At 42.2% G+C, this 72089-nt stretch overlaps 1 protein-coding gene across 1 annotated transcript; it reads left to right on the top strand.

Moving 5' to 3' along the window:
• Positions 1 to 20333: 20333 nt before the first annotated feature.
• On the top strand, positions 20334 to 58387 carry GRPR (gastrin releasing peptide receptor). Its single transcript, XM_065423650.1, has 3 exons — positions 20334 to 20752; positions 52326 to 52677; positions 57995 to 58387. The coding sequence occupies exons 1-3, from the start codon at positions 20334 to 20336 to the stop codon at positions 58385 to 58387; spliced, it is 1164 nt and encodes a 387-aa protein (XP_065279722.1).
• Positions 58388 to 72089: the final 13702 nt, after the last annotated feature.

The raw sequence follows: 72089 nt of genomic DNA, 5'->3' as shown, positions 1-72089 counted from the left end.
TCCAAAGTATTTGATCACATTTGGCAGTTCTCTACATTCTGGCAAGATCATGAGATCAAACTGGATTTGACTAAAGCTTTTAACCGCATACTAGAAGAATAAAAAATGCCTCTCTCTTTGTCAATCACACTTGGAGTTCCTAGCAAGGATTTGACTAAGTGTGACAACATGATAACAAGTACATTGGAAATTTTGGCAACCCAGATTCCCCTGGCTTGCTTTCTTCCTGATGGATGTCTCTAAGGGTACGTCTTCACTACCCGCCGTATCGGCGGGTAGCAATCGATTTATCAGGGATCGATATATCGCGTCTCGTTAAGACGCGATATATCGATCCCCGAAAGCGCTCACCGTCGACTGCAGAACTCCACCAGAGTGAGCGGCGGTAGCGCAGTCGACGGGGGAGCCGCAGCCATCGATCCCGCGCCGTCTGGACCCCAGGTAATTCGATCCAAGCTACTTCGACTTCAGCTACGCTATTCACGTAGCTGAAGTTGCGTATCTTGGATCGATCCCTTCCCCCAGTGTAGACCAGCCCTAATAGAATAAATGTTATGTCTAGGGTGGCTATACTTTCTAGTGACTTTGGATCATTTTCCTTGATGGTTTCCTTGAAAAACTAGCCAATAATTTTTTTCCAGGTGTAGGCATTATACCTAGTAGATCTCATATTTATGGTAAGATACGTCAAAAGGAGGCAGTTAGGAGTTAAAATGCTCTTTGTGATCTTTGTATCATTCAGGAAAGTTCCATGTTGTTCATTAGAGTTGGATTTAATCTCCTTTGAAACCCAGATGCTTGAGGGTGAGCTTTGCCTAATTACAAGCGAATATATAATGCCTCTAGCAAATCAGTCAACCAATGATAGTTTGGTTGTGTCAGTCAAGGATATCTGCATTTATTTATTTAATTTAAAAAACCCACTTTCAGCCATCAAGAACCTTCAAATTATGTAACTGGTAATCTACCATATGTGACCATATAATCTTATTTTTGTTTCCCTCACTTTTCTCTCCTTCTGTTATACTCGTGTCTTGTCTTGGTTTAAAAAGTGAACTTTGTGGCACAGAACATGTGAGGTGAGGGGAATTTCCATACACCCTCCCATGCCCTGTTGAAGGACAATCTGGATAGCAACGGGTTTCCAAGTCATTAGTATATTTAGTGAGGAGGTCTTATTTTATATGAAATTGTTGAGCCAGGAAATGGATCCTGGAGATCCCCTAGCACCTTGAGGCCCTGTACTGTGTGTGTTGATAATAGCTATTGTAACTCCTTTATGGCTGCTAAAAGGAACAGATCTTTTAGAGTGATATACTTAAACACCTGGCAGCAAATTGAGATCAGATCAGTAAAATTCAGTTGGAGGCACTTTCTGTATTCACTGATTTATGGACAGCTATTAACAGCGCTTTGTAGTTTTCAGGCACATTACATGACATCCCATTTAAACAAGCAGGCAAACTATAAATATGGCAAAAACCAGATTAACTGGTATATGAAAAAATATACCCAAATGTTTCCTGCTTAAGTAAACGTCCCATGTGTACGCATCCCAAATAAGATGGTCATACTGTTGTGTTATAGCAATAACCAAGGCTTATGCACAATGCTTTAATTGTATCGCTCTTTCTAGAGAACCCACAAAGCATTTTGTTGAGAGCTATGGTCCATCTTTTTATTCTGAGTTCTTCTGAAACCCTGAAGACAAGATCTAAAAGCTTTTATCTGAGCCATTGTCTCTCTTGAAGCTGAGAGAAAATGATTATTCTAGCAGTTATTAGAATTAGTTTCTAATCAGTTTTTGTGCTATAGTAGAATCCACTCATTTGCGATTTGTATGAATGGGATGCTTCATTAAGCATGATAATATGCTGGAAAAAATTTAGAATAAGTTATTTCATATACCACGTTGTCTGTTTATTGGCAAACTTCTAGCTTTCCTACTCAGCTAAATGAGATGTGTTGTAGTGTGGCTGAAAACTAGGAAGAGCTGTTAACAGCTGTCAATAAACCTGTGAACTCAGAAATTGCCTTCATCTGAGTTTAATTGATTGGATTTTGAATGCTTCTGCTTGATGACTGTGTGCATATACTGAACGATCCTTTTTCATTTTAATAGCCATAATGAAGGAGTCACAACAACTATTCCATGAGACAAAATTTTGGTTCTTGAAGCTCTAGAGATCTCATATCTTGGTTGCTTAATATATAAAGTATCCCCAAGCTGGGAAGTTAAGCCTAATGAAGGCCTATATCATGGTGGAATGACATAATTTAAACCTTGGGTAAACCACATTTGAGAAGAGATGGTTGGGCAGATTTGAGGTTGATCTTTCCCAAAGTTTCCAGAGTCTCAGACAAACTGGTCTTATTCATTAAACCTAATTCATATGCACTTTCTCCAAAGACCTGTTTTTATCTCTTTTCCCATAGAAACTAGGAATTTTTGTTATTAATGAATTCCTATATTGATGATCTCTTATCCCCTTTTAGTGGCTATACCATGTTTTTCCTTATTTGCAAAGTACGACCTTTATTATTCACTTTCAAGGCCAGGTTTTCAAAGTTCATACATAACTGCATGTCTAATTTGTGTCTGCAATTCCTGTGCTTGTGCTTGGAGTTGCTGCAATTATACATAAAATAGGGGAATACACTTGTCTATATGTTTTTCTGAAAATCTGACCCACAAATTTAATTTGTGTCTCCTCACCTCCTAAAGCAAGAGATATCTACTGATCTTAATATAATGGACCTGATTATGGGCTCATTTACACCACAGTAAATCAGGAGTAATTCCATTGAGGTCTATGAAGTTACATTATTATAAAATTGATGTCAGCTCAGGATCCTACTGTCTCAGTGTTAATGAAGCCACATTCCAAATATGGACAAAAAAGTTTCTTCACCTGGCCTACATCCAATTTAATTTCTCATTTCATTTTCTGTCTCTCTTCTGTGCTGTATCTGTTCTGTGGATAAAAACTCTCTTATATCTAGGGCCCTACCAAATTAACGATTCATTTTGGTCAATTTCACGGTCACAGGATTTTAAAAATCATAAATTTCATGATTTCAGCTACTTAAATATAAAATGTCATGGTGTTGTAACTGTAGGAGTCCTGACCCAAAAAGGAGTTGTGGGAGGGGGGGGTCACAAGATTATTGTGGGGATGGGGGGTTGCAGTACTGCTACTCTTACTTCTGCGCTGCTGCCGGCAGCGGTGCTGCCTTCAGAGCTGGGCAGCTGGAGAGCGGCGGCTGCTGGCCAGGATCCCAGCTCTAAAAACAGAGCTGCCACCAGCAGCAGCGCAGAAGTAAGGATGGCATGGTATGGTATTGCCACCCTTACTTCTGTGCTGCTGCTTGCAGAGCCGGGCCATCAGCCAGCAGCCACCACTCTCCAGCCATCCAGCTCTGAAGGCAGCAGTGCAGAAGTAAGAGTGGCATGGTACGGTATTGACACTCTTACTTCTGCACTGCTGCTGATGGGGCGCTGTCTTCAGAGCTGGGTGCCCGGCCAACAGCCACCACTCTGCAGCTGCCCAGCTCAGAAGACAGCACAGAAGTAAGGGTGGCAATACCGTGACCTCCCTAAAATAACCTTGCAAGCCCTTACAACTCCCTTTTGGGTCAGGACCCCCAATTTGATAAATGCTGTTCTCCCTTGTGAAATCTGAATAGTATAGGGCAAAAGACACAGATTTCACAGAAGGAGACCAGATTTCATGGTCCGCGACGCATTTTTCATGGCCTTGAATTTGGTAGGGCCCTACTTATATCCCTTGTAACTTTTATCTCACAACCTTTATTCACCCTTTTTCACGCTTTACCAATTCTGATCAAAATATTTGTTGCGAACAATTTATTTTTCTCTTTCTTCCACTCTTCATTAACTGATCATGTGTTTTATACGTTTGTTGGTTATTCATAATTGATCAATGAACAGTTTCTGTGGACATCTTGGAGCCCATAGATTTTCACAAACTGTTCATAGGGAGCACTCCTCTGAGTATATGATATCTGTAATTTGGGATTCAGTCCCTTAAATTGCTAATGTTTTCTTTTCCCTGATTGGATGGCCTAATCTTTATAAAGAGGAGAAGCACCTGAAGTAATGACGCATAGGGTGCTGAATCTCTTATAGATAGAGTGGGAAGAATTTTAAAGAAAGCAAAACACAGGAAATAAAGAGGCCTAGATAATTTTTGGACTTAAAATATTTCCCTTTTCTCTCTTGCTTAAGAAAGGACATTATATGTGATTATAAAACTTTACCTTAGGTTGTAAATGATCTCATCTACCGGCCATGGTTTTGTCAGCTTGCTTCTACACAGGAACTTTCTACAATGAATGCTTCATAAACTGAAGCTCTTGTTTTGGGTTAAGTCCTCTTGCCTTGCCTCCATTCCCTCCAATATGGCTTACTTTGCCATTACTCTCCTCTGGCAGAGTTTATTTTTGCTACTAAGACCAGAAATCTTGCCTCCATCCTTGCCTGTAACCTTTCTTTTCTCTCTCACATCTCCTTTAGTTTCAAGTTATCCAGGGGCCAGGGCTCTAAGGTGGCACTGTGCATTCTTTCTCTCAGGATCTTAGCTGGCTGGTTCTTGCTCACATGTTCAGGGTCTAACTGATCACCCTATGTAGGCCTGGGAAGGAATTTTCTTCCAGGTCAGATTGGCAGTGGCCTGGGGTGGGGTATTGTCTTCCACTGCAGCTTGGGACATGGGGTCACTTGTCCGGATTATCTGGGTATATCTCACTTAATTCCCTGCCATTACAGGGGCCTCAGGCACTGGTTCACCTCAGTCCCTCCTATTCTCTGTCTGCGGCACATAACAGCATAATCTCCTTTGGTCATAATAGCTTAATACTTTGGTCTAATGTCAGTTGTGGGTTTAGCGTGCAGGTGCTAAATGGAATTTGTTGCCCTGTGATGTACAGGAGGTCAGACTAGATGAAATGGTTCTGGCCTTAAACTCTATGATTCTATGATTTTTTGACACATATGAAAAAATTAATCATTATCTTGAAATCCTTGTTCACATGTTCATCATTTCCACCCCTTATGGCCTTCTTAGCACACAACTCTGTAAAAGCTGTAGGATATAGAATGCTGTGAATAGGTTAGAAAATTACATCAGAAAGAAAGACCTTATCATTCCCATCCTGTCCCCTTCACCTGCTGCCCATTTATCTCTACATCCAGCGTAAAATTATTCTCCGATTATCAAAAAACTCCATGGACTTGTGCCATCATAACTCTCTACCTTGCTTCCCTCAATGTTTTTTCGGTCTCCTCTTTTTACCTTTCCAGTCCCATTAGCAAGTCATTTTTCCACTTGTACTACCTCATCAATCTAGAATTTTCTGCTGCCTGCCTCCAAGCCACTGAATCCCTCCCTCCCTTTACATCTCCCTTTAAAACTTTTTTTTCTCGTTAGCATTTGAACTGACTTTCTGCACAGTAGTTTGGGATTCCCTGAATGATGTTATATACAAATAAATTGTACACTAGAATCTGAACTTCCTCATGGGACCCCATCTGAACTCAAGTCGAGACCATTTACTTTGCAGAAAAAAAATCATTCTGCTGTCTCCTGTTAGTTTATGGTCCTCATCAGTTCAGGTAGCCATCTGAAGCCAAGTACTCTTCAGCTGTAAATTCCTTTTGAGGTTTTGCTCTCAGATCCATTGTGGCTCAGACAGGGATGATTTAGCCATCACTAAGCATCTCTTCCTATTGCTGCTGAAGTGATAAAAAAGTAATTCATTGCTGCACACATTCAACTCAATGATAATAACAATTTTTCAAAGGCCTGTGCATTTAATTTAAACGTTTCCATTTAGCTGCCCCTCCTCCCCCCACAGGAAGCTAATTACATCATTTGGCTTTCCTTCATTTCTGGATCTGCCCCCTTTGCCCCTCACAGACTGCAGTGATGATTCTGCAATATGCAGAGAAGAGAAATGCTATACTGTATGCAGCGGTTGCTATTAGAAGGTCAGTATTTGCTACGTTACCACACAGTGCTATTTGAGATTCCCATTGTCTTTTTGTGTCACTAGGAGATGTGGTACCGATGTAGTAATGACTGGCAGACGTTGACTTTTAACGGTTGACTTTTCTAATGTATATAGCCTTTTTGACTGTGATCTGTTTAGCAGCCAATTTGGATTTAACTGAACTGCAGAAACTATAGTTAGTTCCTCTAGATGTCATTAGCAGACTGATTACAAAGTCAAAAGGCATCTGTGTCTCTGGCTTCTGATTTCCAGTGTGAATATTGACAGAATAAGCATAACTTTAAATTAAGCATGGCTTATAATTTATCCAACTATGTCTGGGTGCTCTTGATAAGTAAGTAAAATCCACTCATTCATGTATGAATATTGGTGACATCATAGCAGAATTTTCAGATGCCTTCTCAATCCACTGCTAGCTTCAAGCTCTCAGCAGCTGACCTCCCATCTATCCATCTTCTCACATGTTGTCCCCTACTCTGATGACTTGCCACCATTCCTTCCATGATAATTTTCTTGAGGTTACTTCCATTTCTACGCCTGATGTGACCAAAGTACATAAGGTTGCACCTGTTGATTTCTGTCAGCTGGGTCCGCTTCTCCCCAGTAATGTTTCTAACAGAAGCATTAATCTCCTTCTCCACTCAGGGGATACACAAGAGTCTTTGCTTGCACTCCCTCTCAAAGGCTTCAATTTTCTTCTGAATTTTCAAAATTCACTTCCCACAATTCACATCCATATGTTGCTATGGGGAAAAAAATCAAGCTTTTCACTAGTTGAGCATGCATACATTTTGAAATGCCATGTTTTTTCCAAACTTTTATAAGGCCATGGCTGAGTGAGTCATTACTAGTCTTCTTCTGATTTTTTTGAAACAGCCTCCTTAGTTGGATATGGATGATCCCAGATAATTGAACTGATCTACTGCCTCTGCAGCTTGACCATTGATTGTGATGTCTGCTTGCATCCTGTTTTTGTTGATCATGTCAACGTACATGTATTTTATTTTCACCACAATCAGGGACAGTCCATATCCCTCACTCTCCGTTTTTACAGACTCCAACATTATTTAATTGCATCAGTGGTAGCAGCAAAGAGCATTGTGCCATCTGCACAACTGAAGTCAGTTATGAGGTGTCGACCAATGGAAATCCCACCATCATCCACTTTTTCAAAACCTTCCAGGGCTTATCTCATAATAATTTCTGCATACATGTTGAAAAGGCTTGGGGACAGAATACACCCTTCTCTCATACCCTGCCCATTGGAAAACCACTCGCTGTTGCCTGCTGCTCTTTGTGTCGTGGTCTGTTGTTGATGGCAGAGAGTCGCAATGAGTCCAGTGAGGTGTCTTGGAATCCCCATGTCTGTCAGTATCCTCCAAAGCTGGTCAGATTGGAAAGTTTTGAACGCTTTTGAGTGGTCAATGAAAACATAATCAGAGGGTGATTGTACTCTAGCATTTTTCAGTGATGTGATGGATGTTTGCGCTTTAATCACTTGCGCCTCATCCCTCTCTGAAGCCAGCTTGTTGTAGTGGTAGTTCTGCTCCTATCATTCCCTTCATGCAGTCCTAGATTACGTAGAGCAAAACTTTGCTCATACGTAGTATCAGGGAGAAGATACGATTGGTATATCTCCTTTCTTTGGTAAGGGCAGAAAGATGCCCTTTGTCCAATCATCCAGCCAATTTCTAATTTTTCCATACATCAAAGCAAATTTTCCAATGAGATCATTACCATGGTAACCAGTTGCTTTTAACAATTTTGCTGGTATGTTATCAACCCCAGGTGCTTTCCCCTGCTCCAGTGCTTCTTTAATTGTTTATCCGAAGTAGAATGGCTTCAACTGGAGAGACTGAGGAAGATCCACATCCACCACCTCCTCCCTAACTCAGGCCTCATGGATCCCATTGTCACTCCAGTGATTTTTCTAGGTGCCTCAGCATTGAAATGGCTAAGTCCCTTTGTGGATCTGGGTCTATTAGACTTTATGATGAGCCTCCAATTGACTCTTGGGGGAACTGACAACTTCTGTGATTTAGGTTAAACTCCACCTGACTGCTGCGAGTGATACCATACTATAGCAAAAATTATATTTACAGTAGAAGCCATTTAAAAATTAAGATTTGCCAATTGTTAATACACCGTTATCACAGGTATCTTCCATTGCACTGGTAAGGATTCTGAAAACCTGTGGTGACCTCTGTGTGATAGCAGGTGACTAATGCTGATGGTTGCACTCTACGCAGAATAACGTAGCCAGTTCCTGTTGTTAATAGCAGACATCATTGCAGTCTCTGAGAGTCAGAAAACCTAGACCCACACATGGACAAAATTCAAATGATATAATTAACTTCCTCTATTGAAAAACATGCTTTCTAGTTGCTCGTGGTGATATGGATGGTATAAATCCCATACTGTGGAAGTATATCCTGTGTGATTATTTTGGAGTTATTGTATTTCGCTCCCATAGATAACATAATATTTCAGTTTGTGGAGTATGCTTCTTTGATCTCTTTCGACCTTATCAAGCTTTCTGAATGGAAATGCCCAGATTCAATTGTGCTCAACTGTTGTGGAGATACTTTATGCATTTAAAGTGCTACTCATTCCTCCTTCTCTGAAATACTTGAACTAGGACTTAAAACAGTGGAACCCTTAAATAAAGAAGACCTTATTAAAGTCTTTAAAACCATAAGCATGACCCTCAATTAGCACACTTATTCAGGGAAACTTGGTTCACAGGAAGTGAGTTACAATGATTATGCAAGAAGTAATTCATTGTCTGAAAAAGAGTTTATGGTTATTATACAATATAGTTTCCCTTTTTTAGTTTTGCTGAAAACAAAAACTCTTTAGCTAGACCATAAAAATTCAGCAATATTTTAATGCACACAATATGTAAGTTTAGGCATTACTGCATATCTCTGTGCTGTTAAGAATATCGCTTAAATGAAAATAGTGTATAATATATTGCTAGATTTAGCAATATAAATATAATCATTGGTCAACTAAAATTTTGTTCTATAGAGAGTTAATATCGTTAATATAGACATTTCTGATGCTTCACCTTAAATAGAACACTCTCTCCACATGTTCAGTAACAATTCTTGATAAATATGGCACGTTTATATAGAGTTAATGTTTGTGCAAACAAGAAGAAATGTATTCCAACATAAATACAAGAGGAGGGCTAGAACTGAATTGAATCAAAACAAATAATCTGAGACTGGCTGCCAATTGTGATAAATATTATGGTGCCTTTGATACAATACAAATATTTTTCTGTTTGTAATGTGATATTTCATTCCGTATTTTTAACCTGTGAACATGTCCTTTTGCAGTAGCATAACCTGATCACTGTGCATATTTGTCTTTAGCAAAAAGCTTTTGAAACTATAAAGGATCTTTGAATAATGCTTTTAGCTTGTTTGTTTGTTTTAGTTATAAACCTTGGTCCAAACATTTAATGCTTTGTAGGATATATCTAGAGATTTATGTTTTCATAGTATATGGCATTATATGAGAACAGAGTTGTCAACTGATGTCCACTACTTCTCCAGAAGCCTTCTTCTTTATTTATATCATTTGCAGAATTTGCCAGCATTTTAAAAAAAGATTTACTCTTTCAATTTAACTGCTAGATATTTGTTCCATTCAGACTGCATAGTCCATGAGTTTCTGGAAACCTTCAGCTTCTAGAAATGAAGAGATCTGTAAGTCTGCAATAAATGTTTTGCCACTTTTGTACTTTTTGCACATGCATCTTAGGATAATTATTATTGTATTTTATTAGCCTTTCAAATGTTTCTTTGGTACTACCATGTACTATCCAGCAGGCAGTTTCAACTGTGTGATGTCACCTCTTTAATTAATTAATTAATTCACATTAATTAAAATCACTCAGATGAATTCCCTTCCTTGATAAGCTGAAAATGTACCCTGTTAAGTACAGTTGGCAAGCATGTGGTCTCTTATATTATGAAATAGAACAACATATAGAATATTAAAATAACCCAGAAACATAATGAAAATGCTGTGCACACACATGTGTTGTGCACTATAATAGACTGTAAATCCTTAACACTAGATGATAGGCCAAAACTGGATCCTTTGATTTCTAAGGAGTTTGAATTCGGAACTGGGGGAAGCCTATTTTCTGGTTCAGATTGGCCCAACTCTCACAAGAAGAGCTGAACTCATGAGATTTCCACTGTTATTGACTTAAATGTCTCAAACATCATCAAAGCCAACCCTTAACTCTTTCTTAAACCTAATCTCTACCTGGTTATTCCACATCCTTGGTCAATTTGTATATATTTCTACCTCTTTTAGACCTTTTGAGAGCACTGTGGCCACATCGATAAAGAGGAATGACAAGATAGGTCCTGGTGGGACTTCGTGTGTGAGGGTCCCTGTGATAAGGCAGAGAGGCCCCACACTAGGGTTAAGGAAAGCCTATGGGCCCAGCTAGACTTGCTCCACTATATCTGGACCAACTGCCAAGCCTGAAGGGGGAATAAAAAGAGAAAGGAGGGCTCAGTTCAGGGCTGACTGGCCAGAGCTCTGCCTCTCAGCCTGAAGGGAGCTTCACCTGCCGAGCTGCAGAAAGATGGGCCCGCTAGCCAGAGCAACCACTGCAGAGGAGCAGTTAGACCCCAAGGAGCAAGCAACACACGAATCAGAGACTGATTGAGAACAAACCTGAAGGAAAGGATAGGAATGCCTCCGGAAGACTTGGGAACAGCCCACCACTGAGTTAAATTTGCTTTTTGTTGTAGAACATTTCAGAGCTGAGCCCCTCAAAACTCCCAGAAGAGGCTAAGACTGAAGGGACAATTAGCTGGTGGGCCGGAGCCTGCCTCAGTGAACACCAGCAACAAACTTCTGATTGTGAGAGAGACAAGCTTTTGAGGTACACAGAGCTCTTCTTCGAGTCTGGGAAAGGTACTCAGAGTGTAACAGCTAAATACAAGGTGGAGTAGATTGTTTAGCATAAGTAGATGGGATTACATAAGGACTCAAAACATGGCTGACATCCAGTGTCTACTAAGACATAAGCGTGGCCATACTGGGTCAGACCAAAGGTCCATCTAGCCCAGTATCCTGTCTTCTGACAGTGGCCAATGCCAGGTGCTTCAGAGGGAATGAACAGAACAGGTAATCATCAAGTGATCCATCCCTTGTCACACAGAGGGTAGGGACATTATCCCTGCCTCTGGGAACTTGTGCCAAATTATTTATAGGCAGTAGACAGCAGTCTGTTGCACTTTACTGGGACAGCAACACATGGGTAATTCAGAAGGCAGCTGTTAAACACTGCAAGTGTTTCTGCACTCATAAGACAAATTGTTTCCTTTATACAGGATTTGTTCTCACTCAAACATAAGAGAAAATAATAGAAAACAAACTGCGATAGTAGGTATAAAACAAAATGATTTGTTCAAAATTAGTACTATTGAAAACCTCTGCTATATTACATGATTTCCACCCCCTCAAAAACAATATGAAAACCCATAAAGGCTAATGTGACATCGTGGTGTTTCTTTAACACATTTCTCTGTGACTTGTGTCAGCTAGTTTTGTAATTGCATATTTTTATTTAAAAATGGGTTAAACAGCCCAGCTGACAATGTACCATACATTTATTTTTCTTAAAATATATGTATTTGACAAATGAATGTATGTAATTGCCTTGTTTCCCCCCAATTTAAGTGCTATCATTATTAATAATATTGCCATTTTTGTCTGCCTTTGCATTACTTGAGGAATTGTGGAGGGCCATGATGATTGACTCTGAAGAAGAAAAAGTAAATTTAATGCTGAAGAAAAGGATTTATAAACTTATTTCTGCAACATTTTACTGCAACAATTGTCTGTCACTGGCAGCCAGGAGAGAAACAGTTCCAGCCTTGGCAAAACTGGCATCCACAGGAGTACACTGCAATCTCATGAAAGGGACAAATATCTGACAACAAAGGCATCAGCACCACCAGAGACTGGACAGAGCTCAGCCTGCTCCTGTGTTCACACTGAACACCCCACAGTCTCTGGCAACATCTACACTAGTAACTGTCCATGTGCCCGTAAGCAGGGGTGTGCTATAAGCTCCTTATTGTCCACATCTAAATCCTGAAAGCATGTCTCCGAAGTTACAGAGTGAGTAAGCTGGGAGGGGATGTGTGTGGGTCAGAACACGCCTCAGGCTGTGGCACGGCCCCGTGCTCATGCCAGCGTGAACTGTGATCAGGAGCAAAGTTTATGTACCAAATCTCAAGTTGCAATAGTCCTGCAACCCGCATTCCCACAATGCACTGAACCCTTTTCTGCCTGACCCTTACCCAGGCTATAAACTTCCCAGTCCCCGCATTTTTCACCAGTAGTAGCGAAAGTCAGAACAGCTTTCTGCTGCACTCTTTTGATCAATACAGGGGAACGTGGATCCTGCTCTGAGAGCAGCCGCCTGGCCTGCTGACTGCACCTGGGTGCAGATCAATGTGTGGTTGGAATACAGCGTCCTCCACATTATACCCATATCCAGTACATCATATGTGGACATGCAGTGTGGGTATGGGGAACATGTGTGAGCATGTACACAGTCAAGTAATTGAGTATGCACTCCAGTTCAGACATAGCCTCTGTTTGACAGGGCAGAGGAATCACTCTGACTTCTGTGTCCTTGTGCTCCAGGCTGAAGAAGGTGAGACGGGACAGAGAAAACCTGAGGCCATGATCCTTAATGAGCCACAGAGCTGACCGTGCAGGAGGAGGAGCAGGCTGTGCCATCTCAAGGAATCGTGTGCACGCCCTCTGCATGCCAGGGACATGGAGGAGAGATAGTGCTACTTGAAATGCAGTCTCTGCTGTCTCACCTAGATTGATGCTTGTTATATTTAACAGCTTCTTCTTGTCTTCTGCACTCAAAAGAGCACACACCCGGCTGCCATTAACAAAGCTAGCAAGTGAAACAATACTTCAGGTGACCCCCCCCACACCAGTTTTCCCTCCTCACTTATTAATATTGTTAATTAGCATAGAGGTAGCCACTAAAGGCCCCAGTCAATTTCATGGCTCCATGAAATTTCATTGTGCTAGGCACTGCAAAGACTTAAGAGGAGAAAATCCTGGTTCCAAAGAGCCTAGAGATTATTTTTACTGGCCTGAGCCCTGTAACATTAGAACATGTATGCTACATGTCACACTGTACTGGGCTTGGCTGCTAGCATCTTCAGTTAAATACATTCAAATTTAAATCCGACACCAGCAGCCAACAATTGTTAAATTTTGCTACTCTGTCTATGACCAAGAGCAGTAGCAGGATTGAATTGATTAAAGTACAAGGTCTCAAGCATGCTCCTTGTGAGTTAGCGAGCCCATCTGATGTGTGTGTTTTCCTGACCCACACCAATGCTGCTCTCCCCTACTCCCTATACATCTAGGCTCAGATCCTTCCCTTCCTGTGTAAAAAGACATGTAAGGGAAGAACATATGTGCAAATAGTTCACAGATTCTGGACTTTTCAGGGGTCTTTTCATCACTGTCCCCTCTGGAAACTGGGGCTTGAGTGATAAGGTTCAAGGAGAAGAAACTGTGTAAAATAAGCAGATTCTAGGATCCACAGGATTAACAGAGGACAACCCCCAAATGCCTGGCTTTCTATGCATATGGACTCTGGCTCACACCCTAGTACCAGTGGCTCATGGCTAAGAACACAGGCATCACATACTGGCTCTGACCAATAGTCCATCTAGTGTAGGTTTCCATCTTATGTCCCAGAGGAAGGTGTGAGAAATCCCATGAGGCCACATTTTCAAAAGAGCTCAGCATGTTGGATATTGAGCTCTTTTTGAAAATCTGGCTGTGACAGTTTGGGGAATATCTCTGTCTCTGTCAACTCATGAAATCTTTTTTGTATGTGAAATATGATTTATGGTTGTAACACTCATTGTGAATTTACTCAGCCATTTGGTAGCAGTGACCTGGCACATAGTGAACAGAACAGACTATACCTGGGGAGCTGGCCATCAAGGACCATCAACAATTGAATAGCTCTACCCTAGTAGAACAATTGAGTTTCTGTCCGCAGAACCAATGACTTGTAAGGGCTCTCTGCCAGCAGTCCCACACTGGTGCATGGAAAATCCCAGCATAAAGGAGCAACAGTCAAGGTGTCTCAGACTGCTTTTAAAAAGAGACGTGCTCTCTGAGTAAGGTCAGCCATCCCAATCCAGAAACACAAGAGATAGCTAGAGGGTTGGGTGGGAGGAGAGAAGGGAGCTTTGCCTTACCAAAGAGACACTGACCAAGACCCAGGGACTCTGAGGAGCTGGGAGGACTGAGGACTTGCATTCAGGTTTTATTGACTTGCCTAGATCTGTAACTTTCTTGTGCTGTTTAAGAGTGAAGTATGTGTTTGTTTAAGAACTCCCTGTGTAAAGCCCGTGTTCCCTGCTTTACCTGCTGTGCGTCTCTGAAGAGTTAAACTATAAACCATAGTGCCTACAAGGATGGAGCTCTGGGGGAGCGTGCCTAAGCAACTGGTGAGGCTTGGGAGATTCACCACTGGTCTTGGGGCTTAGGACAATTGGACTGCGGAGTGTCGTGTCCCAAGGAAGGATTTCAGACAGAGAGATGGCACTCAGGAGTATGCTCTAGAGACCTAGAGCCAGAGATAGTGCTTGAATTCTGCCCAGACCCAGTTGGCTTGGATGCACATATGATCCAAAGGTTGGTATGATTATGAGTCTGGTGACCATCCATCATGGGGCTCTGCCAGGGTTGTTGTGCTGGCCCTAGCTGTCCCAGTGGGACTGCTGAGCTCATATGAAAATCTGTCTCCATTTGTGGAAGTTTTTTAAAGGGCCTAAGTGAATTAGGTTTCTATGTCCTGCTGCCTTTCAATGGGATGTAGACACTTTTGAAAATTCTATACACTGAGCTCTTGACTATCTGGCTCTGAGCTCTTCTGACAATCTGGCCCATTGTGGCCATTCATGGAATAAGGAGGAGTTTGTTCCTTATAGCTGTCTATTAGTGGTTGGCTTTATGACCCTTTTTTTAAAAAAAGTCCTATATGTGACTTTGGCTAGTCTCATTATCCAACAGAGAGACACTGTAATGCAGTTGATAGGAACAGGGTTAGGACGCAGGAGACCCGGATTCTATTCCCAGCTCTGCCAATGGCCTGCTGGGTAACTTTGTGCAAGTCACTTCACTTTTCTGTGCCTGAGTTTCCCCATCTGTATAACAGAGGTAATGGTACTTCCCTTCCTTTGTAAAGAGACTTGACATCTATAGATGAAAAGTACTATCTAGGAGCTAGCTATTGTATAAATGTGCAATCCCTTTACCTGCCCATGGTGAGTAAATACTACAGTGAGTGAGTGTTGTTAGTGATGAAAGGAAATATCCCAACCATATACAATTTATGTTAAGAATGAAAAGACCTCTGGGAAATGTCTTCATTGTTTCAAAATTATTGTTGCTGAATTTACAAAGGCCAGATGTTGATATTTAGATAAGGTCTATCAGTGAATGTTCTATGCATTGGTGCACTGAAATGGCAAACTAAGTTTGATGTCAACTGTGACGTTGCAGTCTATATGGTTTTATAAAAAATATGCTAATGTAACTGGAATATGCTTCATGCAAAAGGTCTCTTGTAAGGTATCATTACAAAGCTTATAATCTACTGAGTGTGATCATCCTATTTGTATAAATGTACCACTCTTGTGTCTGAAACTAGAAATATGAAATATAACTCTGAGGACCTATTGTAATTATGCAAAGTGTGGGTCATTAATGGTGGTTTGGAATCTTGATGACTCCCATTAACCAGGACAATTGTCTGCAGATGGCTGTGTTTTACCTGTGAGTCTTCCTGTATACGTGTGTGCTGGCAAGTGGGCAATGAAGTCTTGCAGTGACATGTGATCATGTCACCTGAACTGGATTCCATCTTGAACCTGGTGTCTTTCCATTGAGAAGGAGGGGGTGGGAACCCAGAGCGGGACAAAGGATTCCCAGCTTATGCAAAAGATATATAAAGGGGTGGAACAGAACAAAGAAGGAGAGAGGAGCCATCATGAAGAATCCCCTACTACCACCTGAGCTGGAACAAGAGCTGTACCAGGGGAAAGAATTGTGCCCAGGCCTGGAAGGTGTCCAATCTGAGGAAAAAACTTACTGAAGCATCTCTGAGGGTGAGATTATCTCTATTCAGTTTGATTAGACATAGATTTGCGTGTTTTATTTTATTTTGCTTGGTGACTTACTTTGTTCTGTTTGTTACTACTTGGAACCACTTAAATCCTACTTTCTGTATTTAATAAAATCACTAATTACTTATTAATTAACTCAGAGTATGTATTAATACCTGGGGGAGCAAACAACTGTGGATATCTCTCTATCAGTGTTATAGAGGGCGAACAATTTATGAATTTACCCTGTATAATAAGCTTTATACAGAGTAAAACGGATTTATTTGGGTTTAGACCCCATTGGGAATTGGGTATCTGAGTGTTAAAGACAGGAACACTTCTGTTAGCTGCTTTCAGTGAAGCCTGCAGCTTTGGGGCAAGTAATTCAGACCCTGGGTCTGTGTTGGAGCAGACGGGCGTGTCTGGCTCAGCAAGACAGGGTGCTGGAGTCCTGAGCTGGCAGGGAAAGCAGGGGTAGAAGTAGTCTGGGCACATCAGGTGGCAGCTCCCAAGAGGGTTTCTGTGATCCAACCTGTCACATCAACAACTCAACATTTTTGTAACATAAATACTGTTTCAAGCTTCACAGTATTTGGCTTTTCCTTCTCTTGCTTTGTCTCTTGAACTTTCCATTCTCTGGATCTCCATTTCTAATCTTCATCTTTTCCTTTTGACAAACCATGCATAAGGCTTTCTAACAACCTCTTGTAGCCATTGAAAACATACCATGTTGCATGGCTGTTGTCCATTCTCTTTTTCTCCAGCAATGTCCCCTCTTCCATGCGGTAGGTGCTACTATTAGAGCCTCTCTTCTCTTCTACATAGCCACATGATCCTTTTTCTGTTGGACTCCCATGATTTGGCTCCCCATTACCCTCAAAGGAAACAAAGGCTGCTACAGTAACTAACAACAGAGGCTGATAGACTGTGTGTGTGTGTGTGTGTGCGCGCGTGTGTGTGTGTGTGTGTGTGTGTCCATTTTTCTGAGCCAAATGCATGGTATGCTCTTAAGAGTAAACTTAAACTTTGGTCATACCTTTTTGTTTCAAATGGGAACAGTGAGATTTATTTCTTTTCCTACTCTCTTCCAGTAAGCACTGGGGCCCCGCTTTGACAAAGCAGTCATTCATGTGCTTAACTTTAATCATGTAAGTAGTCCTGATTAAAGTGAAGCATGTATTTAAGTTCATTGCTGAATTGGGGCCTGAATGGATATCAGCAAAGCTAGCATCAAGTGCTTACGTAGATCACATGGTTGAGTCAAAACCCAGTTACCGATAGGCTACAATGCTCCCTCTGACCCTTAACCCCATTTTAGCATGCAACTCATGAGTATCTGGCAATTAAAGTTTGTCCAATGATATTTGGAAATATTCAGCTCAGTCTATTGGTCAGTATTTATGCTTTTTAGTAAATGTATTATTTGATTCACCCATCCCTTCTTGTGAATATTTCTGGTAATTGGTAGCTTATTGTTTTACTCGCAAAATTAGCAGGGTGCAATCCAGACCAGTCGGGGACTGTATCACCACGTGCCCCATAACCTTGGGTGCCACACAATGCTTTGCTGCTGTAGCTCCCAACCTGGGCCACTCACAAACAGCCTGACAGCATGCAGGTCACACCCTGAGTGTCTGTGTATAGCTATAGCCCTGGTCCAGCATCTCTGATCCCAGGAGCCTGTCAGCAAACACCAGCCACATTCTGGCTTCCAGCAGCCTTGGTTATTACCTGCAGGGTGACCCCAACCCACTCCCAGTTCTGATTTTCCCCAAAATGTGTGTTTTGCACTGTCCAGCCCTCTCCTGGACAGTTTGGATAGTAGAGGTCCACTGCCCCTGTAAAGGGTCGATATTCAACAGTTTGCTACTTTAACTGGAGTTACCACACAGCCCAGTTTAACCACAACACTGGATTAGTTTAGATTAAAAATAAAACAAGTTTATTTAACTGCAAAGAGATAGATTTTAAGGGAGTACAAGTACAAGGTATTAAAGTCAGAACTGGTCACTAGAGTAATAAAGATAAAACGCTTTCTAGTAGCGAAAACTTAACAAGTTAGACTTGATTCAAGGTAAAATCTTTACCATAGGTTCCCAGCAACATAGCTGACCAAAGTCTCAGGACAGGATCTCCCTCAGGGTCAAAGGGCTGGTTCCTTTGTCTTCTTAGGTGAACGAGAAAGAGAGATGCCTTGGGATGTTTTTGCTTCTCAGTTCTGTAGTCCAGTTACCCTCTGACGTGGATTCTTCTGAGGATTGCCCCTCAAATCAAAGTGTATTCAAACATTAGAGAAGGCAACATGGAGTCTGATAGAGAAGATGGCTCCATGCTCTTTCTTCTCCCCTGTGTATGCTGAAATGCAGATTTCATTGTCTCCTGCCATTTCCCCCCTCTTGCTGTCTCAAGGGCCCTGATAACTACTTATCTGTAAATTAAACACATTCCTTTGTTTAGGATAGGCCTGTTTAACACCTTTCTCCTAGTCAGGGCTTTGTGGGTTTGAACATGTGCTAACAACAGCATGCAGGGAGAAGTCATAACTTTACAAATAATGTTCCTACATATATTTCACCATGATATTATTGACCAGCAAGTTATTAGTTTTCAAATGATACCTCCCAAGGCATATTTTGTACAAAGATTATTACAATACCAGGTAAGGTGTAAATATATGGGTGCTTTCAGTCACAACCAGTTGCCAGGATAACTTTCAAATTACATAACTTCATTGAATTTTTAGTGTGATTTAAATTTACCCTCATTTCTTCAGAAGAAAGGGTCCTCATATTGTGAGTTGCAATTCTGTTACAAAGCAGTGAGGAATTAATCATAATGGTCCCTTGATTAATCTATAAGAAAGATCAACTGCAGTACTTGGAGTGACCTAGATACATCATCCCCATGCTTCATCTAAATGTGTATTATTGTTCTGTGTATACAATTACATTGAAAAGAAGTGTTTGGATCACTAGCATGAAAGGCACCTTATAAATAGAAATTCCTGAATTAAACAGTAAAATTTACCACTTCCCATAGTTGCCATGGAATTCCTGAATTATAGCGATGTTTCCAATAATGTGCAGATTTCAGGCTGCTTGGTTTATAGCAGTTGCTTAGTTTTCATAAGTGTCTACCGAGGCTAACTATAATATTGATTTTGTCTTAATTGGTCAAGTTCAGTGGAGTTGTCCCGGGGGGTGATTTTATTTTATTTTATTGAAGCAGATTGAATGTTAGAATGCCAGCACTCTCAGTTGCAAAGGTATAATTGCTGGGCAAACCATGGTATTTGCAGGCTAATAAAAGAGTGTTTTTAAGGCATTCCCTGAACCACATCCAAGAGTGAATTAAATGAGACAATGAAGCTCTTTTCGCTTATAATACTGAAGAAACCAAGAGGTAACAATAACACAGTTTTATTGGTTTAAAGAGTTAACAGCAGCTTCTTTTGTGATCAGGCAGTGATTAAATTGTCCAGCAGGTGGCTGGCATTCTCCAGCAGAAGCCTGCAGCTTCCATACTATTACTGTAATTATTTAAGCAAGCTTGCTATCCTCCTGCAAAGCAGGGAGAGTGTTGACGTCCAGAGGTTCCTGCCTATAGGATCAGAGTCTTTAAAAGAGCTGTTCCCTTCCCTCACGTTTAAACCCAGCCTACAGCTGCAGGTTCTGAGAACCGGAAGAGACTGGGAAATGCAGTTTGACAGCCACAATCAAAAGTTTTGCAAAATGTAGTTCATGTAATTCAGACTGAACTCTGCTCAGGAGCAGTGTGCTGATGCTGAGAATTTAACTAGCCTGGATTCTGAAAATGCCATGTGTCTATTTGTCTCTTAATTTGGTAAATGGCCTTTTAGAACTGAGTACTACTTATTCGCAAGCCAAATGAATGAGAGGGAGAAAAGTTCCAGGATCAAACTGATTCCAGATTATGGAAATAGTTCTGTTCAGTGACTTTTAAAAAAAAAAATCACACAGTGACTTTCAGTCTCTTCTGTCTATTTAAAAGACACATACAGCAAGAAAACTCAACTCAAGAAGCTTTATGTGAGGATTTTTGAACAAGAAAATTATCTTCCAGTAGAACCGAATTCAGACAATGGCTTCTGAAGAGCGTTTTCTTCTAGACTTGAAAGTGGATAACTTTATTCTTTGCAACATCTCCATCAATCAAAGTGCAAATCTTTCCATCCCGAGTGATGATTGGTTCTACCCAGGTTTCCTGTATGCCATTCCAACTATTTATGGAATCATCATTTTGATAGGACTTATTGGCAATATCACTTTGATTAAGATCTTTTGTACCGTGAAGTCCATGAGAAATGTTCCTAATTTGTTCATCTCCAGTCTGGCTTTAGGAGATCTACTCCTCTTAGTGACCTGTGTCCCTGTGGATGCCAGCAGGTACCTAGCTGATGAATGGCTCTTTGGTCGAGTTGGATGTAAACTTATCCCCTTTATACAACTCACTTCAGTGGGGGTGTCAGTCTTCACACTTACAGCTCTCTCAGCAGACAGGTGAGCCTCCTACTGAAAGCCTGAAATGTGATCTAGACTTTTATGGACCTACAGGCTATATAAGGTACAAATGCAGATAGGTAAAATATATATTGTTGCCAATCTAATATAGTAGATTAATGCAATTGCAGTTTATTTCTGGTGTTCATGCCTCCAAACACAAATGTTAGTGGGGAAGTTTTCTGAGGCTACACTGAGTCTTTGTACAGATTAGTTAACAATGTCAGTTTTATTTAATGCAAAGAAAAATGATAGAAGATGAAGATAAAGTTAAAGCCTGGCAAGAAAAGTATCCATTAGTGAAGGATAATTTGTCCTAAGGCAGTATTACAAGTTTTTTAAATAAGATGATTTAGTCACAGGTCTTCACCAGGTCATATTTCAAGAAGCGTGAAGACACTGAAGTAGCAATTTACTATCGGTGAAATCATTTCTCTCTGATGGCTCAGCTTCCACACAGCTGATTTCATCTGAGGCAACAGTTTATCATGTATGTTCAAAATATCCAAAATTAGGTGCCTAACGTTAGGGACCTAAATCCATATCAGACACCTAAGTGGCCTGATTTTCAGAGATCCTGCCCCCAAAAGATTTGCCCTGGTTCACTGATTTGCCATTAACTAACCAAAACTGATCTGTGCTATAATTTCTGGCAAACATGTTTTTCCAGTTAGTGTTCAATTTAGCTATAACATTCTAATATATATATATATATATACACACACATTTGACTTCTTAAAACTGCCGTGGGTGTAGGAATCAAGCCATTTTAGATTCATGTAAGGCTTTTTGAATCAATTTTACAAACTTTAGTCTTCAAAAGTCCACAGACATTTGAATTGTAATATTACTTCTAAGGATACAGCCTACTTTTCTGCTATATTACAAGAATTCACTTGCAGTACAGCTCTTACATAAATGCATGCCTATGTCAAACAGCCCAGAATGTCTTATTTGCACTCTGTGCTGTAGAATTGAAGTAACAGATTAGTTACTACACCTGCTTTAAGTTCTGAAACCTCACAAAGGCACCAACTCTTCCAGTAAGAAAAATGGTGTCAGTTTTGTTCTGCACCGAAAGACATTGTGGATAGTATTTTCCTGTTCATAAGGAAATCAAATATAAGCTGCTCTGCATAGATAGAATTAACCATGTGTCAGTCTGGTTGGGTTTTCCTTCAAAAATCACTTCAAATATTTTCACTGACTCCTAGATATGGCTTTAAAACAAAAAAATAAAGACCAGTCCATGACACTTCAGAGAGTGGTTCGATGTCAGTGGGAATGGAATACAGTTTTGTAGTCACAGTGATTCAACGACTGTATATTAGTGCACACATAAAGACACCATTATCAGTGTCAGTCCTAGATAAAGCATACACCTTAATGAAGCTAATACTTTGCAGTCAATTTGCTGTAAGAGAGGCTAGAAAACGAGCAAAGCTATACAAATGCACCAGAACAGGATCTTATCCACCTGTGCTCTTCATTTCTGTGTGACAGGCAAGTGGGCTCTTCACCTAGCACAGCTCAATTGAGAGGTTACCGAAAAGCAGGGATCTGTAATGATAGTATTTCTTTCTCTAGAAACCATTGAAAATCCTTTCTATGGGCTTAATATAAATCACTCAAAACATGTCGGGAAAAGAAGAGTTCACTGTAAAGAACAAATTACACCAAGAGAAAGATTTGTTGCTACCTGATCACATGCCAGTAAAAGCAAACAGTGCAGATGCTTTTACTGAACCATCTGTGAACACAAGCTACTGCTGGAACAAGGGAGCTGAACAGAAAACTGCAGCTGTAGCAAGCTGTTTTCCGGAGACTGAAACTCTTAATTTCAGCCCCATTTGAACCCAAAACCATTTGCCCATCATGCTGTGCTGATAGTTGAAAAATGCACCACACTAAAATGTCATTTTGGGAAAATGACTTAAGGAACTAAGGCACCCTTTTTTCTAGCACAATCTGCCCACTCTCTGAGGTAGATTTTGAACTCACTGTATGAGGCTGTATCCATGAAACAGCTATTAACCTTAATTAGAGTGAAGAAACTTAAATCCTGTGCATCACACTGGAACTGTTCCTTTAAGGGTCTTTTCTGTTTAGTTCACTAAGATTTTTATTTTGGTTATTGTCAGTGCTGCTGGGACAATATAGTTGCAAAAGAACAGGGGGTTACATTGGCCAGTTTCCAGATGCTTGGTAATATAATGTTTATTTTCTGGAGACTGTCAGCTTATGTTCCAGAATCCAATTAAAACTTACAGAATCATTAAAAAAAAAATCTCTCTAGACTTTAACCCTCATGGGTACAAAGAAAGCCGTGCAAGTGTGAACTACCTGTAAACCAATGCAGTGATCTCTGCCTGAATCAGCAGCCAGGCTGAGAAGGTAGCTTTAATGTGTATGAACTTTGTCATTCTTCTCAGTAAAGTGTTGACACTTAAACCCAGTGGTTACAATTTCATTGTTTACTATTTCAGTGTTGATCGAAGTATGTGAGGAAGGACAAGGAGGGTCATATTTCTGAGGAGCTGCTTAATCTACTTTGAGTGGCATCCAAGCCCCATTAAAAGTGAGCTTAGTCCACAGAACTCAGCTGGGCATCTGAGCCCCACCAAGGAGGAGCATAGCCCAAGGATCCCAGCAGGGCATGCCATCCACACTAAGGGGAACCACGTCTGAGGGGCCCAGTAGGGCATCTGATGGTCACTAAGGGTTTGCTCAGGAGAATCTGAACCCCACTGCCCCATTATACCAAAGCCGTGGAGCCCAGGAGAGCGTGAATATCTGCACAGCCCATTTGTATGTCTCCAGTGGAGGGGGCTTATCATAGCATCACAAGCTTTTTTTCCCATTCATCTTCTGCATAAGAGTAAACTCAATTCTAGTGTGCCTCAGGCACCGTTAGCAAAGTTGCACAGTGTGTTGACAGAAAAAATACTATTATTATTGTTTATTGAAGTGGTGCCTAGAGGCCCCAATTAGGGATCAGAGCGTCATTGTATTAGCTGCTGTAAGAACATATAGTAAAAATAGAGTCCCATGCCCAAACAGCTTATAGTTGTATCTTACAATCTAAGCACAAGGTGAGAAACAATAGGTAGAATCAACAAACAGATTGGGGGCAGGATTCACAAGGTAGCAGTGAGATGAGTATGGTAGTATAATAAACAGTAGTCGCAGCACCCCGTTGTGTAGGCATCATGGCAGAAGTGAGTTTGAAGGAGATTGGAGAGAGGAGGGTGAAGTGACTTTGCAGATTTTTCTGGGGAACTGCTCCCTGCAATCTTGCTCTGGTATTTACATTGAGCTAATTTGGTATGGAAATCAGGGAGAAGAAATAAATAGGAAAACCCAGATGTTTGACCATAATGACACTTTAACCACTGAGCCACCACACTATTTAAGTTGCTTCTGGTAGAGAAACCAGAAGAGCTACAGAAAACATAATCAGACTGAGTGCCACAGGGAACTTTATATATTTATTTACTCTACTGATTTTCTTTTAATTGCCAAATGCACTGAACTTATCAGCCAGGAAAAGTTTAATGAAAGTACAATGTACAAGGAATGCAATTTTTAAGCTCAAGATAAAATAATTCAATGAGTTGATTCAAGTCAATTTAACATACCCTGTGCTCAGAGGAAGAGAGCATCCCAATTAGCAGAGTCCATGACAAGCTTACTGCAGCACATGGCAATAAATAACTCTTTAACCTAGACAGCCCTACACACATACACACACACACTGATTTTTTTGCTAAGTGCAAAGTGAAATGGCTATTTAATGACAGTCAGAATGATGGAAACTGCAGCAATGAAATGTGACTTTTCCTAACTTTTTTTCATTAATGAAAAATTAAAGTTTGTATTTTATGGGCAAATGTTCATACTGCTCTGGTTTTCTGAAGTTAATTTTAACATCAATTAATCTGTGGTTTCATCGCCTCATGTGATTGCTCTCATGTCTTTCCACTCTGTTGAAAAATCCGTTCAACCGGTCTCCAGTCAGATCTGGAATCTTTAAGAAACAACCCACTCAAAAAAATGCCACTCATGATGAGCTTTCAATGAGGTGATCTTACCCTGAAAGGTCATTTTGACTGGCTTGGAGACATTTGTATTTCCTTTACAGGACATTTTCTTTACGCTCATTCTTCCCTTTGAGCCTGTCATAAGGATGAATGAGTTCACTGGGACAATGGTATGAAGTTTGTGATCTTTAAGCCGTTTGTTTAGCGTTCCCTAGAAAGAATGCACAGGACTTCTCTGTTGAGCCACCAGTTGTGATCTCAGGCCACAAAGAGACGCAGTTCAGTAGTATAAGGCCTGGTCTAGACTGGGGGGGGGGGGGGGGGGTCAATCTAAGTTACGCAACTTCAGCGGGTATTGTAGACATACCCTTAGAAACAGAATGTTCTAGAGGAATAAGCACAGGACTAGGAGCAATGAATTCCTGCTTTCTAATCGTAGACCAATCATTGACATAATTACGTCACTTAATCTTTCTGTTGTAGTTTTCCCATCTGTACAATAGGGATATGACCACCATCCCACCACACAGAGTGTTTGCAAACTACTGTATGAATGCTAAACTTCACTAATATACACACAAACCCCTCCAATGATTTGCCCTGCAGGGACCTATAACTTATTTAGACAATTGAACTATCACTTGCAAAACTTCTGTCATTGTTAGCAGCTATGCACAAGCACCAGGACAAACTTCTGAGCTCTATTTCTCCTACAGTAGGAGACTAGGATGGGGGCTGAAAAGCCTCTAACCCCCCCCATTGATTGGTTAAAAGTGGATGTACCCTAAAACAGGGGTTCTCAACCTTTTTCTTTTGGAGGCCCCCCCAACATGCTATAAAAACTCCACGGCCCAGTTGGGGGAGGGCTCTGGGCTTCAGCTTGGGGAAGGGGGGCTTATGCCCCACCGGGCTGGGGGGGCTCAGGGCCTTAGGCCTGCAAGGAGGGGGGCTTGGGACTTTATCCCCATGGGGTCGGAGGGTCTGGGTATCTGTCTTGTGGGGAGCTTCTGCCGGGGCTTGGGTCTCTGGGCTCAGGGATTCTGCCCCGTGGGGCGCTGGGGCTTGGGGCTTCTGCCCTGTGGGGCGACTTCTGTCAGGGCTCAGGGTGCCGGGGCTCCGGGCTTCAGACCCACAGGGTGCTGGGGCTTGGGACTCCGGGTTTTAGTTCCCCAGGTGGGGGCTCGGGGCTTCCACCCCGCAGGGTGCTGGGGCTCCGGACTCCGAGCTTCAGACACCAGGGCTCAGAATTCTAAGCAGCCCTGCTTGGTGGACCCCCTGAAAGAGCTCGTGGTCTCCCAGTGGGCCATGGAGCCCCGGTTGAGAACCGCTGCCCTAAAGAATCATCTCACAAACTATTCGCTAAACTCTTAAGCCCAACCTGTGAATAATAGTATGATCATAGTAGACAGGAATCAGTTAAATTATAGGATGTGGGGAAACTGTTTTGCTGGATGAGATGGGGCATGCTACTGACTCTTTACTGTTTATTTACTCTATGTTCCAGTAAAGCCCAGAGGCCCCAATAAGGGTCACATCTCCACTGTGCTAGGTCTGTACAAACCAATAATAAATTCTTTAGTGCATAGACTGTTTAAAGAAAAGACACAACATTTGAATGAGACAACAAGTGAGGGAGGGGGCACAAGGAAGAGGTAACAATAATATGAATGTGTTTTCAGGTTGGCTACATTGTGCACACATCTGCTCAGCTGTGTTGGGTATGAGCAAGGAAGGTTGTATCCTGTGCAGTTTAGTTTTGTATCCACCTGGGTGGCTGCTGGCTTCCTGGGAGCTCTTCAGGGGTGTAGAGGCAGATAGGAAAGAGCTAAAGGCTGTGGGGTATTTTATTTGAAGCTGTGCTCCATGGCCTATCAGGCACCATTGCTGGATATGAAAGAACAGGAAAATAAGTAGTGGCTGTGTGGTGGGAGAGAGGCTTGGGGGGTCCTTGAAGAGAGAGTGTGTATGTTTTCTAAAGTTTATGGGTAAACCCTGCTAGAGGAATGCTGTTCATCTGGGTATTGTCCTATCCTGACAAAGGACAGAAGTTTTTGTGGTAGTGTTTATTAAATCCCACACAAGGACCGACTTCATCTGCTTGGGTGTATGCTGGACACAGCTATGTGGCGAGAGCGCACACATCTGACACTAACTAACCCATCCAGAAAAGTCAAAACTGGCTGTGTAGGTGATGCTTTGTGAACTAAGAAAAAAGCCAATTCATTTAATTGTCCCTGTCACTGGAGATTTCTCTGTTGGTTTGTAACTGAGCTTTCCCTCAGAGCATGAGGCTGACAGGCATTTGACGTTTTTTTATTTAAATGAGCTGGGCTGCCATGCACTGAACACACACTCTCAATTTTTCACAGAGATTGTTAAAACAAATGTCAAAGTTTTCATGCAGTGGGTTACAAGCCTTTCATCTTCCCAACATAATCTTGTTTTCACAAAACACAGGAGGAAGAAATGTAGTTGCAGTGAGTTTGCAAATGGCATATTTATTGTAAGCATTCTAGGACAATTTCAAATGTAGGTGCGGACCCCTTTGGGAATCTTAGACATAGTCTGCGGTCCCCCAGGGGTCCACAGACCACAGGTTGAAAAACACTGTTCTAGATTATCAAGGTGTTAATACTGGCAGACTGCAGGGTTGTGTGCCACTCAGCTCTTGCAGAAAGCTGCATAGTTATAGAATACAACAGCATTTGATAAACTTATGTGCAGGAGTTATGAGCATACAGTAAGGGGCTAGATCACAAATGGGACTCAGGGTCACCACTGCAATGTCTAACATTAGGTGCCCTGACACCTAGTGGAATCCACAGCCCTGAGTTAGGTGCCCAGGTTCTGTATACAATCCATGGGAGAGTTAGGCACCTAAGACTCCAAATTCACAAAACCCAGCGTGCTAAGTGGGGAGCTGTCTAAGCTAACCAATAGGAAGGCGAGGGGTGTGGCCTAAGCCGCACCCCTCAAAAGGACTTGGGCAGCTTTCTTTGCTTGGGATTTGCAGCTGTGAGCCCTCTCCTGAAGTTAGGTGCCTAAGCCATACCAGCCCTTTTTCACAAAAAATGAGGAGGTAGACCCCCTCCCTCCCCCGGCAATAGCCTAGTGGTTGGACTCTATTCCAGGCTGTAAGAGACCTGGGTTCAAGTCCCTACTCTGCCTGATTCAGAGCAGAGAGCTGAACAACATATGTATTTTGTGGTGGCGTGTCTGATCTGGTAGGCATGGTCTATGGTGGCCCCTGAGCAGTCCTCCCAGATTGGGCTCTGCAGGCAAGATAGGTGGGGAAATGCCTAGTTTTAGGAGCCTGCTGGGACTTGGGCATGCACTTGGGCATGTAGCTGTCACACTGGCAGACATTTAAGTACCTAGGGGACTTTTCTGGTGGAAACTCAGGCAGCGATGGGAGTTCAGCTGCCTCCTGGGTTAGGAGGCAGCTGAGTGGGAATTTTGAGGATCGAAATTTTGGACTTAGGTGCCTAAAATGGTAGTTAGGCACCTAAATCCCTGTGTGGATCTAGACCTTGGTTGTTTACAGTTGAAGACAGTGGTAGCTGCAGTAGTTCAGGGCTTTGAAAATCAGGCTTGAGGTGTCTAAAGTTGGGTACTCAAAAATTGAGGCCACTTTTGAAAACGTTGGCCCTAACATTTGACTTTGTGTTGTCTTGGACAGCTGCAGAAATGGAATTAAAACTCAGACACAACTGACTCTCTGTCCTGTGCTTAGACTATGTTGTGTCCCTTACAGTAAGTGTGACTATACAAATAATGTGTGCTTCGCCTATGTACTGTTATTGCAGTGTATTGATCCTAAGAAAGCCATGGAAGGAAAAGAAATCCAAACCCTTTGGGAAGATATTTCCAAGGACTCAAAATTAGAGAAGCCAGTCTCCTTACCTGTTGAATTAACCTCTCCTGTTCCCTGTAGACATACAGCACACTTTAGTAACTATATGTATAATCCCAGAAGAAAAGGTAATGCCTGTAGATCTGTTCAGCTGTCCAATTTTATTACTAGCGGACTATAGTGTCTATAGTGGGATTAAATAAAACATGCCACAGTGAAATAAAACCACAATGTGGCTTGCTTTTCTACCCAGATTGGATTTCCATGCTATTGTTTTAAAGGTTTGATCTTTTGTGGCTGACAAAAGCTTGAAATCATATTTAGCATGGGTTGTAAAACTTCAGTGTGCATCTGGGTTATGAATGTATTCCAGGCAATCTAGCAATAACACTTCATAAGTTATGTATTGCTTCCAGGGCACTAAAGTACTGTTTTCAGATAATCTGCTTCTTGTGCTATAATTTTCTGTGTAGTAACGGGAAGCTTTTGAGTAAGGGCTGAGTAAACCATTTTCCAGAAAAACAAAAGATTGCCTGTTCAAGCCTATGAAAATTTACTGAATGGTTCCCTCAGAATTACTTTCTGGATTCAGATACGAGAGCTCTGAACCTGAATGTTAATACTTCCAGTTCAGATAAGAAAATCTGAACGGGCTGAATGGCTTGGGTTTGATCCAACACCCATTTAATTCAATGGAAAGTCTCCATTGACTACAGTGAAAGTTGCATAGGGCCCTTAATGAATTGTTTCCTCATGATTGCTTTTGAATAGTTCTTATTGTGCTGCATGCACGGTATACATGTAGATATGCATATCTCTTTTGCTTGATGTACAAAATTTTACATCCTGTGTTGCTTTCCACTGTGTCAACACAATACAAACCCTTATAACAGCCTGAGTTTGCATTAGCTCAGCTCCCTTGTCCATCTGCACCAAGAAAAACAGCGCAAACAGCATGAGCTTTCTTAATATTTTGATTACACTTCCAGTTACACCAGATGGCTTAAACATGGTGGAGCGAATTCCATTATCAGAAACACATACAAGTCCCTTTTCAGTCAATGGGACTTGTGGATGAAAATCTGAGGGCAGAATTAGTGCTAATGGGCCAGTGTGTGTCAATATTTAAGCAACAGTGGGGTATAGGTGGGTTATTATTTAGTATTTGATGTTGTTAGGCATTACTGTAACAGAGTCAGGAACCCTTGCTCCATTCCGCTAGGCACTGTCCAGACAATTAACAAAAAAGAGCTCTGTTTCTGTCCGAGGGATCTCACAATCTATATATCAGATGGAACACAGCAAGGGATAAAACAGAAAAATAGGATGTAAGTGAATTGGGAGGGTGAGCTTTCTGTAAAGGGAACAAGTGTTTGTGACAGATATTAGTCATGGCTATCAATTTATTACTGGAAGGCACTTATGCCTGGATCCACAAAGGGATGGAGGCATTGCAACGCTCAGCAGTGCAGCACCTAGAAAATCACAGGGACAACACTATGATCCACAAGTCTGAGCTAGGCTCCCTATACAACAAATGGGGAGAGAGAGGCACTGCAGAATGTGATCCACAAAAGCCAGAATACAAAGCAAGGAGCTGCCTAAGCTAGCCAATGGGAGATGCCAAGAGAAAGGGTGTGTCCTAAACCCTACGCCTCTCTCGGAGTGATGTGCCTACGTCCAGGCTGCAGGGAGGTGCCTTTCTCTGCTTAGTGTTCCATAAACCAGAACCCCTCTCCTGGAGTCTGACAGTTTCAGAACCTAAGTAGTTTCTTGTAGGAATGACTTAGGTGGCTGCTTCGCACTACACAAGACAACTGTTCCACTGTGGATAAATACTTACAATAGTCTATGGGCCAGAAAGAGTGGGAGCGAGAGAGTGAGTGATTCCATAGCTTTGTGGTTAGAGCACCCACGTACGGTCCAGTCCCTCTGCGCCCATCACTCTTTCATTACACTGCTCTACAGCCAAAATGCTTCTGAAATAAATGTAGTCAAACTTTACTAATTCTGGGTCACTGAGAACGAAAATGATGCTTAAAATTGTTGATTGGCTCTAGTTTTCAAGATATGCTATTGGGTCAGTATATACGACCCTTGACTTGGGAATGGCGGAGGATAAGTGAGTTATAAAGGGAAGGGATCTCAATTTAAACCAGAAATGACTAAAATACATCTTTGACTGGATCTATGAAAAAATCTATGACTGGGTTTGGACAGTACTTGCTTTTCAGGCAAAACAATGAATGATGCAATCTGAAGCTGGTATTCCGTCATACATGATATGAATTGCATCATGTTATTCCTAGAAGTCATGGATGCTGCAATCAGAACGAAGCTTACATCACTCTGCTGAACAAATTGCCCCATATCAGCTCTAGAAATCATACAGTGTCGTGCTCTCTTATTTGTCAGTGTTTGATTTTGCAAAGGGACACATTTCTGTTTAGCCAAAGTGAGCAGAGATGCCTCGTACTTGTGTGAACAGTGCAGATAACTTCTGCTCTGTTTGTGGTGAAGTGACTTTTGCATCACAAAAGCGCAGTATAACCACTATGGTTAAGAAGGCCTATCACCTTTATTTTGGCTGCAAAATTGGAGATCAGGACAAGAGGTGGGCCCCACACATATGCTGCAACACTTGTGCAACAAATCTTCGCCAGTGGTTGAACAGGAAAAGGAAATCTATGCCTTTTGCAGTGCCAATGATTTGGAGAGAGCCAACAAATCATACCAGCAATTGTTACTTCTGCATGGTGCCTCCAGTTGGGAAAGGTGTGTCAAAGAAGAAAAAGTGGACTGTGCATTATCCAAACATTCCATCAGCTATACGCCCAGTACCCCACGGAGAAGGACTGCCGGTTCCTGATGCACCAGAATCATTCTCACTTGAGTCAGACGAGGAAGAGGAAGAGGATGAAACTTCTGGTCCTGAACCATCAGTGTCACAGGACCCACCTTTTCTCCCATCCTCCTCCTCTGAACCACACCTCATAACACAAGGTGAACTGAATGACCTTGTCAGGGATTTGGAACTACCCAAGAGTAAGGCAGAGCTGTTGGGCTCCAGACTACAGCAGTGGAATCTCCTGGTAGGTGATGTTAGGGTTTCCATGTTCCGTGACCGTCAAAAAGATCTTGTCCCATTCTTCTTCATGGAAGGTGATCTTGTAGCCTGCAACAACATCGATGGTGTGATGGCAGCCCTCAACATCGTTCACGATCCAGATGAGTGGAGACTGTTCATTGATTCATCGAAGACGAGTCTTAAAGCTGTTTTACTGCAGAATGGCAATGTTTTGCCATCAATTCCAGTTGGTCATGCAGTCCATATGAAGGAAACCTATGACAACATGAAACAACTTTTGAGGTGCATAAACTATGACCAACATCAGTGGCAGCTTTGTGGCAATTTGAAGGTTGTTGCTCTCTTGCTTGGTCTGCAGACTGGATACACAAAGTACTGCTGTTTTCTCTGCAAATGGGATAGTCGTGCAAGAGATTCCCACTACATCAAGAAAGATTGGCCACTCCGACAGTCATTGGAGCCTGGGAGGAAAAGTGTTCAGCATCCACCACTTGTTGAATCAAGGAAGATTTTGTTACCACCCTTACACATCAAGCTGGGTTTGATGAAGAACTTTGTCAAGGCCATTGACAAAACACAAGCAGCTTTCAAGTACCTCCGTGGAAAATTTCCAAGGTTAAGTGAAGCTAAGATAAAGGAAGGTGTCTTTGTTGATCCTCAGATTCGTGAACTTCTTCGAGATGATGCATTTGACCATGCACTGCGTGGCAAGGAAAAGACGGCATGGAAAGCCTTCCAGTTAGTGGCAATAAATTTTCTCGGAAACAACAAGGCAGACAACTACAGGTTGTTGGTGGAAAACCTCCTCAAGGCATACAAAAGCCTTGGTTGCAACATGTCACTAAAGATACATTTTTTGCACTCTCATCTAGATTTTTTTCCACCGAACTGCGGAGCAGTGAGCGACGAGCACGGCGAGCGATTTCACCAGGACATTGCAACAATGGAGAAACGCTATCAGGGCAAATGGAGCCCATCAATGCTTGCAGACTATTGCTGGACAGTGACAAGAGATGCTCCATTTAATGAATACAAGAGACAAGCCAAAAAGCGCCGAGTAGACACTGAATAGGACTAAACTATGTACATAATAGTTTTTTGCCTTTTGTTTCATAATAAATTTTATTTATATAACCCTTTTGCTGATTTTTAAAGTGTTACATAAACAGGACAGGTGAAATATTATCATGTAAAGCAACCATAAACACATGAAAAGACCTAGGTTTACAATTTATGATTAAAACTCTACTATCTACACAATATACGTAGACATAAAATGTAAAAACTTAAATATCTTAGAAACAGTAGCCAATCAGTTGTTTTAATTGTCATATTTGAATTCAGCACATCAAAATACATAATAAATAGCACATTTTATCTCTGAAGCAGACGACTTCTCAAAAATTGTAGACCAGTGAATTATTTATCCAGCAGAACAGCTTCAAAAGAAGAGACTGAGGGAGCTCCCACATCGGAATATCTTATAGTTCAGTGGTTAGAGCACTCCCCTCGGAGGTGGGAGACCCCCTTGTTCAAATCCTTTCTTCCCCCACTTCCAGAGAGGGGGGGAACTGAATCTGGATCTCCCGCATTCCCAGAGATGGCTCTAACCACTGGGCTAAAAGTTACAAGATGGGCACCACCTCCTCCAGCTGGATTGTGAATGGGATTCTGCCTTTTCCAGACAGATTTTGAATGAGACCCAATCCAGCAGGCAGCCTCTGAGCACACGTAAAGCACAGGAGGTAGGTAGATGAGCACCTATCTTCCCCCAGTTCATGGATAACATAACTCTGGGGCTTAGGCAGGAGGTAGGCATCCAGACGCCTAGTGTGAGGCACCAGTGCACATGCCCAGAGGCAGAAAGTTTGGTGCTGAGGGAGCTTTTACCCATGAAAACTTAAGTGCTGAGTGAGTGTAGGCGCCTACACGGTTCAGTGGGAGTTTTGTTGCTCACAGTGGAACCATAAACTTGGATTTAGGAACCTAAAAGTGAGACTTGTGGATCAGAGCCTTAGATACTACTGTGATGAGGGAGGCATAAGAACCTACCTGAAATAGAACAGAGTTTAGCAGAAAATCATAAACATGCAATCATGAAAAATGGACTTGCATCAAACATATTGACACATTCTGAACAATGGATGGGCACCATTGTTTTAAATTGTGTTTTCTCGCTGAAAAGTGACTTTAAAAATGGTATTATGGGGGTTCCATAGGGCTGCTTTTCACTGATTCCATATCAGATGTGCTTATTTTACAAGTAAAATGATGGGCTCTTTCTAAATGTGATCCTTGCAAACTCAGTCTGGGATTTTAAATTAACCTGTATTTTCCTTCTCATTTATCATCACTAGTAACAAAGATTCTTCAGGCTTAATTAGGCTGTTAGCTGAACAAAAAGCTCTTTCTCTTCTTCTTCTTTTTTTTTTTTTTTCATTTTACAGTTATTTTTATATACTCTCGTATCCATTTTTATCCATGAAGAATACAAAATCTGGGGTTTCACGATGTGGAATGGATTGTTAATCTTCATTTGAGTGACTGTGGTGCCTGTGAAAGATACCATATGGTCAGACAAAAACAGAGTACAGGCCTCTATAAATTAGGAAGAGCAAGAACAGGGGCAGTGTAAGCTTCTCCACCATGCCACCAATGCCTAAAAACTGTTCTAGAGCAGATCACTTCCAAGAGCGGAAGGCCATTTTTGTCTCCGTGCTCATTCAGTTCTAGACCTCTGTGCTAAGACTGCCATAATTGCTAAGACTTCCAAATTGTATGATGTTTTTAAATATACGGATACACCACTTACTAGGACCTGGACTGAGACCACAAATCTCATTTCATAAAAGACAACAAAACAGCCGTTAAAAGACAAACCATGAAACCCTGGCTTCTTTGAAGTCAGTAGAGTTTTACCATGTACTTCAGTGGGACCAGGATTTCACACAAGGACTTTTGATTGATAATCACAAGTAGAGAACAGGGGCACCATGTAGGGGGGACAGGGAGGGGCTTCTGTCACCCCACCCCACCCCACCCCACCCCACCCCCGAGGTTCGTACAAGAAGTGTGCTCCCAGGCGGAACTCTTAACAACAGCACTGCATGTATGTGGAATGTGAGTTTTCAGAGGAGAGGTGCTGCTCCCAGCTTGTGTCCCTGGGGCAGGGAGTCAGTATTTTGTTTACAAACAGGTAGGGTGATTAAGATAAGAAAGGGCTGGTAATTAAATTAAGGATCTGGAAGTCCTTAGATGAGCCTGTAAAACAGGAATCCCTCTGCAGTGGGTGGAAGATTTTGAAGACAGAGTGCAGGGGACTCCGAAGAAATGCAGCCAAGCCCTCTGCACCAAGGTTACATTCAGAAAAGAGGGAGATTTGAGGGGTGTAGGTGAAAAGAAGGGGCCAAAACTCAGAGAACAGCTAGCAGTGAATAGAGAAGTTCCCACTCTACCTGTGGTACATATGTGGTCCCATCACCATAGGGTCTGAATGCTTCACAATGTCTAACCTATTTCTCCTCACAGCCCCTCTAAGGTAGAACAGTGCTGTTATCCCTATTGTTCAAATGAGCCACTGAGGCACAGAGAGACTAAGGCCCAGATTTTCAAAAGTATTTAGGCACCTAATGGGATTTTCAAAAGCACCTAGCAGGTTAGGTGCTTTGTAAACCACACTAGATGTTTAGCTGCATTTTGGGTGCCTAAAAACCTTTGAAACTCTGTCCCTAAGGCACCAGCCTGAGGTCATACAGGAAGTCCCTGGGGGAAGTAGACCCCAACCCAGGTCTCTCAAGGCTAACTCCCCACAAGTGCTGACTTTCTTCTTTCCGGGGGGAGAAGGGTGCTCCAACCTCCCCCCACCCTTTCCCCCAAGGCCCCACCCTCACTCCACCTCTTCCCATCTCTGCTCTGCCCCCTCCCCCCAGCACCTCTCACCTGCCACTGAACAGCTGATTGGCAGGTGAGCACCCGCTATTTTTTTTCCATGGGTGCTCCAGCCCCAGAGCACCCATGGAGTTGGCACCTATGTAGCTCCCTATCCACTGGACCAGCCTATCTTTCTGCTGTAGGCTGTAAAAAAAGAAGACTGATAGATGGGAGCAAAACCAAGAAGGCCAGTTCTCTGAGACCCCAGCAATCAGTCCCAAGCGATTCGGAAGGATGTCATGGTTGACCCCATGAAAAGCAGCACAGAGGTCAGGAAGGATGAAGAAAGAAAGAGAACAAGAGTCAGATGAAAGGAGATCACAACCCCCAAGGGGTGGCAGGTTCTGCCCCAGGCTGGGTTGTAGATCAATGGCTGCTGTGCAATTTTACATTTTAACTGAAAACCATTTTGTTTTGTCATTTTTTGTTCTGAGTCTGAGAAAAGGAAGGAATGAGAAAGTGTCATATGAATATCAGATGTGTTTACGCCTCAAATTCTTAGGGTTTCAGCTGTATCCAGGCCAATTCCAGAACAAAGAACAGAAATTGCATCACAGAGTCCATAAAGTCGACGATTATTGTCATGATTTGTATTATTCGCTGAGCACCATCTGTGTGCTCAGCACTGTTCAGCATATGCCAGAAAATTTAGCCCCTGAGCCAATGCATATAAGATACATAACTCTGGATAAGATGGCTCAGATATTTAAGTCTGAAATGTATAGTTATTGAGCACATGTTAATATCTATGAGTGGAGGCACTGATGGCAATAGTTTTACTTGATTAAGGACTAGAAGATTTGACCCTCCAACTTTCTTTCAAGAGGAAGAGCTGCCCAGAGCTCCTGTGCCTGTTTATTTTCCTTTCCTGCCTGCAGTGGTCCTGAGATACCTCACAAGTCTCAATTTTTTTCTCAACTTTAAAATGTGGAATGTTCTTGATGTTTGGTTTTAAATATTCTCCTGTGAGAACTGCATCTCAATCACTGTAGTGCTGTGTTTAAGAGCCTTCTGGAAAGTAACTAGCCTTTAAACAGAAGTGAAAGCAGTGTTGCCAACTCTCATGATTTTTTCATGAGTCTCATGATAATTATTATTTTCCTTACATCCCCAGCTTCTGGAGTTAAGTTGAGATGTGATGATTTCAGCCTCCATTCTTAAAGAAAAATGAAGTTTCCAGCCCTTGTGGCTATAGAAAAAGCTTCAAAATGTTACCCTAGTGCAACCTAAAAGCTCAAAAAGTAGAAGGGAAATAAAAAGAACACCAAATTGATTATTTTTACATAATCTCATGTTTTAAAGCCAGTCTCTTGATTTTTGGTGAGCCTGATTAATGATTTTTGAACATTTGGCATTGGCAATACTGTGAAAGTCAGTTTCACTCCTGTTTAAAGTCAGTATCTTGTCTATTATTTGTAGGGGTAAAACCCATAGAGCCCCAGGCAGTTGCAATATAAACTCACGGGGCCTTGCCCTAGTAGGGTGTTTCCAAAAGTTAAATGATCTATTCCAAGCTTGGTGAACTGCAAAGAAGTGATAGAAAGTAATGGAGATTTTTCTACAATTGTTTCAATTGTTGTATTCAAGTTAGTAACAAAGTAAGAATATACATTAAAATTTTAAACCTAACCGGTGTCCCTTAAGTGACTTGAAACAAGATGTCAGAACATGTTAGTATTAGAGCTGAGTGGGTCTAATATTTATTACATTTTCTTTCTTTATGTAGGAATTAGATACTGTGATCCTGTCAGCTAGTTTCTAAGTTATTAGAAAGTAGCCGCTGGAATCACAGTTAGAGTTGCCCCCACTACCAAAATCTGAAATAGTGCCCCTGGTAGAGAACTATTGAACTGTTTGCTAAGGAATAGACTGTCCCTAGAGCTGCCATTATTTCCGTGCAATAAACTACGTCACCTCTTCTACAGTTTTGTTTTCTATTTTTTCAATTAATTTGGGATAGATTTCAGGAAGGATCTATAGCAATGATGTTAGCCAGGAATAGTGCAGTCACTGTTAAACAGTCACTATTAAGCTCTCCTTCCCAAAATACCAATGGAATGTAATTCTTCTCTAATCCCCTTTGCTGTATCAGTCCTGAGCCATTCCTGAACTGAAATTGCAATTCATCCAGATTGTATGGTGATTTTGTAATGGCCACAAGTGAGGAGTAGGATTTGAATTCAAGTCTCAAGAAGTACCTACTATGCTAATTCTGCCATTGAAATGTCAAGTTACTGGAAAAGGAAGAGGAAGTGATTGACATTCCAAACACTAGCTGCCTATGTATTCGCGTTTCCCAATATAGATGTACAATTTATTAAAATCAACAAGCTTCAAATACGGATTTCAACAACAAAAATCCACCCCGGAATCAAACATCATAACCACAATCTGAAGCAAAGCCCCAGTTAAAACAGGCCCACTATGAATTGCTGGGCAGCTGTCAGGAGTGTCTTGGTGAGTTGCACAGTCCAGCAACCTTGTGTGGAAATATATCTATTTAATAGATTTGCTGATTTACTTATCTACAGATGTATAAATATTCATACTGCTCATTCCTGAAAAAAAAGAAAACAAAACAAAACCCCCAAGGTTTATGGCATTGTTCTGCTCACTGCTGCTGCAGATGTCCAGTCAGATTTCTTTATAATTTCTCCTATGAAATGCTACTTTACTATCAACAGGACTCCTTCTTATGTTTGTTTAATATAATAATTCACACATGTAATAAGATTAAACTTCTTTCCCCAAGGCTTAAGGCCTTTTATATATTAATTAAGGTAGCTGGAATCATGCCAATATGTTACCTTTCATGTTGTCTGGGGAACTCTTGCACTGTGACAATAGAAAACTGTAGTTACATATCTTTAATAATTTTCAAATTTTCCCTTTATATGCCAGAGCTCAGACTGGGGTGCACATATTATGTTTGGCAAAACAGAGGAATCAGTTAGGGGGAAATTTTATAAATACATTGAACTTGAGCCGTTTTGACCTTTGGAACAGTTGATTTTTTTAAATTGTTCATGTTTTTCTGTTCTTTTCAACTGGGAGCTCAAATATGGGAAGACAGTAATAAAAGTTGTTTTTTGCTTCATTACAGCAGGACACACTAGATACTTTATGGGAGTTTGTTTTCTAGATCTGTGCAGAACTCAGCAGTTTCACTTCTCAGAAATTCACCTCAACATTTGAGAACACTTCAGTTCACCCTGAATTAATACCCTACCACCTGAGTTTTTTCTTTACATTTCAGGATGAAATGAACCCAGCATCTCAAAGTAAAACTCAAACTGTGTGAGTCAACATTAAAAAATAAAAAGACTCATGATTTCAATGCAAAACCTGACACTAGCATGAAATTGGCTCCAACTCAGCCTGAAAAGTTCACAAAGTATACAGCAAATCTGGTGCAGTCTGAATGTTGAGTTTGTATTAAAACAGAGGCCAGGCAAATTTTCTGGAATTTTGTTGTGAACATTTTGCCCAGGAGTCCGGACTTTTTCCCTACTAATGTACCTGAGTTTTCTGTCCAATTTATAAATTGTAGAGGATGGTCTAAGGTTTTGTTTTATAGATGGTCCAAAACCTAGCAGCAATAGGATTCTTTTTAGTTGATAATATTTGGGCCTTGTTCTAACACCTTCCTACAGACCCAGCCCAGAGGAATGCTCTAGCAGATGTGATGCAGAGTTTTCTCCTCCTGTCTCTCCCCAAGATGCATGCAGAGCCTCAGAGCCCTGCCGTATTGGAGCAAGGCTTCAACCCTGTCTGTGGTGAGAGGGAAAAGGCCAGCGGAGCGGTGCTCTGATGGGAAAACCAAGGGTCTCTGGAGGCATTGGGAGACAAGAGACCAGAAGTCTGTAAGGGCACATGTGTACCCAAAATCTGGTGGAGTGTTGGAACAAGTGCAGTCTGACCTAGTGGTCACACTCAGTAAGGCAGACATGTAATGCCTGAGAAGGGGGACATTACTATGCATGGCTGATAGGGGACTGGTGCAGGAAGTAGGTGGAACAGAGGTTCTGGAAGGGGGCTGTGAAATGCAGCAGGCTAGGGGACGGTACACTACATGTTCTGATCATCTATTCTGAGTAAAGATAATTTCCTGAGATAGATCTCCAAAAGCCTATCATATCAGAGGGCAGATGCAATCTTAGATACTGCCCTTTGAATAAGCAGAATGAGAAAATTCTTCTGGTTGCCACCAAGTCAGTGCATGTTAGAGGGAGATCTCCGTCTGATTGTCAAATTGAAAGTTGGTATGACTTCTGATCAGTAAAATGCGTTTTTAGTACACTAAATAGGCATCATTCTGAGATATACTGTTGAACATCTGGCTCACCTTCCATTGCATGTCCTTTATTGGAAACTACTGACTTTGGGAAATATGTGCTTTTTAAATTCATATAAAGCTTCATGACAAGTCATGTTTATCAGGGAAGCTGTTCAGTTGTTTATGGAGATAAGCCAGGGCTATGGGTAATTTGATATTTGTGAATCCATGATATCTTATACATCTATATTGGGAAGGAGGCTTTGGAATGGCTGTATGGCTCCTATGCACTCTGAGTTTTTAAACTAGGGCCTACCCAGGCCTCCATTTTTGTAAGTCGGTGTGTAAATAGTTGTAGGTCCCCCTTTGTTGCCAGGCTCATTTGTACCCACAATTTTGGTTGCTTGGAAGTCTAAGTCTTTGGTTCCATTCACAAATAAGAAATTCAGACCTAAATTGTGAACAAAAATAATTGCAGTACAAAATTACACCTTTAGTTATCTGCACACTCAGAAATGGAGAGCAGTGTCCCAAGGGACAGTGACTTTGGGTAGTTTAATATGGACTCAGGTGACTTCAGCTTCTCAGAGATGAGACAGCCAGACTCTTCAAAGAGCTGACATTGTTTAGTCAAGGGTTCCCATGGTTTGTTCTGTCATTCTGTGCACGTAGCCCAAAATTTCCACTTCTAGATCAGTGGGCAATCATTCTCTGTGAGAGCTGAGCCAAAATATTTTGGACAAAATTTAGTTTTTGCCCCCCAAAAATGCATTTTCAGATCAATGGAAACATTTCACAAGTTCATATCCATTTCAGCAAATTGGCTGGGTTGAAATGAATTTTTCTTTCAACATTAGCGAAAACAAAACATTTTGATTGTTTGGAGCTAGCTTCACAAAAACCAAGGAGAAGGTAGTAGTGGTCCCCTTATGCCCAATAGCTCATTGGCTAGAATGTACACCTGGGAGGGGGAAGAGCTGTGTTCAGATCCCTGCTCCAGAAAGAGGCATTTGACCTGGTCTCCCCCACATCCCGAGTAAGTGCCCTGACCGCTGGACTATTAGATATAAGGAGGGGAATGCCTCGGCTTTTTGTAACACTAGCCCTTCATTTCCTTTGCCTCTGTTTAAAGAGGTGAAAACCGACCAAAACCAAAATGAACAGGCGTACTTGTGGCACCTTAGAGACTAACAAATTTATTAGAGCATAAGCTTTCGTGGGCTACAACCCACTTCTTCGGATGCATATAGAGTGAAACATATATTGAGGAGATATATATACACACATACAGAGAGCATGAACAGGTGGGAGTTGTCTTACCAACTCTGAGAGGCCAATTAAGTAAGAGAAAAAAAAAACTTTTGAAGTGATAATCAAGATAGCTCAGTACAGACAGTTTGATAAGAAGCAAGTGTGAAAATACTTACAAGGGGAGATAGATTCAATGTTTGTAATGGCTCAGCCATTCCCAGTCCTTATTTAATCCTGAGTTGATTGTGTCTAGTTTGCATATCAATTCCAGCTCAGCAGTCTCTCGTTGGAGTCTGTTTTTGAAGTTTTTCTGTTTTAAGATAGCCACCCGCAGGTCTGTCATAGAATGGCCAGACAGGTTAAAGTGTTCTCCCACTGGTTTTTGAGTATTATGATTCCTGATGTCAGATTTGTGTCCATTAATTCTCTCCCCTTGTAAGTATTTTCACACTTGCTTCTTATCAAACTGTCTGTACTGAGCTATCTTGATTATCACTTCAAAAGTTTTTTTTTCTCTTACTTAATTGGCCTCTCAGAGTTGGTAAGACAACTCCCACCTGTTCATGCTCTCTGTATGTGTGTATATATATCTCCTCAATATATGTTTCACTCTATATGCATCCGAAGAAGTGGGTTGTAGCCCACGAAAGCTTATGCTCTAATAAATTTGTTAGTCTCTAAGGTGCCACAAGTACTCCTGTTCTTTTTGCGGATACAGACTAACACGGCTGCTACTCCAAAACCAAAATGTTTCATTTGACCCAAAACAATTTTTTTAAACTTTTGATTTACCCAAAATTCGGAAAAATGTCGGTTTCAGTTCAGGGCAAAACAGATTTTTTTTTCAGAACTGCCAGAAAACTGAAAAAGTCAGTTATTCACCCAGCTCCATTGTCTGCCCCATCAACATCAACTCCTCCAGGGGAGTGTGACAATCAGAAATACCACAGGGACCCCCATCAAAGGGCCTCACAGTAAAGCAAACTTCTCCTACACTTGCTTCAACTGATGACCTGAAAGAGGGAGGAAAAAAGAGAGAATGTGAGTCATCAATTCAAAAGAGGCATGAAACAGAAAAGAAAGGTAAGGCTGCCTGGAGCACCAGCTTCCTCACATAGTGCAGAACTACCTCCCTTTAAACAAATGACAGAAAAGGAGACAAATATGGCTAAATGGATTTAAACCTTGAGGAAAAACATCACATGTCTTTCCCCAGATTTAGTCATTTTAAGTTATTTTGCAGTGGATGCAACAGTCATAGGTAACTCCTCAGCTGTAAGTAGTGAGGAAAAAAACACTAGGGACTTAGACTGCTGTAGCAGGGACAGAATGTTCCACTCTGTGGAATAAAAACTGCCCCTCAAATCTCTACAGTTAGGGGTGACTGAGCAATAATACACTGGGGGCAGATCCTCGGCTGATGTAAATTGTCTTAATTTTGTAGAGGAGCACAATGGAGCTAAGCCAATTTACACCAGCTGGCAAGGAACAGAGTTCCTGGTGTGGAGATTTGTTATAATGAGTGCTTTTAGAGAATAGGTGTGCAGTTCTTTTTTCTTATGGTACAAATATTAGTCTGTTTATGTTTGTAGATGTGGCATTAGTGCTGTTTGTATGGCACTAACTAATGTTTGTGTAGCTGAAGCTGTAAAGTACATTAATGGTGGTATTATTATTGGTAGTATTATTATATATAGGAATAATAACACAATTTCCATGACATATTAACCTCAGTAGGAAAAAACCTAACCATACATATCCCTTGTCTGTGGCATTTATTAGAAAGGTAGAGTGGTTTCAATGATTGTAGCAGCAGGAAATAATTATCCAATGATCACAATACAGATCCAGCCAGATCCACGTAAACAGAGGCCTGCTGGGATTCAGTCAAGACTAGTAGGGTTGCCAACCCTCCAGGAGTCCTGAAGTCTTCAGGAATTAAAGATTCATCTTTAATTAAAGATTATGTCATGATATGAAACCTCCAGGAATATGTCCAACCAAAACTGGCAACTCTAGTGAGGAGACACATACTTAGAGAGATCTAAGTATTGTAGTGTCCTCAACAGCCTGTCTTCTATTCATCTCCGGCCATAGTTTTTAATTCTGGCAGTTATAACAAATTCACAAGAGCAAAATTTAAATCAATCAGACCGCGCATTGGAGGGAGTCAGTTAGCCACTGCTCATGAAAAGGGGTGAGACTAGGAAGTGCTCTCGGTGAAACACGACGGAGTATTGTACGTGTAGCTATTATCCTGCTTCTAAGGCTACGGCAGGGACTACACTGGGTCAGGTTTCATTAGCCAGATTCTTGCCTTGTTCAAATTTGAGAAAATGTCATCGTACATAATTCAGTTGGACAGAAGTTTATTGGCATTTAGAGTCAGTGGGCTGGGGAGAGCTGGGTGCAGCTCACAGGAGAAGATGGATCATTTGGATCTTCCAAGTGGCTAGTTCAACACTAGGCCAGTCCCCTGGCACAGATTATAGTAGCCGTGTTCTGAACTATGCTGGCTGCCTGTGACCCTCCCGGGCTGTTCTAGCAGCCAAAGATTGCCACGGGTAGGGACATTCTGGCCAGGCCCCCTTTGAAAAGTCCAGAAAAAAGGATTAGTGTTGAAGCTGTTGTAGCAGCTCTTTGCCACCCAATGGGGTGCCCTAGGGAGGGGGAATTGGGAAATGGCTAGCTGAGCTGGCTTTAGGGCAGCTTTGTACTGCTGCAGCACTGACTGAGCATCCAGCCCTATGTTTTTACTGCTTTCCCGGCTTAGACTACGTATGGTGCCTTAAGAATGGGTTTTAAAAGAGTAATTGATTTTGTTTAAAATCTCATCTATGATTTCTTTGTCCTGGCAGAGAATAGGATCCAAGACACATAGAACTCAGGCAGGCATCCTGCATATGAGGTCATTAGTGGCGTCTCTGTGATTCTCTGTTTAATACGTACAATGGGTACAGAACAGTTCAAAGTCTGAACAGTAGCATAGGTCAGTCTCATTCATAGTTCCAATTGAATCAGCAATCCAGGCTTTTTCCTCTGTGCAAATTGACAACTTGGAGTGCTTGGCACTGACAGTGGTTCTCGACTAGCATCAAATTTTATGTGATTGAGTCTTCAAAAGGCATGTTCTCCTTTCTAAATGTTGGCCTTTATTACAACCCATGAATCATCTCTTGCTTTTTAATCCTTTGTGGGAATTTCTTTAGGCGTTTTTCAACTGAAAAATGTCAGTATCACACAATAATTAGGGATATTGAATTTGAGAGTAAACTAGGGTAGCAGCGCCAACAAGGTGGTGGCTAGGTTTGTTACTGAGAGCTGAATGGTGCCGTACAATGGACACTTCAAGCTGCCATTGAGTTGAGGGGGTTTGTGTGCTTGTGTATGTATGTATATAATGGCAGGATCAGACCCTTAGAGAGAGAGAGTGTGTGTGTGTGTGTGTGTGTGTGTGTGTGTGTGTGATATGACAGGATCAGACCCTTAGTTTCACTGCATGGATAGCAGCGAGCACATTGTATTAAGAGCTTCAGTTAGGCCCTGCTTCAGCAGGATACTTAAGCTCATGGCTAACTGTCAGTATTACCACTGAAGTTCTATTTGAAGTGAATGAGACTACTGTGACCCAGGAATTTCTTAGTGCCAACTGGTAAGGGGCACAGAGGGGGTGCACGTGGGTTACAGGAATCTTCTGCCCTAGCCCTGAGCCCCCCGCTGCACCCCAAACCCCTCATCCCTGGCCTCACCCCAGAGCGCTCACCCCCTGCCAAAGCCCTCACCCCCGGCACCCCAACCCTCTGCCCCAGCCCTGAGCCCCCTCCTACACTCCAAACCCCTCAGCCCCACCCCCGCCACACATCACCTCCATATTGGTACACATAACAAAAGTCATTCCGCACATGGATGTAAAAAATTAGAGGGAACATTGATCTCAACCAGGCTTGGTTGAAAATGCTGGAGAGACCTTTAGGGGAGAAACTTCTTTAGACAGGAGGTTAACCTAACCTGTTAATTAGGTTTAGTCTCTAGAAAGAAAGCATGTTATGATTTTGTTTTACAATAAACCTGGCGATCCTGAGTGTATTGTGACTTTGGGAACGGCTGACCTGGTAATTAGGCGAGTGTCCAGTGGATAAGGGGCGGAGCGCTGCAGGGAATGCTCTGAGGACTCAGAGGTTGGTGTGTGCCTATTGCTACCTGTCCAGAGAAGGCAAGGCCTGTGGAGACTGGTAGGCAGTGCTTGTGCTGCCAGAGAGCTGATCCGCAGCAGGCACAGAGAAGACTGCTCCATGCTAATCATGTCTCAGGCGCTCTCTTTCTACTACATCCCCCAAAATATGTGGCATTAGTAGCCACGGGAAGCAAATACGTTGATTCCTGTACTTTTACCCATCCATGGGTCTGATCCAATGTCTTCCCACTGATTTCAGCAGGCAGCCTCCCGTTGGCTTAATTGTGCATTAAGTTAGGGACAAAAGGAGCCCGACCGTGGTTTTCAATATTATTTCTGGACATTCAATATTGTATAAAAGTGCTTTGGGGCAATATATCACTAGCTGCACAGCAGTCAATGTGGATGTGTCTGCAGATATTTTTGGGTAGAGACCATTTTGAACCTAGTACTCAGCTCTGAAGAATGTTTACCTGTTGAACAGGTGATCCAACAAACAGGATGCTATAATGCTGAGTGACAATGAAAAATTTAGAAAAAGCCTTCAAGAAACTTCACTGAATTTGTCTTTTGGGGGTAGAAATCGCATCCAAATACTGCTACCAGTTATGCCACAAGAGGTTGGCCTTTATTACAAAATGAATGTTATTATGATCAGTCGATGTGATGCTGATAGCTGATCTGCTTGTGCATCGGGAAAATTGTGATTCGCCTGGTTTAAGCTTAACTCAATTTTTCACAACTGTCTGCAAACACGCTAAAATGTCCTGGTGCTGATGACAAAGCCTGAGGGGATGAGTTTTGCCTGCAGGGGAGTAGCATGAGCTCTGCAGTATGTGCCATTCAGTACAATCATTAATAATACGCATCACAAGGGACTGCACATGCCAGTCTCTCGGTTAGTTGGAAAAAAGTTGATATATTGGCTACTGACAGAGGGAGGAAAAGATAAATTCATAGACTAGCAGGTGGACATTAGACAAATCCCTACCATGCCTGAAATACCATTTGACCCATCATATAAAAATGCCTAAGTAGAAGAGCAGAACTAATTGCCATTGAAGTCACAGATATCCTGAGGCAGATCTTGAGATGGAGACAAGAGGTTTTTTAATTAATTATAAACCACATGATTGATTAAACATCCTCAGCAGAAATCTCTAAAGAGAAGTGGAGGGAGAAAGTGAGGGGGGCGGGGGGCGGAAGAGCTGATTCAAGCTCAAAAGCAAATGAGAAGTCATGCTATTTCATTCTCTAAAAACTTTGTGCTCACAGACCACACAAATATCATAACATACTCTGCATCACATTACGAATGGCGTAGCCCTAGCACAATGCACCAATTAACTACTACAACCCTGACATATAACAATATGAATACAGGCTTGTATTACCTCATGTATAGAATAGCTTCCTATATAGAACAATTCTTCTTTGAGTGCTTGCATTTGTACATGACACTGTAAGTGTATGCATGTCATACACAGTGTGCTGGAGAGTTTTCCCTAGTGACACACATGGGGGTGCCCCACCCACTGGCAAGCTCCTTGTGCTCTGAAGTGAGGGTATAAAGGGCAGCGTTACCCTGCCCTTCCTTCTGTTCCTTCTTACCATCCATGGTCAGAGCACTGGGGTTCCTCACAAACAAAGTTCTCTTCGATGTAGTGGGTTTTTTCCCATTGTTTGACATTCAAAAAAAAATCGTATGTTGCTTCTTTACTTTTAATTTTTTTAATTCTACTTTGTTTTTTCTGTCAGGAGGGCCTCCAGGCCCCTCCCAGTACAGAGGGAGTCTATGCCAAGGTCCCTGGGGTCTAAACCTTGTCTGAGCTGCAGAGAGGCAATGCCTATTAGTGACCTTCATTCACGCTACCGCAAGTGCTTGGGTGATGCTCACTTTGGAGCTAGATTCTCCATTGTCATGGTTTTAATATCAGGTCAAAAAAACAGAGAGGAATGTCTCATTATATCCTTATGGAGGTCACCCTTAGACCAGCATCAGAACCCTTCAGTCATTGAAAGGTTGTTCCTTGGCGACTCCTTCCCATATTGCTTCCCCAGCCCTGGCAGCAGACCAGAGCCAGAGGAGATCCCCACCACCAGGGCCATCTTCTTTGAGTCCCAGGACTCTGGAACAGCCCCAGACTCAGAAGCTTAGGAAGAAATTGGTATCCAGTTCTTCAAAGTCCAGAAGATGGGACTCCTCTACAGAAGGTTGGTCCAGTACCTGTGGTAAAGTGCACCCTTCAGCTTTGCACTCTCCAGTTCCAACTCACATGGACACACCTGAGCCATCAACTCCAGTGTCCTCTCGGGGACTGTTGAGACTTGCTACCACATCATCTGCAATGGCTCCATCATCCCTTATTCCAGCAGGTCAGTAGCCCATGTCTATTCCAATACCAGTGGCCTGTGCTGCTGCCAGAGGCTTGTTGTGCCTGTCAGTACCACCGTCACCCTTGCTCTGGGCCCAGGACCCTTGTCAGAGCTCAGTGCAGCCATCGGTACCAGAGTACTCTAGTTGGGCACCACCGTCCTCAGGCCCAGTACTTACTCACTTGTCTGGTTCAGTACCAGTTTCTCTACACTGCATGCTGCTGGTAGCTGGGAAGCTGTCTATGCTTCCTCTGGTACCGCATGCTTGATGCAGATCCAGATGAATCACCAAGAATCCCATCCTGGCCATGCACCACCCTGGCTATTAGATTACTCAGATTCGTCACTGGAATTTGAGGTAGAGTAGGATATCCCTGTACTGACAGTCTAGAGCTCAGTCCTGTTCCCATACTCACCACTGGGATTCTGAGAGGGCTTCAGCCAGGTACTGGGACACTTCGGTCAGGCATGCTTGGGGCCCAGTGCCATATGAGTCCCTTCAGTGGCTTCACTGGTTGCCCTCAGGGATGCCTCCTGCAGCTAGATCTACTTCAGCACTCCCCCGTACAAATAGAACTTTCAGGAGGGAGCTTTCTCCAGCCCATACCAACAAACCAGTCGCTGTCAGTACTGATCAGCCTTTGGACTTTCAAAACTCAGGACTTGCCTGAACTGGTGCTGGAGCAGCAATCTGCCCTGGTACCACATAAGCAATCTTGGAAATTGTCAAGCTTTACCTTCCTGGCAGGCATCATCCTCATCTCCTGATGAGGCCCTGGTATGCATTCTCCCTGGTACCGGATTACCTTAAGGTACACCAGGAGCTCCTGGGCAATCTCCCTGGGGATTCAACTGGAGATTGTGGAAGAGAATACTCACAAACTTTTTGATATTCTCCATCCCACAACACCAGGGAAGGTGGTCCCTGTCCATAAGTGTCACAATTGGGCAAAACAATTTGGCAAATACCTTCCTCCATTCTGCTCGTGGCCAAAAAGAATGGCACATAAATATCAGATTCCATTCCAATGATTCAGGTACAGGCCACTGTCTGTCAGACGCTCTGTCTTCTCAATATCCTGGGCCTGATACTGAGCAATCTTTAGTGAATATTCAGATGATAGAGCTCATCAGGGCAGTCCTGGATTTGATCTTGGCCAGGGCTTTCCTGCCTCTTTCCAGATTTCACACTATATCAGATCTCTGTGCATCCCTCAAAAACCGTCCTCAGACCACTGTGAAGAATTCTCCCAGACTCAGGTCATGTGGTAGCATGTTACCCCACACACCAGGCTGTACATCAGAGCTTTGCAGGTATGGCTCAAGTAGGTTTATCACCCTCATATTCATCATCCAGACAAGTTAGTGTGCATCCTGGATAGCATACTATCATCTCTGACCTGTGGGATGAGTCAAGACAATTTGTGCAGGGGAGTTCCATTCTCCCATCCTCCACCCTCTCCCTACCATGACTGGTAATTGATGTCTCAGCTATGGGTTGGGAAGTGCATCTGGGCAACCTTTGAGCCCAGAGTTTGTGGACTGTCCACGGGGCCAGGTTACACATAGAAGTCCTCAAATTGAGCACAATGTTCTGTACATTCAGCAGTTCCTGCCTCACATTTGGGGCAAGACTATCCAGGTGCTGAACACCACTACCACAGTCAGACAGCCTTGTCAGGAGGCAGCCAAGTTGTAGAACTGGTGCATTCAGAGCTTGGTCAGTCTCTAGGCAACACACTGCCAGGGGTTCGAAATAGCCAGGTGGATTGTCTGAGCAGGTCCTTCAGTTTGGACAATGAATGGTCCCTCAACACAAATGTTCTAGCATGGTATTCAGTGAAAGGGGTTTCCCGTCTGTAGATCTGGTTGCAACTTGACAGAACAGGAAGTATCCCCACTTCTGTTCCAGGGTGGGACACACCTCAGGATCAATGTCAGACAATGTCCTGTTTCCATGGAACAAAGAGCTCTCTGATTCTCAAGCTCAAGCAAGATCAAGGCAAGATGATCCTTATAGCTCCAGCCTGGCTGAGACAGATGTGGTACACAGAGTTCTGCAAATTGTCCACTCATGAACCTTTATTGTTACCAATAGCCAGAGATCTCCTGACACAGAATCTCGGCCCGGTGCTACACGTTATGGCATGGTTCATCAGTGGCTGAATATAGAGGAGTCACATTGCTCAGTAGCAGGTCAGAAAGTGCTCCTTAATAGCAGAAAGCCATCCACAAGAGCTACTTACTTGAGTAAATGGAAGTGTATTTCCATCTGGGCCACCTCCCATAATTCTGGGCCATTTTGTGTACCTTTAGGAGTCAGATCTAGCCCTTAGCTCCATCAGGGCGCGTCTGTCAGCTATCTTGGCATTTCACTCTTGCACAGATGATTAGACTGTTTTCACTTGCCCAATCACTGCCAGGTTCCTTTAGGGTCTTGATAGATTGTAGAGACCCAACACCTTCTTGGGATTTAAATCTGCTGTTGTCTGCGCTTATTGACCCTCCTTGTGAGCCTTTAGCATCATGCTCATTTAGAATCTGTGAGCAGATAGCCTTCTTAGAGGCCATTACCTCCGTCACAAGGATGAGAGAACAGAATGCATTGGTCACAGATCCACCAACCACAGTCTTCTACAAAGACAAGGTTCAGCTGAGAATATACCCCAGGTTCCTCTCAAAGGTGGTGGCCAATTTCCATTTGAATCGGTTTATTCACCTGCCAGTTTCCTTCCTGAACCACATACACATAAAGACAAGCGGAGGCTCCGTACTTTGGACATTCAGCAAACATTGGCATTTTACCTAGATAGAACAAAGCCTTTTGGTGTCTCTCCCCAGCTTTGCCTCTTTTATTGAACGTATGAGAGACCACCCCATTACAACTCAGACACTCAAAATGGATCACCAGCTGCATTACAATGTGCTATAATGGAGCAATGCCTCCTGAGAAACGCACAGTGCACTCGACAAGAGCTCATTCGAACTCAGCAGCATTTGTGGCACAATCCCAGTTATGGACATCTGTAGAGCAGCGACATGGTCTTCGATTCCTACACTCACCAAACACTGTATGCTGCATCATAGGAGCATGCCAATGTTGGGAAGCAGTCCCTCTTCTGATGAGACTCCCTGCCCTGCCTCTTGGGGTAATATCTTGGGATTCACCTAAAGTATAACAGGCATATGCAAGCACTTGAAGAAAAAAATGGTTACTCATCTTCTCATAATTGTTGTTCTTCAGGATGTTTGTAGGCATGTGTCCATTACACGACCCACCCTCCTTTCCTGATGTATCAGAGCCTACTATTGGTTCCGGTGTGAAGGAACTGAAGCGGGGAGGGGACAACTCCACCCTTTATATCCTTGCTTCAGAGTATGAGGAGCCCAGCAGTGGGCAGAGCCACCCATATGGGTACCACTAAGGAAAACTCTCCAGCACCGGTGCATGTGATACACAGACACCTAAAGTGTAATGGACATATACAACACACCTCGAAGAACAGTTATGAGAAAGTGAGTCACCATTTATGTTTTATTCTATGATGACCACTTAGCCCCTAACTCCATAAGGATTCATTTTCCATATAATTTTTTAAAAGGGGATTGGGCAAATAAAAATATCTAGATTTTAAGTATAGAATGGGATAGAAATTCCATTATCATGAGTCTGATTAATAGAATAATACTGTATAAAACCTATAGATATTATTTCCTAAATGCCATCTCTTACTTCTAATTTATACTTTAAATATATTTATGAACTGTGAATTTTTAAATGCACCGATTTCAATCTGGAGTTCTTTTTATATGTGGCTATTTTGTTATATGGGTTTTTCATTCTACATATGAGCTTCAAATATATTTTGCTTGTGTGCTGAATTGGAAATTCAAACTTTTAAAAAAGTTTGAAATTCTGGAAGGAAAAAGTGTACAGAAACACAAAATCTCTTATGCATATTTACATAATGTAGCATACAATTTCTTTCTTCATAACTTGTCTTCTATAAATTACCACATGCTATTTAATCTGGATACAATTAATTATGGACAAATGGAAATTGTGTCCTAGACCAAAACCTAAGTAATTAAAATAGGTAGAATGTCTGTTACAATTTTGAAAACACAAGGTCTGAGTTTCAGAAGTGCTGTGTACCCTCAACTCCAAAAGAAGTCATCAGCAGCTTTTACAAACTCTTTAAGCAATATCTAGTCTAGTTTCCTTGAACAAGACTGAATGAGGTTTTATACTTGCAGTAGTAGTATCATGGTGTTTATGCTTTAAAAGTACACTCATTTATTTTACTTCCTCTTAATGCCATTTGTACACATACATGGATTTCAGAATATCTCTGTACATGTTCAAAATCAATACACCAGAAATTGAATTAACTGGTGACAAGTTGAGCTGATTGCAAAATTTCAGAAATGTGAAAAATGTCAACCAGCACCAGTTGAAAACCATTGTTGGGATTTTCGAAAATGAAAAAGGAAATCAGTGAAAGATTGGACAAAGATAAATTTGACCCAGTATGACTATTGTTCAACATCATAGTTAGTAACAGTTCTTTCTCTTTGCTCTTAGGTATAAAGCGATAGTGAGGCCAATGGATATCCAAGCCCCCCATGCGCTGATGAAGATTTGTATGAAAGCTGCTATGATCTGGATTTTATCCATGCTGCTTGCCGTTCCTGAAGTTGTGTTTTCTGACTTGCACCCTTTCTATGACAGAGATACTAACAAAACATTCATCAGCTGTGCCCCTTACCCACATTCTGATGGGCTACATCCAAAAATTCATTCAATGGCATCATTTCTGATCTTTTACATCATTCCTCTATCGGTCATTTCAGTGTATTACTACTTCATTGCTAAAAATTTGATCCGGAGTGCTTACAACATACCTGTGGAAGGAAACATACATGTTCAGAAACAGGTATGAATTTATTTTTATTTGAAAGTACATTACCCTCGTGGATGTTGGAATGACATGAAGTTTGTACCATGTATAGAGAAACTTAGGCCTGGTCTACACTGGGGGGGTGTCGATGTAAGATACGCAACTTCAGCTACAGGAATACCGTAGCTGAAGTTGACATATCTTATTCCGACTTACCTCCCGTCCTCACAGCGCGGGATCGACGGCCGCGGCTCCCCCATCGACTCCGCTACCGCCGCTCGCTCCGGTGGAGTTCCGGAGTCGACGGGGAGCGCGTTCGGGGATCGATATATCGCGTCTTAACGAGACGCGATATATCGATCCCCGATAAATCGATCGCTACCCGCCGATACGGCGGGTAGTCTGGACATACCCTTACACTGGGAGAGTGTGGATCTCTGTTTCCATTTAGTGGCTGGAAATGTGTGAATCTACTATTGCTTCCAGCTAAGGTATCCACTTAAGGTATGTTTAAACTGGAGATGGACTAATTTCCAGCTCAGGTAGACATACCCTTCATAGCTTTGATCAAGATAGAGGACTAAAAATAACAGTATCCATGGGGGCACAAACAGTGAGCTGGGCTAGCTGCCCCGAGAACAATCCTGTCTGAAACCCTTGACATGTACTTGGGGAACTAGTTGCTTGCACCAGTGTGGCTCCACTCGTATTTTTAGCACACTAGGTTGATCAGAGCAAGCACAGGTATGTCTCCTCGAGCTGGAAATACCCTTCCAGCTCCAGGATGCTGCTACCCTTAGATCTTGTCTAAATGAGAAAGTTACACTTCTTTAACTTGAATTGCTTTTAAACTGTTTTAAATTAGTACAACCCCCGTGTGGACTTTCCTATTTCAGTTTACATGTGGATTATTTCAGTCTGCCTTAAACTGATTCCTACTTGATTTCAAGTAAACTAACGTAAGCCATGATTAAACTGAAATAAGTGTCAGTACAGGGGTTTGCACCAGTTTCAATAAATCAGTTTAAATCCTCATCTTAAATTGAGCTGGTGCAACTTTCTCATGTAGGTAAGCCTGTGCTACTTTAGCTCAATCAGTAGAGGCCCATGCTTTTATGTTTTAGGCTCTAAGTCTGCTGTTAGCCTGAGTGCGCTCAGTTGTATAAACAATGATTATACCCTCTGTCAGTAACATATCTGAACTGAATTTCTTGAACCTTTAGAAATTTTCCCATCACTCGTTATCAGGTAGCACCACATGGGTGGAAAGATGTGCTTTCAGCATATTAAAAAGGACTTCTCTTACATTACTTTTGAATGTTTATAAGTCTTTCTCCCACCACTCCCACCTTTCTGCCTGTTTGATGACTGATTTGATTACCCACTAAAGTGCACTAGAAGTATAAAGAGTCACTTCTCGTCTGTCCTTTCCCCTAAAGGTTTGTATACAGCATTATAAAGATAGCAAAAAGTAAGTCTGCTCCAGCACAGTCAGTCAATGATTTCACTCCTGCAGTGCATTCAATAGTGATAGGTCTCTGTCTTAGATAAGTGATATTGATTTCTTTATTGCATTGTTTCCTTTCTTCCTAGTGCAGATGTGGGCCCCAATAGCTTCAGTATCAAATTAAAGATACATTAAAATATATATGTACAGTTCACTCATGGAGAGATTTATCCCACAGGGTTTAATTTACAGTTAGATCTTTGGGGACATTTGACTGTCATCTGGTACATGTCAATCTTTTCTGAATTCAATAGCTAATTTTCAGCTTATGCAATTAAAGGAACACAAAATAAAGTCATGACGTGCTATGCCAATGTTCTGTTGCCTGCTTCGTGCTTGCTTCTATCATGGGAAAAGATCTGCTTTTTGTGACCAGCTTAATTCTCAATTTACTTATAGTGCTTTGGGATTTGACTGTCTGACTCAAATCTTCCATGTGAGTAATGAGAATATAGCATTTGCCACATTGGATCAGATCACAAAAAGTATCAAATCTTGCAGTGGCAAACAGTACATAATGGTTGTTCAGTGCTATACATAAGGGGTGTGAAAAGGAGTGGCTGATCAGACTTTGATACACTTTATAAACATTTATACCTCAAATGAGACCCATCTAACTCCTTCAATTTTACGAGGATGAGAGCTGGGATTCTGAATATGACTACTCAGCAAAAGCTGTGCACAGGCTAGTCTATACCTGTGTTTCTCAACCAGGGGTACGTATACCATTGGGCAGGGGAGGGCAAACTACGGCCCGCGGGCCAGATCTGGCCCGTCAGGGCTTTCAATCCGGCCCACGGGATTACCAGCCCCGTGGCGCAGCGGAGCTAAGGCAGGCTCCCTGCCTGCCCTGGCCCCACGCCGGTCCTGGAAGCAGCCGGCACCACGTCCCTGAGTGGGGGGGCAAAGGGGTCCATGTGCTTCCCTCGCCTGCAGGCACCGCCCTCCGCAGCTCCCATTGGCTGGGAACGGGGAACCACGGCCAATGGGAGCTTTGGGGGGGGGGGTACCTGCAGGCAAGGGCAGCACGCAGCAGAGCACCTGCCCCACCCCACCCCCAGGAGCCAATGCCGGACATGCTGGCTACTTCCAGGAGCAGCGCAGGGCCAGGGCAGGCAGGGAGCCTGCCTTAGCCCCACTGCGCACCACTGCCACCATGGAGCCACTTGAGATAAGCGGCGCCGGGCCAGAGCCCGCACCCCAAACCCCTCCTTCACCCTGCACCCTCCACCCTGCACCCCAACCCCCTGCTGCACCCCTCCTGCACTCCAACCCCCTGCCTTGAACCCTCTCCCACACTCTGCACCCCCTCCTACACCCCAACCCCCTGCCCTGAGCCCCTGCCGCACCCTGTACTCTGCCCCCCTCCTGCACCCCAACTCCCTGCCCTGAGCCCTCTCCTGCAACCCGCACCCCTCCTGCACCCCAACCCCCTGCCCTGAGCCCCCGCCGCACCCTGTACTCCGCACCCCTCCTGCACCCCAACTCCCTGCCCTGAGCCCTCTCCTGCAACCCACACCCCTCCTGCACCCCAGCCTCTTGCCCTGAGCCCCTTCCTGCACACCGCGCCCTCCTCCCCCACAACCTGCACTCCCTCCTGCACTCCAACCCCCTGCCCCAGCCCTACATTCATGGCCCTGCATACAATTTCCCCACCCAGATGTGGCCCTAGGGCCAAAAAGTTTGCCCCCCCCCCCCGCCCTTGGGGGTACGCAGAGGACTTCCAGGGAGTACATCAACTCATCTAGATATTTGTCTAGTTTTACAACAGGCTACATAAAAAGCACTGGTGAAGTCAGTACAAACTAAAATTTCATACAGACAATGACTTGTTTATACTGCTCTGTATGTTATACACTGAAATGTAAGTACAATATCTATATTGTAATTGATTTATTTTAGAATTATATGGCAAAATGAGAAAGTAAACAATTTTTCAGTGATAGTGTGCTGTGATACTTTTGTATTTTTATGTCTGATTTTGTAAGTAAGTAGTTTTTAAGTGTGGTGAAACTTGGGGGTATGCAAGACAAATCAGATGCCTGAAAAGGGTACAGTAGTCTAGAAAGATTGAGGACCACTAGTCTATCCAAGCTAGCAGGTAACAAAAGCAGTGAAGACACCACAGCAACAATTTGAGAGCAGATAGTGAGAGCCCAGCATGGACCCTGGGTATGTAACCAGCTTGCTAGCCCATGCTGTGCTGTCTTCATTAATATTGTTGCCTACGCCAGCTGGAGTCAGGCATGGGTAATTGAGCCCGTGCACAGCTTTTGCTATGTAAGCATATCCACAGTTTGAGCTCTCACCCTTCTCAACTGAAGCAATCAGAACCGAGCCCATTACTCTGCAAGGGCCTGCATGTGCCCAGCTGCTGCACGAATATGGAAGAGCGGGGTGGCCACAAGTGGTGTTCACAACTTCAAGACTTACATGCAGAGCAAGTGGAGCTAGCGGCAAGAGCCACTCTAAGCAGGGTGGGGAGGAGGTAGGGCATGACCACAAAGCAGTGTGCACACAGCAGCCTCTTAAGGCAAGTGGTAGTGCACTGTCTGTGCCAGCAAGTTCCAGGAGGCATTGCCTCTCCCATGATGCAATACTGTCTAGAGGTTCCCTGTGTGGAGCAGCTGTGTCTTCCTCTTTTGGATGGTGGGTCCCTCTAAGGTCTTGTCTACTCTAGGAAGATAGATATGTTTGTACAATGAGAGAGAGTGAGAGAACACATTGTATCACCCTAGTGCAGACTGGGCAGGTTGTAGCTTTACTTCGATTTAGCTGCTTGAGGTGAATCCTAGGGTCCCACTCAGGATTTCCCCTTAAGGTTCACCTTCACCCTCTAAATCAATGTAAAACCACAGCTTGCCCTGTCTGTGTAACACGTTAACTATCATGTGGTAAAAATACAGCTTTTCCTAGTGTAGGCCAGGCCTCAGGGCGTTTGTCCTTTCATCGCACCTCGGCCTTCTCCTATCATGGTCTGAGCTGGAAGATTGGGACAGTCATTTCTGAGATAGGCCCTGTGACAAGTTGTGGGTTCTGTCTGTGCAATTGATGAATGGTGGATGATATTATTAAATTGTATCATGACATTTCTGTGTCCCAGAAAGCCTATATGTATGTGGATCCATCAATGCTGACAGAACATGCAGCTGGTACTCACTAGATGAAGGACAATGGGGAATACTTAACATTAATGATGGTTGTTTGAGCATACAAAAGTTAACCTAAAGAGTGACTGTAACTTAGGGGAAAGCCATTTTTATCCATCTTCTCTGAGGGGAGGGTTTTTCTGGAGAAAAGTTACCAAGCATAGAACAAAGAAACCCAGGTGAGTAGGAGGGGTTTAAATAAGGAAATATACAAAAAGCCTGGAGGAGGAGAAAGGAAGGTTACAGGAGCTGGGGAAGAAGACTCCATGAAGGAGAAACAATGATCCCGCCTGCCGGCATTATATATGTGTATGTATACCACATGGCCCCAAGTGGTAACATATTTGCGCTCTGTGCAGTATGCTAGGTAGCCCCTACCATGGCTAATAAGTTGCTGATTCTTGGACTTCTATAGACCATGCTGGGGTTAGTGATACTCAGTCACTGAGCATTAGTTGACCTGAGTTTTATCTTTAGGATAGAGGAGATAATTTAGTTGTTTGGTTTTTTACTTTTTGGGCAGCTGACTCACTCAGTGATAAAGTCCTGTCCAGTCCAGACTCCCCTGCATTCACTGTCTCATTCCCCACTCCCCATCCACTCCCTTGTGACAGGAAAAGTAATTAGCTTCCAATTTCCCAGCTGTTGCCAAAGTGAGGAACATTTGCTAATCTACCTTTCTCTTTGTTCTTTTCAGATCGATTCACGGAAGCGTCTGGCCAAGACAGTGCTGGTGTTTGTGTGCCTCTTTGCTTTCTGCTGGCTTCCGAATCACATCATCTATTTATACCGGTCCTACCATTATTCAGAGGTAGACACCTCAGTGTTGCACTTCATCACCAGCATCTGTGCTCGAATCCTGGCCTTTGCTAACTCTTGCGTAAACCCTTTCGCGCTCTACTTGCTCAGCAAAAGTTTTAGGAAACAGTTCAACAACCAGCTGTTGTGCTGCAGAACCCGTCTCCTCATCAGGTCCCAAAGCATGGGCAGAAGTACCACTCGAATGACCTCCCTCAAGAGCACCAACCATTCAGTGGCCACGTTCAGCCTCATCAACGGCAACCACATCTGTAACGAAGGCTGTGTATAGGGCACATGGCAGGGACAGCTTTGGAAACGGTTGCGCAGTGTAGATAGCATGGCTGCCTGCTCTGCTTTGCTGGGATAGTGAGTACCATACATGCATAGAGAAAGCAACTGCATACAAGAACTTCCAGGTACTTTAGGGCCTGACACCGTCATAGTGAACACCTCATGTGATGTGCTGAATGCCTTTATTGCCCACCGATTTAACGAGAGTTGAGTGCACTCAGCCCCTATAAGATTAGGCCTTCATTGGCTTGGAATCAAATCTTGAGGTCCATAGTTTTGCCTCAGTTCTGACTCAGGCAGACTCCAACTACAGTCACATAAAAACGGTGTAAGGGATTCAAGATTTGTCCCATTGTTTGCAGAAACAGCTTCATGGGTTTGTTTGTTTTTCTGTCTTGTTTTTTGGCTGAAGTAAACTCATCTAAATGAGAGCGACCCTTTAAAAAAAAGTTAAGTGTTGATCATTTCCTAGAACTGTCAAATATTTATAAATGTTTTGAATACAGTATTCATAGTGTAAAAAGATTTTAACAGTGTTTACTGGGGTGTGCTGGCCCCATCTGAAATGAGTAGTATCTTGTACACTATCAATGTGAAAGCAGTAACATTTGAATAAATGTGAGTTAGAAGATGTTTACAGTTTGAGTGTGCGCATTTTGCCATATTGCAGAGGAAAAAGCACAGCACTTTGAGAGTTACTGACTACTCTGCTCTTCTCTTCGGGGTGCAAAATAATGGGGAGTTACATTATTAAATGTGTAATACAGAATTTTAGTTGTGTTTGATTAAAGATGAACAACAAATGTCAAATGAAGCACAGAAGTTCTTCATGGGGATGTATTGTAATATGGGGGTGTACAGTGAATGCCATTAAAAACTCAGGGCCTGGTCTCAAACCCATTACAGCAGCTTTATATCCGTATCTCCACTGAAATCATAAAACTGGTGGAGAATCAGGCCTTCAGTATTTTCCACTGCCTAGTGGTTTTGGCACCATGGCATCCATTATTCTCAGAATAGGAAGATAATGTGCCACAGTCACTGCAGATTGCAAATCCTGCTTTAACATAAGGCAAAATCCAATTCCCATTGAAATAACTGTGATACGGATCGAGCTGTACAGTTATAAACCTCTTAAAGCAAACTGGTACAAATGAGAGCAGAATTTGACCCTTGGAACAGTGAATGCTGAGTTAATGGTGCACCTTGTTGTGGGGGGGGTTATCAAAGACAAAGAGAGAATGAAACCAGCAAAACTTGGTGGTAAATTTGTATTGAAAATGCAAAAATATAATGTATTGGTTGGGATATAATCAGACCAAAACCTCCCAATGCCCACTGAATTCAGTAGGAGGTGCCTGCCTGCCTCCAAGGGCAGACATTGGATGTTCAGCAGTTCACGGGTTGGTTTCCTTCTGTTTCAGTCTACGTGAGTGTGTGTCCTCTGAATTTTAGTTAGTGGGTTATATTAACTCAGCATTCACAGCTGTAGAAACTAGTTTTGCCTGGTTTAGATGTGAAACCATAGATTGTCCTGGGATCTCATGACTAGGGTCTCATGACTAGGGGCCTACCAAATTCATGGCCATGAAAAACGCATCACAGACCATGAAATCTGATCTCCCCCCGTGAAATCTGGTCTTTTGTGTGCTTCTACCCTATACTATACAGATTTCACGGGGGAGATCAGTGTTTCTCAATTTGAGGGTCCTGACCCAAAAGGGAGTTGTAGAGAGGTCACAAGGTTATCTTAGGGGGGGTCATGGTATTGCCACCCTTATTTCTGCACTGCCTTCAGAGCTGGGCGGCCAGAGAGTGGCAGCTATTGGCTGGGCAGCCAGCTCTGAAGGCAGCTCCCCGCTAGCAGCAGTGCCTAAGTAAGGGTGGCAATACCATACCATGTCATCCTTACTTCTGCGCTGCTGCTGGCGGTGGCTCTGCCTTCAGAGCTGGGCTCCTGGCCAGCAGCCACCACTCTCCAGCTGCCCAGCTCTGAAGGCAGCACCGCCGCTAGCAGCAGTGCAGAAGTAAGGTTAGCAGTACCTCAACCCTCCCTACAATAACCTTGCGACCCCCCCCCCAACTCCTTTTTGGGTCAGGACCCCTACAATTACAACACTGTGAAATTTCAGATTTAAATAGCTGAAATCATGAAATTTATGATTTTTAAAATCCTATGACTGTGAAATTGACTAAAATGAACCATGAATTTGGTAGGGCCCTACTCATGAGATTGGGCCCAGGTTTGGGAACCTTTGAGAGACTCTGGGTTGCATTTCAAGCAGTTCAGAAAATCCCAAATGAGAGGAATATATGTGGTTTTGGATTTTGCAATGAATATTTTCCATGCTCTAGTACAATGGTGGGCAACCTGTGGCCCGCGGGCTGCAGCAAACCAGAGCCACTGGGAGCTGTGGGTGGCCGTGCCTGCGGATGGTCAATACACTGTCTCATGGTCTGCCAGCGGATTACCCTGATGGGGTGAGTGCGGCCCATGGGCCGCAGGTTGCCCACCACTGCTCTAGTAATTAAGTAAATTCAACCAATGTGAATTAGTAAACATGATGATTAAACTGTTTAGGGCTTAACCGATGTTGAGTAGTACCTTACAGCATAAGTAGTCCCACTGACATCAGATGGACCTACTTGTAGATCAGGGTACTACTTAGGCCTTGTCTACACTACAGGGGGAGATCGATCTAAGTTATGCAACTTCAGCTATGTGAATAACATAGCTAAAGTTGATGTCCTTAGATCTGCTTACTGCGATGTCGACTAGAGACGCTCTCCCATCGACTCCCCTTGCGTTTCTCGTTCAGGTGGAGTACGGGAGTCGACGGGAGAGTGATCTGGGGTCGATTTAGCAGGCCTTCACTAGACACGCTAAATTGACTGCCAATGCATCGATTGCCGTGCGTCGATCGCCCGGTAAGTGTAGACAAGCCCTTAATGTGAATAACCCATTAGAGTCTGGTACTAACTGACTATTGTTAGTTTTCACCTTTCTACTGCAAGTACAGGTACTGAGATCTATGAGGGCGGCAGTGGAGAGATTTGCTGTTCTGATTTAAAAATTGCTTTCCTCAAAATGCAAATAGCAGCTAACAGTTTGTTCTTCAAAAGCAAATGCACTAATTTTGGTGCACAAGATAGATGGGACAGTACAGAGAAAGAAGAGAGTTCTTTCTAGTTACAAATTCATGTATGACAGTCTGTTACTGTATTCTTCTGATGACTCAATTTTGTTCTTCACTTCTAAAGCTGGTCAAAGGTGTGTGTGTGTGTTTCTGCTGAAAATTTCAACTTTTCATCAAAAATTTGAAAACCTTAAAAAGTGTTTGGTTTTTAGCAACCGAAAACCAAAATATTTTGGCTAAAAACTGAAAAGGTTTGGTAGAAAAAAAATCAGTCTTTGGTTTTCTGCCAAAAATATTTCAGAAAGCATCTATTTTCCTCAAAATAGTCTCCGTTTAGTCAAAAATCCAGTTTTCCATTGAAAAAAGCTTTGATGGAAAATTTTCAGATAGCAAAGAATTGAATTGGGCTGGCCCAGACAGATTTCTCAAATGTGTTTTCTTGGAAATTTGCAAAGAATTTTTTTTTATAGCAGACAAAGAACACATTTTCTCTGCAGCCTTCTTGCCAGTCTGAAACTGGCATTTGTTTTTGGCCCATCACTTCACTAAAGTAGCAGAAAAACACAGCCTAGGACATCAGGAAGGACACAGACTTTGAGAGGGTTTGTTTGTTTGTTTGTTTGTAAGGACGATGAAATATTTGGGGTTGTATTTTTTGTAGTCTGTTACTTGTCTCATTACCCCAGTTTCAAAAACATGATGCAATTTGTCACAGAACTACAAAGGTCTGAATCCTGATCTCATTGAAATCAATAGCAATTTTACTATTGATTTCAGTAAGACCATGGATTTGGCCCAAGATGTAGTCTCAGGAAATTTGTTTTTGTTTTTCGTTTTGCTATTTAAAAACAAATGGGACTTTAGAAACAATCAGCACTAAATAGCATACATCAGGCCGAACTATTGCTTAATCAGACTGTAATGCTTTACACAGCAGAGGAGTTTTGCCTTTGACTTCAGTGGGGCCAGGGCCAGGATTTCAGCTTAAAATTGCATTGGCTTAGAATTATTCTTTTAGAATTGTTCATAAGAAAAACACCAGAAACAATCTAAAAAGTCAAGAAAACCTCTGCAATTGAAAGGTACAAATCCAGCTCTCTCATTCACCATGCAGCTCTGCACCAATAGTGCAATTGTAACCCAGTGTTTCTAAATATTGTATTAGGTCAAATATGTAATTATAGACCCTCAAATATTTATGCTGCATGGCAACAATAACTAAACAAGCATATGGTGGAATATAAGTGTGATATTGTTGAACCCAAATATTTATTTTGGGCAGAAAAGATTGCCATTTACTCTGAGCAGTGACTTCTAATTTTTCATTTAAAGGAAGTTTTTTAACCTAGCAAGGAAACAGGAAATATGGCATATTGATAAACATATAGGCAATTTTCATAATTAATTTGATCAGCATGGAAGTAAAGCTATGGCCATAGAATAGAAAGATGACATTTTCCATGCATGATTTGGCAAAAGATACTTCCATTATTGCTTGTGCCTCTGTCCCTCTGACAAAAAAATCCAATTTTAGAGCAGAAAATCTGTGTTTATTCCATGAGAAAAAACTGTCTTTCAGTCTAGCTCAGGTTTGGCCTCTAAAGGCATGAAATTCATTGCTGCCTATCTGAGCTATAAGCAATCCATTGAATGTTGAATGTTTGGTTATTATTGCCAGTGTTATCCATCATTATCACAGTGAGGCTTGGAGTACAGATTCTGTGGAGCCACATAAGATGTGCCTATATAATTTTTTAAAACGTTGTTTAACCCATATATAGTAATGGTCAAGAGAAAAGAGGCAACTGTTCAGGGATGCAGATGAATATACAGAGGACATCATTTAAAAATTGAATGCTTACCGCACCTCTATGGCAGTATCTGTGATAAACCCTACACTTCATCCAGTTTCTAATGGTACCACTGTATATAATCTCTCATGATAAAACACATATTACTTAGCCAAGAGAGATTTACTTATTACTTAGCCAAGAGAGCCATAAGAGATTGCAGTTAAAGAGGTAGTTGATTTGAGGGTCACTTAAATCTGTATTTAGAATCAGAAAAATACACAATTTGCCATTACTGTGAGGATGTGGTTGGCCAAGTATTTGTATTTTGGTTTGTATAGTTCATGGGTCAGTTTCTGCTTTTGGTTACACCAGTACTATTCACACAAACGTCATTAAGGCTGGTTCAGGGCTATACACTCTAGACCAGATTTTGCTTTCTGTTATGTCAATATAACTGAGCTGGCCCGGGATTTATAAGACTGACCCAGCCTCAGTTACATTAATCAGTGCCAATCATACTAACAGAAAACACATGGCCTTTAAATTACTAGAACTAGATGTGGAATCTGAGATATAGAAATTTAGTATCGTTTTAAGCCCCCAATTCTACAAAGGTGTTCACACGTTTAACTTAAGGCACATGCACAGGTGTTTGCAGGATCAGGACCTTAGAAATGATACTGTATTGAATCAGAACATATACCACCATTTGTAGAACAATTTGATAGATCAGTGTTAATCTTTCTATGTTACATTTCATAATGATTAGTTCACTGGGAATTATACGTCTGTGTTGTGCCACAGTTAGCAGAGACTTTTTTACAAGTCTCTATAAAATCACATTCAAAACCCCTCATTATTTTAAAATATATAGTTGCTTGTTTCTGGAAATAGCTACTTTATATAATGCATGTGATTAGTTTGCTTGAATATTTACAATAAGTGGAGCCATGATGGTAGAATTCCTATGGAATTATGGATTAAATCCATTTTAGTATAAATGAATTAATTATACTTCAGGCTAATTAATGATGAATATCCTCTTGCTGGGAAGTGTTGCTGTTTGTTTGCAAGACAAGTCAGACTCTAGGGCCCGCACAGTATATTGATTTGAATGAATTTTGTATATTTGTGAGCACTTTTCCCCCTGGAGGCAGATAAGAGGGCTATTGATAACCAGACCATCACTGGACATAAGCATTCAGTTACAGGGACGTGTTTTCTCTTATTGTTGCTTTTTAGTGGAAAGTGAATGTGAGAAATCCATGCACCGAGAGGCAGACTGATGGCGTGTCTACACAGTGGGGTAATGTGCACGATGGGGATGTGATTTCTAAAGCTCATTAACATGATGTGCATTAATTGGTCTGTGTAGATCCTGCAGGTGTGCACTAAAGACTCCCTAGTGCACTTTAGTGGACTACATTAAAGCATACTAAGGAGCCTTTAGTGCACACCAGCAGGGTTTATACAGACCAATGAATGTGCAACATGTTAAGGAGCTTTAGAAATCACCCCTCATGTAGTGCGCCTTTTCCAACTGTGTAGATAAGCCCTGAGAATGATCAGAATATTCAGCTCTTATGAAGCACTATTTCTCCTTAGAGCACAAAAGAAGTTTTCATTGTTCCCATTTTACACTTGGTAAAACTGAAGCACCGACAGGTGAAATCACTTGCCTAAGATTACCATTGATCTCAAAGGCCACCATCAAAGTTCAGAGACCACATGTGTAAAATGAATTTGTTAACCACAAAGCCAGCTATGCCTTGTAACTTTGCTAAAGCCATGTTGTGGCCAGTTTGTGACTGCCCCTTAACCAGGTGTGAGGAGGAGGGATTGAGCAAGGAGCTTCCCTTACCCTTCAACTGTCTATGTGAGGGCTTGTCAGGTTCAGCCTGTGCTCAAAGAGGCAACTCCTTTGCTATGGCCCTCGAGTGGAAGGCTTATGGATCCACCCCTGGTCTGCCAGGGCTGCAGCCACCTAAAAAAAGGTTGGGTAGGGGAGAACTCTGGAGTGAGCACTCATTATTCCTACAGACACATTGAGGGGATCAGAAACATGAGGCTAGACAACTGTGGTGAGTTACATGCCTACCTCAGCCCCACAGTGCTTATATCTTTGCCCTCTGCACCAAAAGCTGGGGTGAAAAGCAGGCTGCAACATCTTGCCTCAGGCCAGTGGCTAAATATGGCCCTTAATCTGGTGTATATTAGTTGTGCATGGACAAAGGAGGCTGGACCAGGTTGGTGGCCTATAGGGAATGTTCTGCACTGTGGTAAATCTGAATTTATTCTCAGTCTGGGTGTCATATTCCTGATACAGGCAGGAACTGGGATTGCTGCAAAAGCTTGGTATTTTACCTGAGGTGTAGAGATTGTGTTGGGGGGGGGGGGGGGTTCCCTCACATAGTTCAACAGCAATGCATCCCCTCTGTCCCATTTATAATCAGCACCAATAAGCTTCAAAGGGGATTTCATCTAGTGGACACAAGGCAGGGCCTTGAGATGGTGATTGAAAGCAGGGCTCCAACAGTAATCCAGAGCCACCTTCCCATCCATAGAGGAAAAATAAATGTGTTACTATAAGTGCTCTGGGTGTGCATTTGGGACCAGTTGTTTACAATATAGAATTGGTCTGGAATCTCTTCAGGAAGGATGGCAATCCATGCACTTTAAAATTGTCTCTTAAAAAGACCATTTAGTATTTGTGTTTCTACAGAAGTATTATGGTGGTGGTGATCAGTTAGCCCTTCTAGACTGGATTTATTAACACTTCACACTTAGGTGGTTCAAAGATACAACCCTCCTTCGTGTTATTTTCTGAGTTTAGATGTACAAGTGCTGAACAAAACCTGTACCAATCTCCAGGTGTGTATGATTTTAATATCTACTCTGAATATGTATTGCCTTATAAAGTAATATATGCATTATTAAACCATCTGGCTAGGATTACGTATTTTAGTTATTGTGTACAGAGATAATGAAGTTTATTTTATTTGAAACATGCATTGCTTTCTCTTTTCCAGAATGCTGTGTAGTTTAGATGTGAAATCTGTTGATCAATTATTTTTCTTATAAAATGAAAACTTGCATTAATAGTAATGATCCAGCTCCTTTGAAATAAGACTCAGAAGCCAATTTATAGGAAAAACTTCAAATGCTAAAGTATGTGTCCTTAGTTTCATTTGTATGTTTCTGAAATATTTTCTAGTTTTCAATGTGCTTTTAAATGCTCATGAACAGCCTATACATAAATGTGGACTCAAATCAAATCAAATGCACTATCAAAAGATAAATATTGAATGACATGAAGTTTTGACTGAACAGCATCCCTGTAGCTAATAAAGCATGACAGATGAAATAAAAATGTATCTTCTTGGTTTAGAACAAATCTCCTGTTTGCTAAGTGTGTATTCTGTTCAATTTGCATCAGCTGTCAAGCATTTCAGCGGCTTTTCCAGTATTGATCAAATGTGGAACTTAAAGGTGGCGTCACATAAAATCCTTGAGCTTTTCTTTGTCACTGGGAGTTCTTACATTGGGGGTGAATTTGGTCCATTTGTCCATTTTATCTATGATGCTGATTTATAGCAGCCGAGGATCTGGCCCTTAATGTTTTACTTTGCTGGCAGTAAAAATAATATGCTGTTTTAAGAATTATTAAAACTAAGCAGGAAAGTGTTCCTTAGGTGAGGACCAGTTGGCTACCAAATCTCTGACAGCTGTGGCCGGCATCTGGAGCCAGAAGAATGGCATTCATTAGAACAATTGAATTTCCACGATTATCAGTTACAGAGTTCAACTGAATTAGTCTGATTGATTAATGGACAAGGCATGATTCTACGTTAGGGAAATTGTCAGCAGCTACACCGATGGGAGTCTTTCCATTGACTTCAGTGGGCTTTGGATCAGGTCTACTGAAAGAAATTGATCAGCCTTGGTTTAACTTTTATTCTGCTTTCACTGACCATCCATTGCATAGCAATTTCGGCTTTTGTAGATTCAATGGCAGATTGTGTTTAAAAGAGTCCCCGTGGACCATTTATGATCCAGGATGCAATAATGTCCTTCACTAAACATTTCCCACACCTGATACAAAACAACACTGTCAACTGGATTCAGAAATAAAGAGTGAAGGAAGCTGTATGGCAGTAGAATATCAAAGTAACAATACTGTTCGTTCAAATCCTGTATATTTCAGTCCCTTCTCTTTGGCATGGTTTGATTCATGTTTATATTCCAGCTCATACTCTTTGTTCCATTTCTAACCTAGTAATTCCATTTGTATCATATACAGTATCCAGATACCAGGTCTGTTTATTGAAGGAATTCTCTTCAATGCAGTATTCATACTAACTAGTTTGCCTAATTTTTTACCTTTGAACGGTGAGCATTACTGTTGTGTGCGCTGTATTGCTACTCTCTTATACTGCATTTTGATACAAATCAGGGGTACTTTCAAATCAATAAGTGCTATAATAGGTAAGAAGAGTACTATATTTGGAGTGGAGTTTTCAGACAGCATATGCACCCAAACTAAGATATTTCAATGTGTGTGTGATGTGAGGGAATATGAAACTTGATAGTCACAGATTCCAGTATCTTTTTAAATGCAAATTTCATTCAGTGGATTGCACAAAACGGAAAGCCCCTTTTACTCCATGGAACACTTATTGTCTGCACAGAGGTGTTGCAAGCTTACTCATAGCACAACACTTTAAGACGGTCGATCTTTGGAACATCTAGGTACCTAACATCTATTGGAGTCATTGAAAGCTGGCCCCTAGATACTGCGATGGTTGGTCCATTAGAAAGGTCCTGATAGACAGGGCCGGCTCCAGGGTTTTGGCCGCCCCAAGCAGCCAAAAAAAAAAAAAAAAGCCGCGATCACGATCTGCGGCGGCAATTCGGTGGGAGGTCCTTCGCTCCGAGCGGGAGTGAGGGACCGTCCGCCAAATTGCCGCCGAATAGCTGGACCTGCCGCCCCTCTCCGGAGCGGCCGCCCCAAGCACCTGCTTGCCAAGCTGGTGCCTGGAGCCGGCCCTGCTGATAGATTACAGCAGATAAAATTAGACTGACTGTTGAACAATCTCACAAAAAGTCTTTGAGCCATAACATAGGTAAACTGTTCTGGAATTAATGTATCTATATAGATAATAAATAAAATACGAATTGCCTGAGGTCAGGTTAAATTACTTTGTGACACTAGAAATGCACAGAAGTTAGGGAATTGACACTAAAAGCGGAACACTTAATACCTTATTCACTAAGCATTACTGAACACTGATGTGCAGCTGATCTACTGGTGAATATGTTGGAGTTCAGTTAACATTAGTTAGAAGTACACATGCATTTATTTCGGTATGATAGGTGTTGTGAACTCTTTCCAGGTACCAAGGCCTGGATTCAAAGCTAAAATAATTGGTTAAATATAGGTATTTTCTGCAACAAAATTTGGGATATATTATGATTTTAGTTGATGGGATTGGATTTGATATTTAAAATGTCAATCTAGCAGCTCCTCGGATTAGATTTCTGCCAAAAGCTTAAAACAAATACTAAGTAGAGTCTAGATCTAATTATATTTATTTTTCAACACGGTTTGCATTAAGCTCTTGATTAATTAGTACTAACAGGGCCCTGATTCATGGTTACTTTAATAATGGCTGCATTAATTTTTTCCTAAGAGTTATACTACGATGCTTCAGGCTAGTTAATCAATTCTATTTCATGTATATGATCTAGATCGGATCCTTATGTTTTCCTAAATCCCCCTTAGTATAAGGCATGGTCCTGTAAAGTACTATGTCCCCTCAACTCCTGCTGAATTCTGTGTGAGCTGAGAGGAGAGCACTGGACAGCTTGCAGAACTGGGCTTCTACCTAGAGAGATTATTTTCCTCCACAAAAATATGAATTTATTAACAGAGACTGTGTCTAAAACTATTGAAATCCCATGAGCAACTCCAGTAAAACTGGAATTGGGTCTTTCATCCATTGAAACTAAAAACCTTTGGAAAAAAGCCATGGCACACAAAAATAAAATAAGCTCCTTACAGAAACAAAGCTTCCGAGAACATGAGAGGACCAAAAAGCAAAATCCACTAACATCTTCCTGTACCAAACAAAACAACTGGATTTAGCACTTAGACATTGTGGTGACAGGCAATCTAGAAATACCTAAAGTAGATTAGATGCATAGAAATGAGCTAACCCCCATTATCCAGTAACATTTTAGTTAAAATAATTATTTTTCCAAAATACAGGAAATTAGCTGTTTCTAGCCAAAATGATTAAATCAATTTTAACAGATATCACTAGAAATTTTCTCTACATTCAATTTTTCAGCCCAGAAAGATGTTATTTTAGTCTCTCCAAATAGGGTTTATAATAAAATTGCACAAAGACTGACTTATAAACAGTACTTTCTTTTGACCAACACAGTAGTCTTACATGGCAATGACTAAATGAGTGTCACTACAGCTGGTTGCAGTCTACCAGCACATTTCAATTGTCTTAGGTAAGGAACATTCACTCTTAAAAAGAGCTAATGAAAAAAACCTTCAACAATAACTAAATCTAATCTCATTTAAAATAACCCATCAATCACCTTCTTGTCAAATCCAGGGCTGCAGCAGCAGACCATTGATTAAAAGACTTTGGAAAAGAACAATGCACTTAATTATTTTTCAATTCAACGTAAAATGGCGCAAGCAAAAATCTGAGTAAAAACACAAACGGAAGCACTAACCACTGTTATTGCATTGCTCACGTAGGCTCTGATCCTTTTCCCAATAGAGTCAATTGGAGCTGGGCCCACACTTGGCAACAGGTTAGGGCCCAAATCCTCAAAGGCATTTAGGAGCCTAACTCCCTTTGATTTTAGTGGCAGTTAGGCACCTAAATACCTTTGAAGAGCTGGGCCCAGGAGCCTATAATGTACCAATGTACTTATTATTAATTTTATTATTTTATGCTTACTTTGTAGAACAGGGCCCCATTGTGCTCTGAGCTGTCCAAACACACAAGTAGATATTGTCCCTGCCACGTAGAGCTTCCAATCTAATTTGAAACAAGTGAATAACAAATAATGGCAGGGAACAGCCAAGGGGAAATGAGCACAATAAGATAAAGAGATTCCATGTGTGTACAGCTTGATTGCTCCAAATCATTTGAAAGTTTATCTTAAAATTAAAATATCAGCTCTCCCTGGCTGCTTGTCAGTCTATCATCAGTCAGTCGTTGGCTGATTTCTTGTAGGTGCCACATAAAAAAATGGGTCTTGAGCAGAAAAGTGAAGAAGGGAAAGTAGCGGTGTCATGGCGTACTCACTCACCACAGGTGGCGCCTCCTCCTGGCTGTTCTGAGGATTATCTGTCTTCCTGGTCTAACACCTCCCCTTGCAGTCTCTTCCCTCCTCCACCCCCATCCTCCTCTTTCTCATGCTGCAGCCCCTCTCTCGCTCCAGGAGCTGCAGCTTCCTCTTTGTGACTAGGGCTACGTCTTCACTACAGGGGGGGGTCGATTTAAGATACGCAAATTCAGCTACGCGAATAGCGTAGCTGAATCCGACGTATCGCAGCCGACTTACCCCGCTGTAAGGACGGTGGCAAAATCGACCTCCGCGGCTTCCTGTCGACGGCGCTTACTCCCACCTCCGCTGGTGGAGTAAGAGCATCGATTCGGGGATCGATTGTCGCGTCCCGACGAGACGCGATAATTCGATCCCCGAGAGGTCGATTTCTACCCGCCGATTCAGGCGGGTAGTGTAGACCTAGCCTCGGCTCTCTAGCCAGCTCACAGCAGTAGAACCTGTTATGAACTGACCAATCAACCACACACTTCATTTGGAACCGGAAGTATGCAATCAGGCAGCAGAGACCAAAAAAAAGCAAATACAGTACAGTACTGTGTTAAACGTAAACTACTAAAAAAATAAAGGGAAAGTTAAAAATAAGATTTGACCAGGTAAGGAAACTGTTTCTGTGCTTGTTTCATTTGCATTAAGATGGTTAAATCAGCATTTGTCTTCTGCATAATAAAGTTTCAAAGCTGTATTAAGTCAGTGTTCAGTTGTGAACTTTTGCAAGAACAATCATAACGTTTTGTTCAGAGTTACAAACACTTCAGAGTTATGAACGATCTCCAGAGTTATGAACGATCTCCAGAATTATGAACGATCTCCATTCGTAACTCTGAGGTTCTAGTGTAATATGTGTTCCCAGGTTCAAATCTCTGTCCTTTTCAACAAATGTGCGGCGTGTATTTGTGGCTTTTTGTTCATGTTTATTGAGCAGGGGGGCAGAACTCCTGCTTAGCTACTCTGTTGTATAGTCTACACTTGACCATTTACACTGGTTAGCTACAGTTCTGCCTTTCTAATGTCCTCTACGTGCCTCTCAATATGCATTTTGCCCATGACCTGGCTTTGTAGTATATGTCCATATTGCGTCTAGAGGCTCACTACTTGGTTCCCCAGGGGCACTTATCTGCCTTGCCACATAACTTTTCCCATTTGTATGCTACTTCTTCTGTCCTGCTTGCAGCATAGCACTCGAAGATGAATAGGCAATGGCTAATCCTAACCTACCTCGGCACATTCCAAAGGACCCAACCCATTCGCAAAGGTGCCAGCCTCTCACTGAGCTGCTTAGCAGTCACAATGGAGCAGTGAGGGGCACTTTTGAAAGATCCCTTAACTAATAAAATAAAAAAATAAATTAATGGAGATATCCCATCTCCTAGAACTGGAAGGGACCTTGAAAGGT

This window comes from Emys orbicularis, chromosome 1 (genome assembly GCF_028017835.1).
Source record: "Emys orbicularis isolate rEmyOrb1 chromosome 1, rEmyOrb1.hap1, whole genome shotgun sequence".
Classification (NCBI taxonomy): Eukaryota; Metazoa; Chordata; order Testudines; family Emydidae; genus Emys; species Emys orbicularis.
This window is presented reverse-complemented; position numbering and strand designations above follow the sequence as displayed.

Excerpts from the sequence above, each read along its gene's own strand:
- GRPR (XM_065423650.1), top strand. The coding sequence starts at position 20,334 with ATGGCTTCTGAAGAGCGTTTTCTTCTAGACTTGAAAGTGGATAACTTT. Across the intron at positions 20,753-52,325 it reads ACAGCTCTCTCAGCAGACAG|GTATAAAGCGATAGTGAGGC; the intron begins GTGAGCCTCCTA and ends CTTTGCTCTTAG. Across the intron at positions 52,678-57,994 it reads ACATACATGTTCAGAAACAG|ATCGATTCACGGAAGCGTCT; the intron begins GTATGAATTTAT and ends TGTTCTTTTCAG.